This window comes from Daucus carota, chromosome 5 (genome assembly GCF_001625215.2).
Source record: "Daucus carota subsp. sativus chromosome 5, DH1 v3.0, whole genome shotgun sequence".
Classification (NCBI taxonomy): domain Eukaryota; kingdom Viridiplantae; phylum Streptophyta; class Magnoliopsida; order Apiales; family Apiaceae; genus Daucus; species Daucus carota.
Window position 1 is genome coordinate 41033181 of NC_030385.2, and position 58841 is coordinate 41092021.

General features: G+C 32.3%; 8 protein-coding genes across 11 annotated transcripts in view; 5 read left to right on the forward strand and 3 right to left on the reverse strand.

Moving 5' to 3' along the window:
• Positions 1 to 2295: 2295 nt before the first annotated feature.
• LOC108224053 (uncharacterized) lies at positions 2296 to 7538 on the forward strand. 2 transcript variants are annotated; one of them, XM_017398601.2, is made up of 8 exons: positions 2296 to 2393; positions 2588 to 2623; positions 2710 to 2735; positions 2841 to 3000; positions 5522 to 5550; positions 6715 to 6788; positions 7050 to 7135; positions 7247 to 7538. In XM_017398601.2, exons 2-8 carry the CDS (start codon positions 2593 to 2595, stop codon positions 7300 to 7302), a joined length of 462 nt encoding a protein of 153 aa, XP_017254090.1. In that variant the 5' UTR covers positions 2296 to 2393; positions 2588 to 2592; the 3' UTR covers positions 7303 to 7538. The 2 variants fall into 2 exon arrangements, with proteins under 2 accessions (XP_017254090.1, XP_017254089.1); XM_017398600.2 differs by lacking the exon at positions 2296 to 2393 and having other exon boundaries at positions 2463 to 2623.
• Positions 7539 to 10721: 3183 nt separating this feature from the next.
• On the forward strand, positions 10722 to 14881 carry LOC108224004 (uncharacterized). Of its 2 annotated transcripts, none has more exons than XM_017398518.2 (8): positions 10722 to 10865; positions 10995 to 11066; positions 11147 to 11163; positions 11266 to 11422; positions 12984 to 13012; positions 14121 to 14194; positions 14461 to 14546; positions 14655 to 14881. In XM_017398518.2, exons 2-8 carry the CDS (start codon positions 11033 to 11035, stop codon positions 14690 to 14692), a joined length of 435 nt encoding a protein of 144 aa, XP_017254007.1. In that variant the 5' UTR covers positions 10722 to 10865; positions 10995 to 11032; the 3' UTR covers positions 14693 to 14881. The 2 variants fall into 2 exon arrangements, with proteins under 2 accessions (XP_017254007.1, XP_017254008.1); XM_017398519.2 differs by lacking the exon at positions 14655 to 14881 and adding an exon at positions 13414 to 13496 and having other exon boundaries at positions 14461 to 14525.
• A 1492-nt stretch (positions 14882 to 16373) lies between these two features.
• Positions 16374 to 19272, forward strand: LOC135152889 (uncharacterized). The gene is made up of 5 exons (XM_064094049.1): positions 16374 to 16529; positions 16613 to 16963; positions 17285 to 17483; positions 18357 to 18486; positions 18671 to 19272. Exons 1-5 carry the CDS (start codon positions 16374 to 16376, stop codon positions 19269 to 19271), a joined length of 1437 nt encoding a protein of 478 aa, XP_063950119.1. The 3' UTR covers position 19272.
• Positions 19273 to 19432: 160 nt separating this feature from the next.
• LOC108222529 (cucumisin-like) lies at positions 19433 to 20903 on the forward strand. Its single transcript, XM_017396443.2, has 4 exons — positions 19433 to 19635; positions 19741 to 19855; positions 19927 to 20164; positions 20318 to 20903. The coding sequence occupies exons 1-4, from the start codon at positions 19433 to 19435 to the stop codon at positions 20824 to 20826; spliced, it is 1065 nt and encodes a 354-aa protein (XP_017251932.2). The 3' UTR covers positions 20827 to 20903.
• Positions 20904 to 28974: 8071 nt separating this feature from the next.
• On the reverse strand, positions 28975 to 36799 carry LOC108223340 (acetolactate synthase small subunit 1, chloroplastic). 2 transcript variants are annotated; one of them, XM_017397537.2, is made up of 12 exons: positions 36348 to 36799; positions 35655 to 35868; positions 35473 to 35556; positions 35265 to 35333; positions 34526 to 34609; positions 34259 to 34411; positions 33926 to 34012; positions 31902 to 32006; positions 31686 to 31808; positions 31169 to 31321; positions 29532 to 29597; positions 28975 to 29345 (listed from the first exon to the last, which is right to left on the reverse strand). In XM_017397537.2, exons 1-12 carry the CDS (start codon positions 36587 to 36589, stop codon positions 29262 to 29264), a joined length of 1464 nt encoding a protein of 487 aa, XP_017253026.1. In that variant the 5' UTR covers positions 36590 to 36799; the 3' UTR covers positions 28975 to 29261. The 2 variants fall into 2 exon arrangements, with proteins under 2 accessions (XP_017253026.1, XP_017253027.1); XM_017397538.2 differs by lacking the exons at positions 28975 to 29345; positions 29532 to 29597 and adding an exon at positions 29909 to 30032 and having other exon boundaries at positions 36348 to 36727.
• Positions 36800 to 41190: 4391 nt separating this feature from the next.
• On the forward strand, positions 41191 to 45878 carry LOC108220073 (uncharacterized). Its single transcript, XM_017393724.2, has 5 exons — positions 41191 to 41786; positions 42864 to 42985; positions 43092 to 43132; positions 43277 to 43375; positions 45426 to 45878. The coding sequence occupies exons 1-5, from the start codon at positions 41297 to 41299 to the stop codon at positions 45583 to 45585; spliced, it is 912 nt and encodes a 303-aa protein (XP_017249213.1). The 5' UTR covers positions 41191 to 41296; the 3' UTR covers positions 45586 to 45878.
• A 2195-nt stretch (positions 45879 to 48073) lies between these two features.
• On the reverse strand, positions 48074 to 51801 carry LOC108220454 (glucomannan 4-beta-mannosyltransferase 9). The gene is made up of 9 exons (XM_017394232.2): positions 51144 to 51801; positions 50918 to 51016; positions 50570 to 50822; positions 49641 to 49751; positions 49417 to 49553; positions 49188 to 49301; positions 48887 to 49086; positions 48601 to 48807; positions 48074 to 48504 (listed from the first exon to the last, which is right to left on the reverse strand). The coding sequence occupies exons 1-9, from the start codon at positions 51462 to 51464 to the stop codon at positions 48345 to 48347; spliced, it is 1602 nt and encodes a 533-aa protein (XP_017249721.1). The 5' UTR covers positions 51465 to 51801; the 3' UTR covers positions 48074 to 48344.
• Positions 51802 to 58778: 6977 nt separating this feature from the next.
• LOC108222254 (glucomannan 4-beta-mannosyltransferase 9) overlaps positions 58779 to 58841 on the reverse strand; it is a 3542-nt gene continuing 3479 nt past the window's right edge. The window contains exon 9 of the mRNA XM_017396181.2: positions 58779 to 58841. This exon is cut by the window's right edge and continues 290 nt beyond it. The gene's annotated coding sequence lies outside the window, so the exon portion shown is untranslated.

Consider the following 58841-nt stretch of genomic DNA (forward strand, 5'->3'; position numbering starts at 1 on the left):
GAGCAATGTAGCATATCATTTCAATTGTTAAAGATCAAATCAGGTATTCGATATTCTTGATTATAGAAAACTATTCTTGTTCTATTCCTGTTTAATCAGATATTAGTTTTCACCTTACCGCGTCGGATTATCCATTTCAGAATTAATTATATTTTATTAGTTTAATTTGTAAATGATTAATTTAATTTAATTATAGTTTGAATCATTTTATTTAACTCGTATGTTATACATTGATGGATGACATATTAAAATTATAGTTTTAAGACTTTAATATATATATATAACTTATTTCTCTGTGTTATATTATTTTAAGCAAGTAAAATTTATAACTCAATTCTTTTTAGTAGGTCTCGTAAACACGTTTTATAATTATTTGGTTGATTTTTGATTAACAACATAGAATTTCCCTAAATTCACCTTTGTATCACAAATTATAATATTTCAAATTCATATATCACCAAAATCACACCATTTAGACATATTCTCTAACACCAAATTTGATGTCGTCTTTGTCACTTTTCTTATATCTATAATTTTTCTTGGAAAAGATTTGGTTACATTTCATATTCCGAATTCATAAGTTTAAAATAAAAAGTAATCTAAATTAAAATATTCTTTCAGTTATCTAATTTCATGTTCTTCAAAATATTGTAAACTCTTTATAAGTCACCTTTATAATTAAAAAAGATAAATATGACATGGTCCATGTTAAAAGTCCATCAATTTTACCTTTCAAAGGTGCTCACTGAAATATTAGTTTTTGTGCTTATTTCTCACATTCATGACTTAAATTTCTCTAATATTGTATCGGTACTCGTTTAAAGTATTAAGTTAGATTTGAATTCGTCCAATTTTATTCAAATATGAATTATATCCATTTTTTGAAATGTGAAACATGGCTCGAGCCCAATTGTTCAAATTCTTTTTCAAATTTAAATCTATTACGTAAGTAATTAATTTATGAATATCAATCTATCATGTAAAAAACATATGAGACTTACCTGAAATAATAATTTATCTCAAATAAATAAGATATTCAAAAGAATATAAATACAACAGTTTTAATGTATGAGTTTAATGCTTTTGAATAAAAATGTTAATTGCTTGTGTAGCTCAGGTGGTTTGAGTGGTGTAATTGTGATGAAGAGGGCTTGGGTTCGGAATTAGGCTGGGGTTCGAAGCTATGAGGGGGGTATTGGATTGGGATTTTAAAGCATTTTTTTTGCATTCATCAAATCCGAGGGTATTCGATTGGGATTGTTTGAAATCCATTAAAATCTTGAGGTATTCAATTGGAATTTTAAATTATGCTACAAAATCCGGGGGTATTCAATTGGGATTTTAAATTATGCTTTAAAATCCGATGGTATTCAATTGGGATTCTTTAAAATCCATTAAAATCTGATGGTATTCAAATGCTGATGGATTTTTTTGCATTTCATAAAATGATGGATTTTGTGGCATTCTTCAGTGTATTTTAAGTTTCTTGAAATCCCACCAAAATCAATGGGATTTTGAAGCATTGTGCTTAACTTTTATAAACTCTGCGACATTTTATCAAGAATCCGCATAAAATCAAAATCACACACAATCCATTAAAATCCATATACTAAAAACAATCCATTAAAATCCCAATCGAATACCCTCCGTTAGGTAATTTATTTGCTCAGGAGGGAGGCTTGACACGAACGTGTTGGGCTATTATATATTATATATTATATATATAGGGGAGAGTTCTGGTACAAACTTACAAACTTACAAACTTTTTTTGTTCAACACATATATAACTTGAGTTCAACATTTTTTTAACATATTTTGTTGAACATCGATTAAAATAGTGGTGGAGAAGTACATAAACCAATTTTTAAATGTAAGAACTAAGGTAAACATGTTATATAACTAATATTTATGTTTCTAGACCCTACCCAAACCCCAGAGGTATAGTTTAAACATTTTTTTAGATATATTCAACACAATGATAATTAGTGTTCAACACCCGATGTTGAACCCCAGTTATAAATGTGTTGAAAACGCGATTTATTTATGCGTTATTCTAAAAAACTGTGATGTTTTTTGAAAAATTTTCAACATGGATACTTTATATAACTAAGGATTAACACAATGGGAGAATAAAAAAAAGTTTGTAAGTTTGTAACTTAAAAAAGTTTTTATTTGATCCTATTCCTATATATATATATAAGTAGAAGTAGAAGTAGATTATAGGAGTAGATTATTCTATCTATTCAAATTAGAACTTATAATATTCGATTCAAATTAGAATTATGATATATATATATATATATATATATATATTATTAAAATAAAAACCAAGTATATGAGGTCGTTGAAGACTTGAAGGGAAACAAAAGCGGCCTACAAATCGCCCTCACCAGGTAATTTTCGGTTACAATCAATTTTCGATGTATATTCTCTTGTTGTCTTGTCGTCTTTCTTCATGTATACCTTTGTAGATTGATAATTGATTTGTATTTGGATTTATAATCTAGGCCTAGGGTTCTCAATTCTAGGGTTTTGTTTTCATATTGTATCATTAATTGATGATTGGGTTTTAATTTTATTCATCCAGATAAGATGATTTATGTGCACGTGTCCGAAACCGATTGTAAGTATATATATTTTGTTTTTGATGATAATGATGATAAATATTTAGGTGGAACAATTATCACTTACTCTTATTTCGCTGTGCAGGCGGTTCTAACTCTCAGATCAACAAGGTATGTGCAATTTTCCCGAGTTTCGATTTTGTGAAATTACATGTAGTCTAGATTGATTGCTAGATTTGTTCTGCGTTTGCGTTTCTTATCCTGCTCTTGCTTCAGCTCATGGAACCACATATTATCTACAAAGCAAAGGTTGATATATCAGGAGTTCCTAGGATATTTTGTAGCTTAGATGGCGGGGGTGGTGTGTACAAGTATCCCGAAGATGATGATGAACTTCTAAGCTTGTGTTCGAACCGATCATCACCGAGAATGCGTTGTGAGTTTTCTATGTTTTATTCTTAATGTTACATAAAGCCTTTTTTTTTAAAAGTAATTATTTAAATGGTAAACTCCTTGTGTGTAAATTTGTCCAAAACTTGAAAACAATTTTAGCGGAAATATAAATCCTGAGTCATATATATAAAGCATATCTAAAGAGCCTAGAAACAACATTCTGCATCAGTATGCTTCTTAAGTTTTATCGGGAACTTTTGCTCACAGCTCAAGTGATACAGGGTGAAATTCAAAAAACTGTTAAGATACATTACCTCATTTACGGGAGAATTTAATTTTATATAGAAAAACTTGATTTACACATCAGGGATTCGCCAAAGAATCCCAAACTCCCAACCGAATTTGTCGCGAGAAATCCCTACAAAGATTGTTACGTTCATAATATATATACCACAGAAGTCAGGACTCAAAACATTCAGACGTTACGCAGTAAGATTCTTTGCAAATGATTGTTGAAGCAATTGAAGATGTGCTTATAACTCTTTGAATCCTAGGCTAGTTTTGTGAACAAAAAATTGTCTAACCAAAAGGATTACAAGCTATATTTGTCAAAGGAACTATGTGAAAAGAACAAGGAATCGGGGCTGGTAGAACAGAGGTTATGTAAAGAATAACTAAATCACTGTACATTTACATTAAGATCTATTCAAGTTTTCCTAGTAACACTTGGATCTCAAGAGATTTATACTGTATATCAGAAGCGAAACATTGAAATAGAAACATTTGATCACCATAAAGGTTTCAATTTCTAGAATTTAAGCAAATGTGTTTACATTGATCACAAAGATATATATATATATATATATATATATATATATATATATATATATATTTATAGGGTCCTACTCCAATAGAAACTACTAGAATAGAAACCAAATAGAAACCAATGCGATTAAGTAGAATGATGCGGGTTTTGGGACCGGGGATGGACCTCGAGATGGACCTAGACGGGGTCTAAGTGGGGCCTAATAAGCTGGGTCGGGGCCTAGCGGGACAATGGTGGGACCAAGGTTTGGCTCTTTAAGACTGTCTGGAGCCTGTCTAGGGCCTGTGAAGAGCCTTGGCGAGGCCCTAGCGGGCCCGGGGTGGATTGAGTGGGGTGAGGGTGGGCCCTAGGTGGGTAATGACATATAAAGAGTGGGTGAGGTCATTTAGGTATAGTTTCTTTGGGTTTCCATTTTAGTTTTTATTTTAGTGGTTTCTATTTGAGCAATTGCCTATATATATATATATATATATATATATATATATGTTTGTTTGTTTGTTTGAGGTGAACTCACTCCAGCCAAAGAAAAGTCACTATTAGGTTTGCTTATGTTACTTGTAAGATGTTATAGTTATTCAAGTTTATAATAATAAAGTATGTCATACAAAATTTTAGCATAAAAACATGGTTTTCCTATGTAATCTGTGTAACATAGTATCAGAGGATCGGATGTAATATGTAATCTATATACACTCTGAGTTATGTTCAAATTATCCAACTTCATTTTTATTTAATTAAAATGCTATCCAAGTTATTGTGAGATTTAATAAATTGCATTGAGGTGCTACGAGATTTTTATTGTCAAACACTGATTTGTTGTACACAATTAATCCAGAAAATAACATTTCACCCTTGCAATTTCTTGTGATTAACGTTACAAACATGACAAGCTATTGAAATATACCTTATCACAGTTTTAAACTTCTAACTCTTTATACAATCAAGTTTTAATTTCTTTCATATCCCTAATGAGTAATCCTCTTTCACATTTGCACACATATCATTTCAAACATTACATACAATTGCACTATATATTATTTTAAACATTACATTCATATCAACTTTACAATCATTCAGTAGATCTACCTTGCAATCTTCATTACATTTTAAAATTACAACCATTGTTGCATCATATTGACCTTACTGCATCCAATCTGCTTTACTGTTTTTGTACACAGTAGACTTACTGCATACCATTCAGTATTTTCTTATAGTGTACATTCTGCATTTTTTTATGCTCAGATTCGAATTTATTAGCTGCTACTAGTAATTTCAACTATGAAATTGATGTTTGTACCCTCTATTATATATTCTATATATATGTATATGCTCGACTTGTTTGTCGACGTTTTACGACTAGTCAGGAAACTTTGCACCATTCAATTCCAAGGTAATAACTATGCTACTACCTAAGACCTAGTTTCCTGCCAAGAGTGCAATGCCTTTGTTAAGCACCAGAGAAGCACGAGAGGTAAAGAGATAACGAACTCTCAAAAGGAGGTAGAAAGAAACCATGAACTTAAAAAAATCTCGTGAAGGGAGAGTGCATTGTCATCTTCTTTTCTGTAGTTTTATAATTTTATTAGTAGATGTTGTGTGGAAGATATGACTTCTTGGATAGTGTATGGCTGTATGCTAATAGTAATGTGATTCGACTGTTGTTTTCATTATCTCCAATCTGTTTTGTGCTATCATATGGAATTTTGTTTATTGATTCTTTAAATATTGTTTTGGACAGGGATTGGTGGCAAGTTCGATCAAACCGAGGTGATTGCTTGTTTGTTTATTTTCTTTAGTTTATATTCATATCGCTTCCTGCTGCTTTCTTTATTAGTTTGTGATAACTTTGTCCCTCTTGCAGAAAAAAAAAAGTTCTGTTGACTAATGTGAATATGTTAGAACATATTCGAAGGGGCAATGGAAACCATGTCACCCTTTGTTTTTGTTGGAATATAACTTAGGATTTTTTAAATTTTTTTCTGCCACAATATTATATTTTCTCAATTCTAATCAATTCACGTGTACGACTCTTAGACCCATTATTTTATATAGGTTCCCCCTATATAGGTTCTTTGTTATGGTTTTTTTTTTTGTGTGTCCATTGATTTGAAAACTATTTTCCAATTTGGACAGTAAATGTAGTTGGGAGATTCTACTATTATTGCAGTAGTAATTTTACTATTATTGCATTATCAATTCTACTATTAGCTGGATCAATAAGCTTGTGCTAGCTCCTTGGAGAAGCACACTTTAGTTAGGAACATCTAAATGTTAAATTATCAATTTGGGGATGTTCCTAAGGTATAGATTGCAGTGCGGTTCTTAATAATACTTCTTGTTTTGTTTATCACTTTGCTATTTATTGTGTTTAAGATCTGAAAGCTTCCTTGACTGTAGTCAGTTAAAAAGTAATGTTACCTCTTTTATCGCATAATATCATATCCCTCCTTTCAATCTGTATGCCATATTTAGGAACTAATCTCAAATTGAAACATCTACCATGTTTGCATGTCTTGTGTGTAGTAAATATGGAGTTGTGCTATGTTGTATTACCCATAGAAGGCATTGGAAGTTCATTTCATCTCATTATTTAAGCTGCATTCAACTAGAAAGGTGTATGGGGATGTTGATGTTTTCTGTGATAATCTTGGATGGAAAGAGAAATTGGTGTTTCTTTGACATGCTAGACATGTTGAAGCTATTTTTTACTTCTTATTCTTTTCCATCTCTACATTGCAAGTGAGTGGATATGCTCGTTTATATTTACATGCACTCATATATTTTCGTTCTCCATTTCACTTGCTTATGATTCGACAAGCATTGTTCATCCTCTGTTATTTGATATAATCTCTGGCTGCTTCCTCCATTTTCTCTATCTTGTGATGTACCATGTCTGTTTTGAACTAATGTTGCATATTATGTCTTTCTTAGATTTATCATGTGGTAGTGGAAGCTGAAAGTGGTAAAGTGGAGGACTTTCTTAAAGTGCTGAAAGGAATTGGGTGGTATGTTGTCTTGTTCTCTATAGGTTATCTTGTTTCAAGTAAATGTAGTAGCTATGCTCTCTTGGATTTTTGTTTTTGTATGTAGTCTAAAGTTATATTATAAAGTGAAAGAAATTGAACCACAAAACTAGCATAAGTGGGAAATTATGTGCCACATCATGCAGATCTCTTATATTTTCAAGTCATATTTGATATTTTGTATGTGACTACCAGATAGTATTACCTGATTTTGACTATTATTTATATGCAAAACATGTGCAGTGAAAGCATGTTCATCGCCTGTTCTGTGGAACGGGCCAATCGTTTCTTTGCTGAGTTGAACGAGGATAATGCTACAAGGCTCAGAGGTCAGTACCGTGTGTCTCCTTCACTCTTCTAGAGCAATTTGGTGAAGTTAGAAAATGTCAAATGATCGGAGATTTGTCTAATGCATCTCTTTCTTTATATTGGATTTACAGATTCTAGTGGAATTAGCGATGTATATTCGCGTGATGAACTTATTGAAGATGATTAAGAGGACTTCTGGTTTTTAATTTAAAGAAAGCATTTGTTCCTGAATGCAGCATTTTATGAGGGTAGAAGCCAAATTTCCTTTACTTTATATAAAAGAGTGTTTTGTTACCTAAATCAGCAATATGGTTGATGAACTAATATCTATGCCCGAGGTGCATTGATTTATCTGATAAATTGAGTATACGATCTTTAGCTAAATGAATGCAAGATAGTGGAAGCTGTCGTTTTATGTTAAAATTTTAGCGTGCATGATACAGCTTTTTTCCTTTCGAACAAAGCAAGTGCATTCTCAAAGTTCTTGTTCTCTTCTTGGCTGCATCTTGTGTCCTTGCTTTCCTCAGGGAACCACTTTGAGTTTTCAAGATATGAACTAATTGAAAATATTTTATGTGGTCCGGGTACAGTTGCGTTACATAGGTGGACATGGTTAGAACTTAGAAGGGCAGATAGCCAGATACTTAACAGGTAGTTCAGATTTTATGTTGATTGTCTACAGAATATCTGAAGACTAGAAGTAACTATATGAATAAAGAGGCATTAATTAAGGAGCACTGTCGAGGGAAACTGAATACTTTATTGACATAAGCATAAGATGTGAATATTTGAGCTTAATTAATTGCATAAGTTGATGAAACAAGTGAATATAGAACAAAGAACTCTGTGCAAGAAGCAGGAACTTTTTACTCCCTCCGTCCCACAATACATGTCTTTTTTGGAAAAATTACGCATATTAAGAAAGCATTGATTAGATAAAATTTTCTCACCTCTACCCCTAATAAATGCATGAATGTAGACTTTTATTCAACCTCCATTAATTGTTATACAACTTTCAAGAAGGGTAATTTTGGAATATTTGCAATATATTTGCATTGGAAACTAAAAGTAGACATGTATTGTGGGACAAAAATTTCTTCCAAAAGAGACATGTATTGTGGGACGGAGGGAGTATATTTTTTGTCGGAAGTGGAAGAGGCAGCTTTAAATGAAAAAGAAATCAGGATAAAGCGGACAACTACAAGGAAATGAGCTTATAGATGTGAATTCTAATTTTGAATATTTACTTGTGTTTGTAGGATTGGAGAGCAAGGAAATGAGCTTATAGATGTCATTTCTAACTTTAGGAATATGTATTGTGTTTGTACTTTGTAGGATCGGAGAGATTTGCTCAACACAAACATTACAGTAGTAGTATTTAGTAGGAGATATTTTGGAGATAAATGTGTTGTGTGATTGGCTTCTCGTAATTATAAGCAGGGGAGGAAGTAAGGAAAGTTTCATGATATTTATTAGTCTGTCAATGATTGATAGACTGAAGCTCGTAATACATTTCACATTTGCACCCTCCGTAGAGCTCCCCTCTTGCAATTGGGTCGCTACGATTACGGGTTGGATGTCTAATTGTCTAGAAAATGATGATATGCATAGGTGGTCGATAAATAAATTAGTAACTATTCAGATGGTAACACAAACATCTTTTTGTGTAGCTCTAAAAGACTCTTTGTAGTAGGCGTCGATAAATAAATTAGTAATCGCATACTTAACAAACTCCTTCATATATAGCTCTAAAAAGACTTTTTATTCTTTCAATGTGAAATTTAAGATTACATAATATATTTCTCACTTTTAGTGAATCAACTTTGGATAATTATATCTTTTCTGTCCCTTAATAATTTTGATTAATTAACCTGTTCGGACTCGGCACGTAATAATCACATAACCAAAATGTGACTCAAATGACTAATTAAATACAACTAAACCATTATTTTCTAAGTTTCAACATAATTTTCGTATAGAACATGTTTTCTTACTTAAAATAGTCAAATATTAGCTACATATGTTTGGGAATCAAATAAAATTGCTCATATAAGCTCAAATTCAACTCTTTTAATATACTATTATATAAATATACAGTTAGAAATTAAAATTAATGACATATATACACATATAATTAATTAAGAAAATTATAGCATATTATAGTTCTATCTTCTATGTATTAAATTCAGACCAAATAAATTAAAATTTAAAATATTAGGACATAATCCAATTTATTCGATTCCGTTAGTCGAGTTTAGAGCTCAGAGCTTGGTTAGTCGTGACAATGTCAATGATGTACGCGTACAAAAAGAGAAGATCTACTTCAAATTCTTTCAGAAGCCAATGCTTTGGAATATTCCATTCTTGTAGCAGCCACCGTTTCGGATCCTGCTCCTCTGCAATTTCTGGCCCCATATTCGGGGTGTGCCGGGGGTATTAGTTTGGTAATGGTTGGAGCAGCAAACTCGGATTCGGCAAAAATCTCAATTTTTTGATAGTACGAAGGGGGAATTGGCCCAAAAATTGGATAGGGGTCAAGACGCTGTCGGGCGCCGGCGGCTGACTCAAGTGCCCCCGAACCGCGCGAAATGGTCGCCTCATCAGTCCCCTCCAATTCTAATTCTCCGGAAAGGATCAACCGAGAGGAGAGTGATCGACACGTATTTTAAGACTCGCAAAAATATAATTTTATAACTTATTTTAATTTTTTTTAAGAATAACAAAAAAACCAAAAAAAAAATGTTATGAAACTATATTTTATATGTGTTTTAAAATACATATCAAACTCAACACTTCAAATGTAAAGAATTACATGGAACAAACAGAATATCTCATTTTATTCGTCATTAATTATATTAAATGTTGATAGTAATAGCCTCAAAGAAATAAATAATATTTATTAAATATTTTTATATCATATTTAGGGAATAAGGATTCTAAGAGCATATCTAATGTGATTGGTTATAATCGTTGACTAAATTAGACCTGTAAGACATTATGCAAAATTTGTTGAAATTATAAGACATTGTGATTTAATGATATTGAATATATTATTTGTCTATAATTTAAAAAATAGTATGTTGTTATTTTACTTGACAAACACATATCTAAAGATAATTATCTTATATTTAAAGATAATCATTTAATTTACTGAGGATTTTGTGATACAGGTAGGTCCTATGTAACAAAACTATAGGAGAACGTATATTTTCACACATGTCACACAATATTTTATCTTGTACTAAATCCGCATCTCACAGAAACAACTTCCGTACCTTTTCAGATTAGAGATATGATGAGTGTGCTCTAAGGGTTACAAGTGTATATTTGGTTTGATTTGTTTTATCTTATATTTATTATTACTTTGATTGCCAAAGTGATACTCTTTTGAACGTGCGAGGACCTCTTTCATATTTAATTTTAAATTATATCTCAATAATATTTATATATAAAATAAAAATTTATAAATTATCCTTTCAATGTTCAAAATGGAATAGAAGCGGGTTTTATAAATAGAATAGTTTTACTGTTCTTCTTGCAAAAATAAAATAAAAATGGGTTTTGTAATTAAATTACGTTTTTTTTTTGTTTTTTTATGTTCTAAACCAAATAAAAGGAGGAGGTTTTGTAACTATAGAAAAACTCAAAACTATCTTTTATGCGTATAAGATATTAATAAGATAAATCAGTAAACTACAATAAATAATTTCTTCGGCCGGCAGCCACAGCACGAAGAATCCCCTTGAACAGGTAAATTTTTTTTTTTTGATAATCTTGAACAGGTAATTTTCAGCCACACAATCAATTTTCAATTTATATTATCTCTTCGTCTATCTGTATGGATAGGTAGATTGATTTGTGTTTCGATTTATAATCTAGGGTTATAGGTGATTTTGTTCATCCAGATAAAAAACAAGATGATTTTTGTGCCCGTGTTTGATGATAGTGATGGTAAGTATATGTATACATTGAGTATATATTCTTGTTTGATCGTAATAACAATTATCACTTGCCCCTATTTTGCTGCGCAGGCGGTTCTGAATCTCAGGTACGTACAATTTTCCCAGAGTTTTAATTTTGTGAAATTACGTTTAGTCTAGATTTGATTTCTAGATCTGTTCTGGCGATCCTTACCCTGCTCTGGCTTCAGCCCATGGAACCACGAAATATCTATAAAGCAGAGGTTGACATGTCAGGAGTTCCTAAGATATTTGGTCGATTTGAAGGCGGCGGTAGTTTGTACCAGTATCCTGAAGATGATACTGAACTTTTAGGCTTGTGTTGGACGCCATCAGCGAAAATGCGTTGTAAGTTTTCCATGTTTTGTTTTTATTGTTACATAAAGCCTTTTGTTTTATAGAAGACATCACTAGTTTGCGGAGGTACTTGACAGAAATAAACCACTCTGTTTGTGCTTGGATCCATCGTAATCCTTTTGTTTGGAACTTTAAGAGCTTTACATTAAATTTCCTGGTTTTGAACTTAGTAGCCTGTTTAGTTGAGGTTTAAGACTTAGTTAGATCCTGCTTGTTTTTCTGCAACTTAATTAGAATCTCAATAATTTTTGCAACTTTTGCTCAGAATTTGAGTATAGCTCTCCTGCTCTATTTCCGGTTCTGGTGCTAATTTAATCGGGAATTTATGATTTTCACATATTTGCAAAGCCACTTCTCTTCTCATCCCCATACCCTTTGCTTAGCGACATTGTTGAAGCAATTGAAAATTTGCTCACAACTCTTCTAATTCTAGACTAGAACTATTTGTAAACAGAAATTATTGAACATAAAAGATTACAATGTAAAAGCTATATATGTCAAAAAGAACTATGCTACTGCTTTCGTTTTCCTAAAAAGAACTTGCAATGGTAAAAAAGAGGTAATGTAAAGAATAACTAAATCATTGTACATCTTCATTTAGTAACACTTGGATCTCAAGAGATTTATACTGTATATCAGAACTTAGAAGGGGAAACTTGAACTAGAAACATTTTATCACCATAACTGGCTTCCGTTTGTAGAATTTAAGCAAATGTGTTTACATTCATCGCACATGCTTTTGTTGATTATTGGAGAAGTACGGCAGATAAAGAGATAACGACCTCTCAAAAGGAGGTAGAATTATTTATCTGTCTTGTTTGATTTTTTGTAGTCAATTTGATCAAACTTTGACCGGTAATTAGTAATTATTCTTACATGATCTTGAAAATCGAAAAAATACATTTTAAAGTAGAATAGATTTAAATTCTAAATAATATATTTTTCATAATTATTTTATATATGTAAATTTCAGTTAAAATTTGGTCAATTTGACCACAGAGTCAAACAAGATAGATAAATTTGGACTGAAGAAGTATCACTAAATTTTTTTAATGTTGTATAATTATTTAATTGTATACTAAATAAGTACATATCATCTGGAACGCGAAAAATATAATTAGAAATTTAGAGGTTGAATAAAAAATTGTACTTGGAAAATTATTTATCTGTTTATGAAATTCAACTTATTGATGTTAAAATTTTAATATAATCTTTAGAACTTAGTTTACAGAACTGCTTACTCCACCAGATGCCCAAAATTTGTCCAGTCTCTCTAGCTCTCTCACTCGAGCGTATCAACTCATTTACAGTCCTAGGTAGAAAGACACCATGAAAGGACTTGAAACAGATCTAGTGAAGGGATAATGCCCTGATTGTAATTTTTTTGGTAGTTTTATACTTTTATAGTTGATGTTGTGTCGAAGCTATCACTTCCTGTATAGTAAATGCTAATAATAATGTGTCGAACTGATTTTTTCTTTATATCTCTCATCTGTTTTGTGCTATTGTATGGAATTTTGTTTTCTGATTCTTTAGATATTGTTTTGGACAGGGATTGGTGGCAAGTTTGATCGAACCAAGGTGATTGCATGTTTGTTTATATTCTTTAGTTTATATTCATGTCGCTTCCCTTATTAATTTGTGATAACTCTGTCCTTTTTCTGCTGACTAATGTGAATTTGTTCTAACATATTCTAAGGGACAAATGAAACAATGTCATATTTCGTTTCTGTTGGAATATAACCAAGAATTTCTTAATTGTTATCTTGCATAATTATATATTTTCTTAATTCTAATCAACTCACATGTACAACTCTTATCCCATAGGTTCTCCTAAAAGATTCGTTCTTATGGGTTTTTCTTAGTGTTCATTGATTTGAAAACTATTTTCCAATTTGACTGTTAATGTAGTTGGGAGATTATACTATTATTGCAGTAGTAATTTTGCCTAGCTGTTTGAGTTTGTGTTATCTTGATCAAAGGCTTGTGCTAGCTCCTTGGAGAAACACACTATAGTGATGAACATCCAGATGTTGATTTATATCCATTTGAGGATGTTCTTAAGGTATAGATTGCAGTGTGATTCATAATAATATTTCTTGTTTCTGTTTATCATTATGCTGTGCGTAGGATCTGAAAGCTTCCTTGACTTTAGTCAGTTCAAAAATAATGTTACCTTTTTCTAGCATAATATCATAACCCTCCTTTCAATCTCTATGCCATCTTTAGGCACTTTCAATCTCAAAGTGGACGTTCATTGTGTTTGCATTTCTTGTGCTTAGTAAATTTGGAGTTGTGCTACTGTTGTGTTGTATGACCCATAAAAGGCTTTTAAAGTTCGTTTAACCTCATTATTTAAGCTGGCTATAAACAGAAAAATGTATTTGGTGGGGGGATGCTGATGTTTTCTTAGATAACCTTGGATGCAAAGACAAATTGGGGTCTCTTAGACATGTTGAAGGTTTTTTTTTTGTACTTCTTATTCTTTTCCATCTCTACATTACAACTGAGTGGATATACTCATTTATATTTACATATGCTCGTTATTTTCATCCTCGATTTTGCTGTCGCTGATGAATCGGCAAGCATTATTCATTCTCTATGATATTTGACATAATTTTTGGCAGCTTTCTCTGTTTTCTCTATCTTGAGATGTACCATATCTGTATTGAACTAATGTCTCTCTTAGATTTATCATGTGGAAATGGAAGCTGAAAGTTGTACAGTGGAGGACTTTCTTAAAGTGCTGAAAGGAATTGGCTGGTATCTTACCTTGTTCTCTATAGTTTATTTGCTTTTAGTAAATGTAGCTGTGCTCTCTTGGATTTTTGTTTTTGTATGTATAAAATTATTATATTGTAGAGTGAAAGGAATCGAACCACCAAAATTAATATAAGTGGGAAATTATGTGCCACATCATGCAGATGTGGTAAAGCAATACCCTTCATTCATATTTGGTGCTTTGTACTGTGACTACTAAACAATATTACTTGATTTTGATTATTATTTTATATGCAAAACATGTACAGTGAAGACCTGTTCATTGCCTGTTCCGTGGAAAGGGCCAATCTTTTCTTTGTCGAGTTGAACGAGGATAGCGCTACGAGGCTTAGAGGTCAGTATTGTGCGTCTCCTTTGCTCTCTTGGAGCTAGATGGTGAAATTAGAAGATGTCAAAATGATCGGAGATTTGTCTAATGCATCTCTTTATAATCAATTTTCAGGTTCGAGTGGAATTTGTGATGTATATCCGCGTGGGTGATCTTCAATTCAAGATGATATTTAGGAGGACTTTTTGTTTTTAATCTACAGAAAGCTTTTGTTCCAAGCAAAATATGGTGTGTATATGGCTATATCTATGACTAATATCTATGACCTATGTTTATATAAATCGACTATTCGAACTTTAGCTAAAAGAATGCAATATACTGGAAGCTGTCCTTTTATGATAGACTTTTTACCATATAATCAAGAAACTCAGTAAAATTCATCGTAAAAGCAACCATATTTCAAATGTTCTTCAATTTTTTTTTAGTGGATGCTAGTGGACTGTAGCCTGTAGGTGTGTGCTGTACAACACTTTTTTTTAATAGTTGCCGCATGGCCTGAGTATTTTTTGGAGTACACAAATCGGCCCTCTTTAAGAGTTTAATTTTGAGGTTGTAATGCACCTCCAGAAAAATTTTTTAAGGCCATTTTAAAATATTTAAAGGATCACAATCAATATTTTTCCTTTAAAAAGGTACAAGATTATGCACCATTTCTTTAAGTAAATATATAAAATAATATTTATATAACAATTTCATGATATAATATTATAATAAACATATTTGATTAAACATTTTAGTGTTAATTTATTTGTGAAAATATGTGTAGGACATGTTAACATGTGAATATTGAATTTATAATATTCAAAATTCAAACTAAATTTTATCATAAACTTTATATTCTAATTGAATTTATAATAACCAAAAATCCAATTAAATTCTACCATAGACTTTATAATTCGATTTGAAAAAAATAATATGAAAAACTAAAGATCAGATTCCAGTCACATTCAAATCTGGATTACTGTTTCAAATTCTTTTCCATGTATAAATTAAAATTTAATCATCCTATATCCATATATTTTGATTCTAAATATTTTTTTAAAAAATTATTAAGAGATTAAGCGGCCGCCTAAGCGGAATCGGCCCTAAAGCGCTTCGATTTGTACAAAGCGGGGGTATTTTGTTTTCATTTTTCAAATGTTTATTTCATTTACTAGAATTCTTTCATTTATAATAAATTATAGAAATATAAATATATCACAAATTTCATAATTTTCAAATACAAAACATATATTAAACAATACAAATAATATAAAATAATACTACAACTAAAATTAAAAGACTTCATAATTAATAAAAGACAATTACACATGCATTTATGCGTTACTAATGCTTATTTTGAGGAGTGAGCTACGTCTAGTATGGCCTTCTTGTCCACATCTCCCACATCTTATAGCTTTTCTTGAATTGTTCATCTCTGTCCGAATACACTGACTTTGACCTCTCTGTCCTCGTTTATTTTTCTTCTTTTTCAAATTCTCATATAGAAAGAGCGTGCCAAACCTATTTTTATAAGTCAATAATTAATTATAATTTTTAATATAAATTTACTTAAATTAATATTTATTTATTAATCAATAATAATTATATACGTAATTAATGTGCAAGAGTAGATGGGTATCATGGTATTCATGGTGGGTGTGGTTATGGTGTTAGAAATGAAAATGGTTCGACACTTTTGGAAGTTTTTCTTCATGAAGCAGATATTACAGCGAGATGGGGTAGGTATTTTTCTGAGTTATTTAACGCAGCTCGAGGTAGGGAGATTATATATTTGAACAAGATAATGTCCATGTTTCACGCGATGAGGTTGGTATGAGTCAAGATATTACTATGGCAGAGGTACGAGCAGCTTTATGCATGATGGGTAAAGGTTGGACAGTTGGGCTCGATGAGATTCCGATTGAGGTGTGGCAGTGTTTGGCGGAACAGGGTGTAAGATGGTTGACCGCTCTTTTTAATGTTATATTTTGGAATCCAGGATGCCGAGTAAGTGGCGGTTAAGTGTTGTGGTGCCCATCTATAAAAATAAAAGTGATGCTCAAAGTTGTAGTAATTATCGTGGTATTAAGTTGCTTAGTCATACAATGAAACTCTGGGAACGAGTTATTGAGTGCAGGTTGCGAAAAATTGTTACCATTTCAGCGAATCAATTTGGTTTTATGCTTGAGAGGTCAACTATTGAGGCGATTTATCTCATTCGTTGTCTTATGGAGAAATATCGAGAACGTCGTAAGGATCTTCATATGGTGTTTATAGATCTTGAAAAGGCTTATGATAGTGTACCACAGGCAGTTATTTGGAGATGTTTAGCAGTGCGAGGGGTTTCGGCGAGGTATATTCGGACCATACAGGATATGTATTTCGCTGTGGGGACATGTGTTAGGACACCCGTTGGGGATACTCAGTATTTTCCAATTGAGGTAGGTCTTCATCAAGGTTCGGTATTAAACCCTTTGCTTTTTATATTGTTTTGGATGTGATTACACATGACATTCAAGCTCCAGTGCCATTTTGCTGATGATATTGTGTTAATCGCTGAGTCTCGGAGTGAGGTTAATGCGAAATTAGACCAATGACGTTCATCGCTGGAGGGTAATGGATTGCGTCTGAGCCGTTCTAAAACAGAGTGCATGTGGGCTAATTTTAGTAAGGAGATTCATGGGGAGGATGTCGACGTATGTATTGCGGAAGCTCGTGTACCACAAACTAATACCTTTAAATACTTGAGTTCTATCATTCAGAGTAATGATGTGACACATCGTATTTCGACAGGATGGCTTCGGTGGCGGGCGGCTACCGATGTGTTGTGTAATAAGAGTGTACTTTTGAAGTTGAAGGGTAAATTCTACCGTGTAGCAATCAGACCGTCATTATTATATGGTTCTGAGTGCTGGCCATTGAGAAAGGCTCAAGAGCGTATGTTAGAGACCGCGGAAATGCGTATGTTGCGTTGGATTTGTGGTAACACCATAACAGATCATATACAGAATGTTAATATGCGAATTTTGAATTTATAATATTTAAAAATCAAACTAAATTCTATCATAAACTTTAATTTCGGATTGAATTTATAATATTCAAAAATCAAACTAAATTCTACCACAAACTTTATAGTTCGATTTGAAATAATGATATGAAAAAATTGTAGATTATATTTGCTAAATAGTATATTATTGGATTCAAATTTGGTTCACGTTTTTTTTTTAAAATTTGGATTATAGTTTCAAATTAATGTTCCATATATAAATTAAAATTTAATCATCTTATATTCATATACTTAGATTATAATCTTTTTTTAAGAGAATTAATCAATTTTTAGGAATCATAATAACAACATAAATAATATTTTTCTTCTACAAACTCTCAAATACAAGAAAGCTATTTATTTGATAAAAATTGATTTGAAACAGATTTTGATGAAAGCTATCTGTTTGCTTCGAAAAATCAAAATATAATTTATTTGATAAAAATTGATTTGAAACAAATTTTTTTTTTTGATAATGATTTGAAACAGATTTTGATAAAAGCTATCTGTTTGATTTGAAGCAGATTTTGATTCGAAAAATTAAAATAAACTGAATATAAAGAGAAAGGAAACAACTCTTTCTTTTCTTGGAAACAACTCATGTGCTGTACCTTTTTTCTCCGCTTGCTCACAGTATAACTTGTTTATCTTTCTTTGTTCAACCCGGAAGATTTTTTGACATGGAAGAAGTAACTGCAGGTAAAATTTGTCAATTTGTTTTATATGATTATTATTACAGTGCTGACTGCTGTAGCGACTCACACGACTAACCTAATTTAATTTATTAGATTTTGGCGTAATTGAGCGAAGATGGAGGGAAGAGTTTAGTAGTGCTGATTTGAAATATGTTAAAATCGGCGTCATTGACGGAGGATGGAGTAAACAACTTACTTCAGATGATATTAATATTTTTGAAAGGTATTTAATTAATTCATGTAAAATATTTTCCTCTCATATATCTCATTACTCATGTTTTGATAAGTTTGTGTTATGTGTTGTCTTTTTACAGTTTAAATTAATTAATTCATGTAAAATATTTTCCTCTCATGTATCTCATTACTTATATTTTGATAAGTTTGTGTTATGTGTTGTCTTTTTACAGTTTAAAAATTGCTCCCGTCTCTCATCTAAAATCATGTACAATTGAAGGAGGATCATTATCGGCTAATGCGTTTATGTGTGTCTCAGCAATTGGTTGTATAAGAACACAACTCGACTTTTTTGGCATTCACCAAACCACATTTGAAGGTATTGTCCCAGGCGCCCGAATATATGCCTATCCAATTGGGTGCGAAAAATGTAGTCCAAAGCCAAGTGTATCTGAGTCAATTGAGGCAATTGGTAAAGCCATTCAAGATGGGGTGAAAGTTGTTTCCGTATCTATCGATTTTTCGGTGAAAAATCGTGAATATCAGTTGGAAGATCCCAAGGATGATGATTTTGGGTTGAAAATCTTAGATGCAATGAAGGAAGACATATTAACATGCCTTGCTGTAGGAGATGATGGTCCAATTGACGAATCAGCCATGAATGGTATGCCATGGGCTTTGACAGTTGGAGCTCATACCGGAAACATACTAGAAACTGATATTGAGATCGCTATAAGGAGGGATGTTCCTTCTATCAAGATATCCTATGATGAAAATGAAAAATGGAGGATCATTGGCAAGTTTAAGGTGACTCCCCAACAAATCAATACATAAAAAAAATGCATGTCATTTGCTAATGATTTTTTTTTTTTTTATGTCTTTGTTAGGGAAGTTCTCTTAATGTGCATGAAAGCCCATTCTTGAAGCTGCAGTAAGATTTGATAGTTGTTTATTATCATTGTCGGAAATTTCTTTATTTTTCACTAATATTGTATATGTGTTTTTGTAGTAAATTGGAAGATGTATACGATAAAGATTGTGTTCTGAAGGCTGATTCGTCACGTGAAAGATGTTATTTGACTCCTGCTAAGTCCCTTTGGCGGACACTTGTTGTGGGATCATCAGCTTCCAGTACGACAAAGGTTTCATTAAGTAAAGAGCATGTACATCAATTATCTAAGTGGCAGACTGAATATGGGTAAAAATATTTCTGTTGTCCTTGTTCATCTCTATTGAGCGTATACCTTGTAGTTTTTTTAACTAATTGCAATACTAATAATCTATACTACTATTGTATATACAGGAAAGAAATTTTTATAAGAATTCGAACAAGTAAAATTGAAAAAGATAGTAGAGGGGTTTTGATTCCCGAGTTTTCCTCCAGAGGTCCCTCAAGAATTTACAAGCAACACATAATTGTAAGTTTGTTTGTAGCATTGATTGTTTTTCATTTGTTCAAGATTAGTAATTTATCTAACTTGTATCACAGCCAGAATTGGTTGCACCAGGCTATGCTATCCTCATACCATATCCAAGTACCATAGAACTTAATCAGATACTTGCACAGACAAGTATTGATGAGAAAGAGACGCCGCTTTTAAGAGACTGCAACATAGTTTCAGGATCTTCAATTGCATGCTCACAAGTAGCAGGAGCTGCTCTTATATTACGTTCTTACCGTCCCCACTGGACTCCTTTGGAGGTGAAGTCTGCTATCATAACAACAGGTGATTAAAACAATTCTACTAATTTTTTCTTCTGCAAAAATGTAATATTATTTTTATGCCTCTTATTAAGATTAAACCTTTACAATAAGTTGTAGTGTGTGTCCTTGGTATGTTTATGTTTTGTTTTTAACCTATAACTGTGTTATGATGTAGCAAAAAGCTTTGCAGCAGGAAACATTCCTGGAAATGAACTTGTTTTTGGGGCCGGGTCAATAAACATTAAAGCTGCTTTATATCCTGGTCTCGTATATGATGAAAGCTGGACACATTTCAGGGAGTACGTTGATAAAAAACGTTCAATTTACGACCTCAATCTCCCTACTTTTGCGGCATCCTTCTCTTATTCTCCACAGAGTTGCAAACGAATATTCCGCCGTGAATTAAAAAACGTCGGTGACCACAAAATGGTTTACAAATGTGTTGTCAAGTATTTCAGCAAATTATGGGATCCCGATGTAGAAATCACGGCGGTACCTGATTGTCTAGAGTTTGAACGTGGTGAGAAGCAGAGATTTGAGTTGATTGTGAATATGGTTCCACGTCCATTCACCCATATATCTGCACTACTCATGTGGATTCCAAATGATGGAGGGCAATCAGTGTGCAGCCCAATTCACCTGTACCATCAAAGTGAGTTTGACAAATCAAGTTGGTACGAGTGAAGGCAATTTCCTTTTGTGGTTGTCAAAAAGTAAGAGTGACAAACCAAGCATACACATTAGCTGTATACAAATTAAGTTGTTGATGGTACACGTATTATCTGTGTGTTGGTTCATATGGTAGTTATTTTGATGCAACCCTTTAGAACTATTCTGTAACTTCCTTTTACTTTGAAGTCTCTTTTATGCTTAATTAATTAGTTGACTTTGACATCCTCTTGCGCAATTGAAATTCGTAGATATTGCAGTCATCAACGTTTGTATTTTGAAAGGCCGTGCTTATAGGTGATGTATTGATATACAGGTGATGTTCCAGAATTTAGAGAGTCTTTATAAAAAAATCGAGTCTTATCTCTGATTTTAGAATCCTTTGGAGTCATGGACCTCGATTTAAATCCGATAACAACCATAACTCTATGTAAATTGAAATATTGTTAGGATCTCAAGTCCGTGTATCTAAATGCTAAAGTAGTGAAAGGTTCCTTTGCTGATGGATCCTTCAGATAAGTTACATGAACAACCAATTTTCAGTTGAAAATTATATATTGTAAACAATGATCAGAGAAAATGAATTGCAACTTTACCATTGTATTGCATCAATGTTACAATACTATTTATAGTAAAAAAAAAGGAGTAGATCTTAATGTTATACCTACTCCTGAGTGAATAAAAGTCGAGGTCCCAAGTAATGGAGTTAGGGCTGGTATCATGACTTTTAATGACAAATTTTGAGAGGATGATTTTAATGGATTTTATAGACTTTTAATGAGACTTCTTAAGATTTAAAAAAAAAAAATCATGACTTCTAAGACAATGACTTTAAAAAACTTTAACAGACTTTTCTTTACAAATTCATGACTTTCAAATACTTTAATAGACTTTTATTAAAATTATCAATAATCTCTTGAAACCTTTTGGACCTTCTGCTATACCTTTTATTGGCTAATTTGTATTTCATGTACTCAATATTTTTTATATCTTTGTGACGGCTCGTGTTGTAATTTACAGAATTTTAATGTTGCATAACCTGAGATAATTATAAAGCTGGGTGTCCTTGTTTTACTAATAAATTTTTTTTGGTACTCCAATGATTATTTCAAGTGGATCAAGTTGCTGTGTTATTTAATTGTGGGAAAATAGATCATCCAATTTATTATTCATTTAGAAACCTACCACTGATCTATAATCTTTTTTTTTGTCATTAATGTTAGGTTTGAATTTTTTTTGCCACTAACATTAGGTTCAGATTTGATTATTAACACTATATTATTCATTTCAGCATTACTAAAATATAGTGATAGTCTACAATATAATGGTGATCTGACATGTGTCGATATTTTTATATGTAGTACTCCGTAATATTGCAGACTACCACTATATTGTTATAATGCTAAAAAAATAACATGTTGTTAATAATCAAATCAAAATCTAACGTTAGCGATCAAAAAAATCCAACGTTTTTTTTTAAGAAAAAAAACCAACTTTAAATTCAAATGTTAAATTTTATTCAGAAAAAATAAAATAAAATAATTTTTGAAACCAAATTTTTTAAGAGTCTCAAAATGTATGTCTAACTCTGGTCCTCCATAGTAAACTACCCAGGACACATATGTAGTAATACATACTCTCTCCGTCCCTCTCTATAGTTTACGTACACTGTTTGCTCGCATTTTGAGACTTTTATAAAGTATAGTATCATAACTTTTTTTTTTAAAAAAAATCTTTTTTTAATAAAAGTTTAAACATCAAACTTTTATTCAGAAAAAAAAATTAAAAAAATATATTATGGAACTATACTTAAATGAGCGTGGAAAAACGTGTCAAAAAGTAACGTAAAGAAATGAGGGGGACAGAGGAAGTATAAGGATATAGACACATATCGGATCACCATAATATTGTAGACTAACACTATATTTTAATTATGCTAAAAAAATAACATAGTGTTAATAATCAAATTCGAACCTAACGTTAGTGATAAAAAAAAAATTCTGAACCTAACATTAATGACAAAAAAAGAAAAAATTATAGTTCAGTGGTAAGTTTCTAAATAAATAAAAAGTTGGATGACAAAAAAATTTATTTTCCCATACTAATTTTGTAGAAAATGAATATATACTTCGCCTTCATAAGGGCAAACCCAGCAGTGATCCAAAGATCCAAATTTGGGGCAGATTACCTCAAATTCTCCTCCAGCAGTGATCCAAATTTGGATCAGTGAATAGTACTGATCCAAATTTGGATCACCACTGTTCACTGATCCAAATTTGGATCACCTACTTTATTATAAAATAATGATTTTGTTATTTTGTTTATCGGACTTAAAATTATTTTGTGATTATTAATATATAATTAATAATAGTTTATAATTAATAATTAATAAAATTAATGTTTTAGTAAAACTTGGAATAATAGGAAAGTAAATTTTTTTGAAATTAAAAAAAAAGTACATTACATGCATAAAATCAAAGGTACATAAAATGCATAAAATACAATTACAATACCGGGAAATGACTAGAAAACAGTACAATAAATATAAATTTTGATTTAGTCGAACAGATTATTTCCGTTTCCTCTGAAATAATCAAAACATTGTACGTAGCTATCATGTCATTTTGAGATCCTTGAGTTTCATCTTCATGTTCTTAATTTTGAGATGCTTTGATCGATGTTATAAAAATAATTATATTATTTAATTAAGTATAATATAAGTAGTTAATAATGATTAAAAATTAAATTTGAGATTATATAGTTTAGTTTTAATATAAAATTTATGTAATATAATATACAAAAAGTAATTTGGATCAGAATTTGGATCACGCTGCTGGAGTTGATCAGATATTTGGATCAGAATTTGGATCAGTTGATGATCCAAATTTGGATTTTTGGATCACAACTGCCGGAGATGGCCTAAGGAAAGCAATAATATAGAATATTATTATCTAAAATGAATAATATCAACACAAGTATAAGTATCGGTATTATATGATGCTGGGGCCCTCTTCTCTCTCTCTCAGTATCTTCTGTATAGATCTCATTGGCTCTCAGTGGTAGATTTAGTTTGTTTTTACTATATTTTATCTCCTCCTGTCTTAAGCATGGTTGGCATGGCTACTCTTCTCGCTAGCTACTGGTAATCCCGCCTCCTCTGCAGCTCTTTAGTGTACTGTTCTCCGAGTATTTTCTCTCGATGCTGCCTATTCGCATTGGGTATTATCTGCTCAGTTTTTGGTATCGGTCTTCAAGGAGCTTTTTTCTTCTATTCATTGGTCTCTGATGTTGCTCGTTGTGTTTAAGTTTCTAGGTTTAGATTAGGCTTCATGAGTCTGGGTGCTTCTCCCAAGTCTCTCAAAAGGAGTTCCAGTATATAAACATTGCTTTGCTGCGATGTTTAGTTTGCTTTCATATCTTCAGTTTCCAGTGCGTAGGTCTCGGGCCATCTTTCTCTTTTGCTATGTGGTGTTAGTAGTTATTTCCTAGTTGGCTTTTGTATTAGGGGTGGTTAGGTTGTCTGTTTCCAAGGCTGTATTTTTCAGACCTTGCTTTTGGTTGGTCCACTCTTTGTAAGATTCCCCGAGATTTATTTTTATTAAGCTTGCTTATATAAAAAAAAATTAATAAGTATTATTACATCCCATCTATCTCATTTTATGCATCCTCGTGACCTTCTCTTCCCAAATCAAAAAAGAGGCTACACATATCTCTCATCTCAGTTCTCAGATGGACCATGTTATTAAATATAGACTATATGTATGCTACTGCGGATAGCTTTTGAAACTGGAGAAAAGATAAAGAGTTAATGACACTTTGTAACCCCTAAGTTTGCTCCAAATCGCAGTTTAGTACCTAAACTTTAAAACGTGCCAATATGCACCCTAAACTTAACATTCTCGTGCAAGTTGTAACCCCTAGTCACTATTCCATTCAAATCTACCGTTAACTTTAACTGTTTGAGCGGTAACTGTGTGTATATCAATTAATAACAGCTACTTTACTCATTGTGACCCCTCAAAAATTATGTATTATATTTTGAAATTATTTCTGAACACACACAACGATGTAAAAAAAACTTAAAATAATTTTAAAAATATAAATTTTCAGATTCTAAATCTAGATACATATGTTTAAAATTTTTTTAAATTTTTTTTACATCGTTGTGTGTGTTCAGAAATAATTTTAAAATATAATACATAATTTTTGAGAGGTCACAGTGGGTAAAGTAGCTGTTAGAAACTGATATACACACAGTTACCGCTCAAACAGTTAAAGTTAACAGTAGATTTGAACGGAATAGTGACTAGGGGTTACAACTTGCACGGGAATGTTAAGTTTAGGGTGCATATTGCCACGTTTTAAAGTTTAGGTACTAAACTGCGATTTGGAGCAAACTTAGGGGTTACAAAGTGTCATTAATTCAAAGATAAATTGCATACTTTTAAGTTTTAACTTTTAACTACCCGTTACTCTCCTAAAAACACTCCTGCACTCCTGCATGAGCTTAGCAAGTCAGCTGCTAGCCTGCTACATATCAGACATAGCACGACTTATTGAGCAGACTAAAACTACAAACTAAGACTAAGTTTAGATTAAGATTAATGTGAATGGCACAGCTTCGGTGAATCCGCTCGAAAATGGTATAGGGTTGGTAGCTCGTGACTAGCTACGATATTGGAAGCTTGTTGTGGAGTCCATTCCCAAACTAACCTAGTTTGGAGTTGGTTTTCCCAAACTAACCTATTTTGTTCAATCATTCTCAGACTGACCTACTTTACTGTTCAAACTCAGTTTTTGTATTTTATTTCATTTTTCAAATGTTTATTTCATTTACTAGAATTCTTTCATTTATAATAAATTATAGAAATATAAATATATCACAAATTTCATAATTTTCAAATACAAAACATATATTAAACAATACAAATAATATAAAATAATACTACAACTAAAATTAAAAGACTTCATAATTAATAAAAGATAATTACACATGCATTTATGCGTTACTAATGCTTATTTTGAGGAGTGAGCTACGTCTTGTATGGCCTTCTTGTCCACATCTCCCACATCTTATAGCTTTTCTTGAATTGTTCATCTCTGTCCGAATACACTGACTTTGACCTCTCTGTCCTCGTTTATTTTTCTTCTTTTTCAAATTCTCATATAGAAAGAGCGTGCCAAACCTATTTTTATAAGTCAATAATTAATTACAATTTTTAATATAAATGTACTTAAATTAATATTTATTTATTAATCAATAATAATTATATACGTAAAATATAAATTTTAATATAATAATAATATAAATTATGAATTTTATATAACCCGTTTGGTATTACTATATATATATATATATATATATATATAATAAAAGGATTTTATAAATGAAATAAAATCTGAAAAATAAAAAAAAACTGAATTTCAACAGTAAAATAGGTTAGTTTGGGAAAGATCGAATAAAGTAGGTTAAATTGGAAAACCAACTTCAAACTAAGGAAATGGACTCCTTCTCGTGGGTTTGATGTGGGTCCTCTAAAAGGACAAAAGTGTATTGCAGTCACAGCTCTGGGCTATTCATATAGCCTTGAAGTGGGCCTTGAAGAAAGAAATTCACAAGGTTATCATACAATCAGACAACACAATCGCTCTTTGGTTAGTACTGCACCAAGAAGAAGAGGCCGGCGCTATAGAAGCAGAAGAAGTAAATTTGGTGATTCAGCAGATTAATATCTTGAGTAAGCGGGATATATAGTAAGAAGAAGGAGGATGGTTCTTTTAGGGGTGAGTGTGACATAGCATGGCTTTTGTCGAGTAGAAATTGAGCAGCCATTGTGTTGTCTCAACATGGAATGCGTAACCATATATATATATATATATATAAGCATGTTATATCTTTCTCGAATTAAAAACCTTAAACCTAAATATTCAATTTTTTTCATTCTAACTAATTAATGGCTGATCTCTTCAATTTTGGCAATTAGTGGTGAACTAGTCTGATATTAATGCCCGTACGTACCAGGTAGGTTGGTTAGGCTTAAGGTAGGTTAGGATATATAAACTACTGTATATTTATGGATCGACCATCCTATTGCCAACTATGGGGAGTATTACGTGATTTGTGGTTTGCTAACAAGAGTTCGAGCTCTTGAAGCTGAAATTGACAACTTTTTATAATCGGACTACGCAGAAACAATAGTAACGGGTTCAATTGTATGTTCTTGTAATCAGAGATGTTGGAGTGGAAATGTCATTAATGCCCACTAATTAATATATATGTTCAGCATAATTTGTTGCTGAGGCTCAGCGGCTCTTCTTCCCCCCTCCCCAGTAAGCTAGGTAGTGATCCGTCTGCTCCCTCCATTGGCATCTGGATCTCCTCATCATCTCAAGCCACGAGCATGGCTACGGAATGTGCCGAATAATTAGGGTTTTTGATAGCGTAAAGAAATTTCATAAAATTTGCCTCAGAAAATGATATTTATTTAAAATTTGAGAATAATATATATAATTATAAGATCAGATAAATTAGATGCACTTTTTGCTATTTTCTATTAAAAAAATATATGTGCTGTTAAAAAGAATTATTAAGATAATATAGTTATATAATGAATTTTTATAAAATACATAAATAACTTTTATAAAAAAAATAAGAAAGAATTTGAGTATCATTTATTTTACAATCTTGACTTAATTAAGAATTATTTTGATATTAATTTTATCATAAAATAGTAAAATTTATATTTTTATAAGTAAATATGAATCAAAACATCTTCTTATTGATTCATATTTTCTAAGTAGAAGTTTGCTTTAAGTTCTTAGAAACTTCTAATGTCTAATTGTACGCAATCTGGTTTCAAGTTAATTCTATACTATTCCGTTTCAGTTTCGGTTAATAATTTATTGTGATTTTTTTCATTTAAATTGACTTGATTTTAACTAGAATTTACTATATGATTAAAAGATATTGTAAAAATTCTATGCATATATAAAAAAATAAGTTGTAATTTTCAGTAAAAGTTGATCACATTTGATAATTAAAAAAAATGAACTATTAATAAAATAATATCAAATATAATACCAAACATACTTGTCAGGAAAATAGTTAGAGAGAGAACCCATAAAATTTCATTATGCAAAAAATGTCAATATCTATGTATTATGTTTTAGAATTATTTTTGAACAAACACAACGATGAAAAAACATGAAAATAAAAAAAACGCATTTAAATTTAGATCCTAAAAATCTATTTAAAAATTTAGGATTCTGCAACAAAACCCTAATGGTTTTATAATTCTATTTTAAGCACGGGAATTATATTTTAAGCACGGGTTCTCTCTTAGTGGTTTTATGATTCTATTTTAACCACAAAATCCTAGTGGTTTTATGATTCTATTTTAAGTACGGGTTCTCTCTTAGTGGTTTTATGATTCTATTTTAAGCACGGGTTCTCTCTTGAGCGCGATCCTCAAACATATTCGCACTGTCCCAGCCATTTATTTACCGTTTTTTTTAGATCCGTCAAATTCTTTAAATTTCAAAATTTATCAGTCTTACCACTTCCCACTTTTCCTCTCTTTTTACATTATTACTATCGACTCATGGACATGTTATTACTATCGAGCTGCAAGTCTCGATCTATACGAACGCACTTGTTTTTTTGATTTCAGTTTCATTGATAGCAGAATATTTATTGAATGTCGATTAATGTAAAAAACTGACGCTTATTAAAATATTTAGTGTCAGTTGTTTAAATGGCTATCGTGACGCTTGTTGATATTTCCAGCGTCCGGATCAATGCGTATTTATGTTATTTTGCCGACTCTTTTCAATCTACCGATACTTACGAGCTATTGGCGAATATTAGCGTAAATAGATACTACTCCCTCTGTTTTTTTTATATAACGCTTTGACTTTTGGCACACATTTTTAAGTGCTTTGATCGGGTAGTTAAAAATATTATTTTTTGAATTTTCTTTTTCTGAATAATAATATATAATCAAAATTTTTATTCAGAAAAAAATAATTTTAAAAATAATATTTTTAACTACCCGGTCAAAGCACACAAATGTGTGCCAAAAATCAAAACGTCATATAAAAAAAAACAGAGGGAGTACCATACAAGCTATATATAAACTTATTAATAATGATAACCCAAGGTACTTGCATTAATATAACTATATAAGCTTTAAAGCACATCAATTTTTAAATAGATTTCCTCTTTCCTGCATAATTTCCTTCAAAATTTGCAACTATTACTAAAATATAATCCCCGCATCATGCTGCAACCAGGACCAGGAGAACTCCTTTGAGAGAAGTCGTTTAAGATGTAAAACTCTTAGAACCTATTGAATTATATCTAAATTACACTTGCAGAGCTTAGACAACAAATGCCACAGCATGTACATAGTAAATGTAAATATTGTCGTATGTCTAACTAAACGTGGAAATTAATACGGATAAGAAAAGCCGCGAAGGTACTTGGAATCGACTCCTGATTCACGGATCAGTGCCACACGGCCAGTTCTGGCCACCTAAAAAAGGAAGATCATCGACACAATCAAAGCAATGCCATGCATGATTCCAAGTAAATCAAACACAACATATAACAAAATCTGTTCCAACCTAATCATCAATAATTGACAATTAAGATGCATCATATCAGGTAAACTTTTGTTTTCATTATCCAACTTCTGATTATAAAAAGAAATAAGACAAACCTCACAGATGCCATAAGGCTCCAACAATCTTTGGAGAGCAACCATCTTGTGTAAATCTCCTGTCAGCTAGAGAATGCCAAACAAGAAATATCAATCTAATAGTTTAAAAACAAATATTACCAGCAAGACTGAAGAATTAAATAGATCATGCAAAGTAAATAACTGAATAACTCAAGATAAGATCTTTTAAGCTGCAGAACACTTCTACTTGAACTGAATGTCTTTGTTGGAAACCATTTACCAGGCGTCCCATAACTGATTGCAGCACAGAGACTGAATTAGTATTATTGATTACAATTTCTCCATTGCTTGCAAGTCCGCGGCTCATAAAACATTAAATTCTAAAAAAATCAGCACAACATATAAGAAAAGGTTTTCAGTGAGCTACTGAGCTACAAAGCCTACCTCCTACTCGTTGACATTGTCCTTAATATTGACAAAGAATTAAGCATCTGGGTTAGAAGAAATCAGGGACCAGTTTGCTAGTGGTACCTCTCTTTACTGGTAGAAAGAATGGAGTGTTAAATAATTTAATAAACTCAAATATACAAGAATATGATATTTGAGAAATTTAAATCAACGATGCAAGAAATGTAAAATTCTGTAAATTTTGAGGGGGAATGATGAAACAGAAAGGAACTGCTGTTGGACAAATGAAATATTCTCACACTTTGGTACAGACGATATATTGCCTTTAATTTTGTCCTACCTTAATTGTACAAATGAAGTACTTGAAAGAAAACTAAAAAATCCCCCCTCCACCCACATAATTATGTTTCAATTAATTTTGCATACCTACTTTATGTGTTAAAAAGAAGTTAATATTAATAATCATATAAAGATAAAACAGAATAAGGATAATATCACAAAGCAGAGCCCTTATAGTTAAAGGTTTGCATGCAGGGGGTTTTGTTCATGTAGCCAGAAATGGCCTTCCTAAAAAAGATTTGTTATTATCCCTCTTCTAGTTCCACCAAAAAGAGGTGGTACTAATTTGTTCCTGAACCTTGGTTCCAGAAAAGGATTTGTTATTATCCCTCATCTAGTTTCACCAACAAGAATATACCCATCTTCCCCGACCAACTAAGGAGGTTGTGCGTTGTTCCTGAACCTTGGTACGTTAATATGCATCATTACAATTGTCTTACTCATGCGCATCAAAGAATTTGTGATGGCAATACGGGTCTTATATGAAGTCTTTGCAGACCAATGCAGAAACAAGGAAATGGGCTACTATCCGCATGCTCACTATAACAATATACACAAAAATAGTCAAATATAAGAATTTGTTATCTCAAACTCCGGTAGACAATATATTGTACCCCCACCTAGGGGTGTGCACGGGTCGGTTCGGCTCGGTTTCTACCTAAAACCGTTACCGAACCGTGTATTTCGGTTCGGTTCGGTTTTTAGGTAGAAACCGTTACCGAACCGTTTCGGACGGTTTTTTTCGGTTCGGTTAACCGTTGGTCGGTTTCGGTTTTTTCCGGTTTTTATATGATTAGAAACTAGTATACAAATTTAATATTATTACACCTGGTTGTATATAATTACTACTGGCAGCTCGACTTCTTTTTAAAATCATAATAATGTGGATGTAACATGAAGAGGTTGAAACAGAAAAGAAAACCAATCACCTCAAGAGTTATAGTATGATCAGACACATCCACAGCTTTGGCCCTGAAGATGCTAGCTATGTCGAGAACATTTCGTCTGGCGGTTGCGTTGACGGCAATTTTTATCAGCATTAGTTCCCTCTCAGCAAATGGCAAGTGGGTGATATCCCTAACCTGAGAGAGACAACGATCTCTTTAAGTCGATCAATAGTTACTAAAAGGCAATTATTTTACAGACTCATGCAATGATTCACCAGAAAAAAAAACCATGCATGTCAGAATTGTGGTATAGAGGATTTTATAGAACTCCCAAGCTGAAATAAAATCAGCGTTCCCCATTTTTAATATAGCTAAAACAATATATATTGCCGTCACTACAAATGGACATACAGCCTCAACACTGTAAGATTGTGATAGTCCTAGTTCACTAATTTATAGGATACAAATGGGTTAGTTTCAACTTCGTGCCTGATAGAGGATACTTAACTTTCAACTTGCTTTCTTACTAATCTTACTTGGACATAGCTAATACCCTCACCTCATGAAGATCTATCAACTTGTAAAGTTGTTGCACCAACTTGCTAATTGATTCATCCGTACCAGGAACAACAGTCGTAATGCGAGAAAGCCCCTCAACTTCTGCATGTCCAACAGCTAAACTCTGGACAACAAATACACGTGTACATAAGAAAACAAATATATCCTAAAAAGAAAAAACGGATGAAAATTAAAACATCACTTAAACCAATTAAACCTGAATGTTGTAGCCTCTTCGAGCAAAAACTCCTGTTACTATGTTCAAAACTCCAGGAACATCATTTACGAGCATTGATAAGGTGTGTGAACGAAGCCCGGTTGTCTAGAAACATTAAAAAGACATGGTTTATTTAGGGATTGCTGATTGCATTGAAAACACTTGCACAGTTTTGTGTTAACTACAAAGCATAAAGAGATTGGCCTAAGAATAATAGAAGGAAATGCCAATTCTGGCAATGTTAGGATGTATGATTCTTCTTTGGATGAGGTTTTTGGTACATCACAATGGAACTTAAATTTAATACGTATGCTGCAGTTGGGCAGTATGCATCTGCTCGAGTAAAGAATCTCAGAATTGAGATTTCCTACTCAGATCAAATCGAAGAATTTTAATTATCAACCTTTTTTGACATGATCCCAAAGGGTAGGTAGACAGCATGAGTTAGAGGAGCAATGTCCAATACCAGAAGTTGCTACTTCAATAAACCCATTTTATTTAACTTTAAAACTTTTGCAATTTGAACCCTTCATTATCAGCATAAGAGAATTTACACCTCAATTTTTATATTACTTTTTTATTACCATTAATATAATCAAAAGCGATAATTGAGCAAGAAAAATATCACGTGTGTGACTTGCGTAAGGCATTACTAAAGCAAAATAGTAGTTTTGTACGGTAATCACGTATACTACTCTTCTAAGTTCCATTTTGCACAACATTTTTCCTTTTCTACTTCTTTCTCTTCAACTACACCACACTTTGCACCCTTGTATCTCCAACAGAACAGAGCTGACATACAATAGCCTGCAGTTTTATAAAGAGGGGAAAACCTAGAAACAATTGAGTTCATGTTACCAACTCAACTAATTCATGTTACCAACTCCCCTAAAGCCTTACGGTGTGAGTAGTGGATAATACGTATATCATCCTTATGTGTTATTAAACTCCACAGATGGATACAAGCACAAAACTACAAAAGGTCCACACTGCACAAAAAGTGATCAATATAAGGAATTAAACATACACGAAATGGAAACATCAACTGCACCAACGAACCAACCTTTTTAGAATAGCAAAGCCAGATGACACTAAATACCATTCCCCATATATCAAAACAACATACACCAAATAAAATTAAAAAATCAGTGAGAATAATAGATAGAGAAATTGTTTGACCAGTGCCTTCTGAAATAAATGAAAAAGGAAGCCAAACTTAGATAGAGAGGTCAAGAAAAATCTCCAGTCTCTGTTTGGCGACTATGTAACTGATGGGAATCAAGCAAATATAAGACTTCCGAGATGAAATAGATGTATGTAAGAGAGGAATTATATTTAACAATGAAATGGGTTTTTTTAGTGGATGGACTTGGTCATTTCTATAATAAATCATAGCACAGGTACCTGATCAAGCAAAATTAGTTGAATCATCTTTTCCTCACTGTAAAACCAGATAAAGGGTTTCTGTGTTCTATGCTTAAGATGTGAAACACATAGAATGCAATTTACAGTGCATGTAGGAAACTAGGATTTAATAAAACATTGTTTTACTGTTAAAACGGTTTAGCTAAGCCTGCATTTTATACAAGGACCATGATGACATAAATCAGCAAAACATAACAACTTACTATAGAGAATCCTTTTACAGATTAAAAAAAAAAATCCCCTACAAACCAGTTATGTTCCACACGATCAACAAAAAGATTTTCCATAAAACTGAAAAATGAATTGCATAAACCACATGTGCATGTGTCATGTGGTAGAACATACCAAACACTAAATCATAGAGCAGTTTTTATGTAGAGTATTCATCAGTGCCCCCTAAGATATAGGGAAGGTGAAGTGCAATTCTAACTGTTGAATGTGGACTAAGATTATCAAGAGTCTTGATGCTGTTAATGTTGAGCTGATTATGCTTTCAACTGTTGATAAGAAATTCATATATGTACATCATACGTAACAAATAAGTTACCAAAGGCAAAAAACAATTAACAAAACACACTAGTAGTACACTAATTTCTTACGTCTTCGTCATTCAGAACACCCCAGTGAGCATCAAGAACTTGATTGACTGAAGCCTCAAAATTAGACTCCACTGGATATACATCTCCCTACAAACAAGATCACTTAATTCCATTAAACAGAGATAATTGAGGAGATAGAATCATGAAAAAAAAATCAGAACTTTTTTTCCTTGAAAACACTGGAAAATGTATAAAACAGAACCACTTTATTGCCATGCCAAACTTCAGGGTGTGGAAACACCGGGATCTTAAAATCCAAGAAATATATATATATAATTTAAACTAAAATTTTAAATTGAAAAAAAAAAACAGCGGTCAAATTTCAAGAATTACCCCGAGGAATGTATCAGAATCAACATAATGAGTTTCTTTTTTAGGCACTTTGCGAGTATCTATAGGCATGGTTTCTTCAAGATCAGGATATGAAGCTGCTGAAAATCTCCAAAAGGGAGCAGATTCACCCAGCTTTTCCCTTCTCAAGGCAATCTAAAATAACACCAAGATGGTTTAATTACAATTATCAGAAACTGAAACATTAAACACCAAGAAGCTGGAGAGAAGGCTGATATCATATTATTTTATAGTTTAAAAACAACCAACCTTTCCAGTTCTAGCGATTTCTCTGATTCCAAACTTGCTTAGATTTCTCTGCACTGCAACCATCTTTCCAGGATCACCAGTTACCTTGATCATTAAAAGAAAACTTTCAGGATTTAAGTACACAAAACCTTCTGTGCAATTTAGCAAAAAAAAAAAAAAAAACCTTCTGTGCATGAATATAATTAATTGATTGTTCTCACATGATTTTACAAAAATAAATATTGAGAAAAATAAGATGCCAAATTAAATCCTTAAATACATTCTAATAATGCATATTTGCCATTGTGATTTTAGAATCAAGCATAATGATATAACAGTCGAACATTTTGAATTCCTAATATGTAGCAACTTAAAAAGGGGAAAAGAGGAAGAAATAAAAAAGATGATTAGTTTTGAAACTTGAGGTTATAAAACGGCTAACTCCAGTGAGAGCATGGAATGAATTATTCATGTCCAACATTAGCAGCTTCTTCATCATATGCAGGTAACCAGATATACATTACCAGAAAAACATTGTATATGCCCATCTACTTGATGATGGTAGTCAGTAAAGTGGGTGGTAAGAACTCTAACAGGATATATAAAGTTTTAATTTGGGTAAGGACTATAGAAGCTGATCACTCAAATATACTGTTCAATGTGTAGACATGCATAAAAATTAATTTGAGTATATTTGATGTACCAAAAATCGTAGGCTCGCTGCACATATGCTATATAAATTATGTGCAACGGGAATCACCTCAATAGTTAACGAATGTTCTGAGATGTCCACAACTTTTGCTCTAAATATGTCCACCAACCATATGACCTAAAACATATCAAAAACAGCTCTTATCACACAGAGGGAAACGGAAAGATTGTGAAATGAAAGGGAACTGCATATAAAAATTGCTGTATCCTGTCGGTGGCAATAGTGTATATTGTTTAGCACATTGAGTGCAAATTACCTCTGCCCGATACTTGGGGTCTGCATTAATTTTTATGAGCATTAATTCACGCTCTACCTGTGGCTCTTGTGAAAGATCTTCAACCTGGTCAATGAATCGTAAAGGTTATCAATCGGCTAACACTGAAAGGATTTAACTATTAAGACACACTGCGTCTGAACATGAAAAATTAGCATAGCGACCTTCAAAACATTTACAAGCTTCTGTAGCTGTTCCATTACTTGCTGTAACACCTTTTCAGTCCCTGACACAACTATAGTAAAAAGAGCTTTGTCTTTATTCAAGCCAACAGCAAGAGACTCTATGTTATACCCTCTTCGTGCAAACACTCCTGCAATCCGATTTATCATTCCACTTTCATCACCAACAAAAACTGAAATCGAGTGCCGCCTCACCCTGAATTGATAATTGGTAATGTAAGGAAATAACAAAGAAAATAGTTGCATTCACACACGCATAGGGGATACAGAGAGTAATTTAAAAAGTTGCATGCACATCACACACACAGAGACTACATAAAATGTTGTTTCACAAACTACATGCAGTAGGAGATTCAAATTTTCATTTACAAGCTTCAAATATATTTAAAAAAATCTCTCTCCCTCTCCCTCCATCCCTCTTCCTCTCTCTTCATCTCCCTCACCCTCGCCCTCCCTCCCTCCCTCTGTCTCTCTCTCCCTCCTTCTCCCTCTCTCCCCCGACCTCTATTCTAATTCACTCCAACAAACATCACCTAAAACCCCTATTCTCAATCGAACCCCCAAACACCTCAATTGACCCAAAACCACTCAATCTCTTAAAACTTTCATTCCTTCAAACTTACCCAAACACAAAAAAACAAAAAAATCACAACAATCAAAACGAGAAATACATACTTGGATCTAGGTGAAGCAGGATCGATAGTCGTGAACGTCTTGTTACTGTTACTGCTATTGTTGTTGTCATTGACATGTTGCTTATCGAGATTGCTGCTAGCTGAACAGGCAACAACTAATTTCGTGTTACAAGCTTGTTTCGTAAAATTGAGGGTTTGAAAACATTGGGGAGAGTTGCTCTTAGAGAGAATTGAGGGTTTGAGAGAGTGAAATGATGGGGACTGTGTTGATACGGCCGCCATAGCAACAACTATAGATACAGTAGAGTGTATATTATATTGCAGAGTTAGCTTTATGGACCGCCGCTTTTAGACGCCCGTTATTTTAATCGACGAGTCAGAAATTGGACGTGCTGGATGGTAGATATGGCAAACCGGTCGGGTCCTTCGCCTGATTTTATTTAAGCGTTCGTCATCGTCCGTCATGTAAACTATTAAAAATCATGATTGCTTCTTTTCTTTTTTTGGCAAAAGTCGCTCTTTATTGTACATTTAAAAGCCTTTTTTCCGTAAAAAAAAAAAAAGCTTTTTTTTTTCCTGGGCAGCGGCAGGGGCTTCACCGGATCTCTACCGGTGGAAAGCAACAAATCTTTTATTTCCTTTCTTTTGCGTTTTCTTCTCTCTTTCAATAATATTTTTTCGACATTTGTTTGTTTTTTGAGATTTAAGAAATTCAAAACGTTTTCCGATTTAGCCTTCTTTTTCCCATATCCCAATTCCACAAGAGCTACGGATTTCTCGTTATTTCCGGTATTTTTATCTTCGAAAGTGGTCCGAGTTATATTGTTTTTGTGGGTTTGTTCCCCAGATCTAAAGATTGACTTGGTATAGCTAATTTTTCATTTACGCATTTGGTTGTTAGGTTGTCACGTTTGGTTTTGATTTTTTTGTTGTCTCACCATTTTGTGTGAGTTTTGTTATTTTCTCACCGCTTGTGTGAGTATGGAACTTGATTTAGTAATAGAAATTATCAGGAAATTGCATTCGGAGTCGACAGCGCAAAGTGTTTGTGGCGGAAGCGAAAGTGGCGAAGTATGTGTATATATCATCTTCAACAAATCACGTGATTTTATCTCCAAGAAGAATGAATTAATCATTGATTGTTTCTGTATTTTGTTTGTTTGACGTGACTGTTTATGTAGATGCCGTATGGATTTTTATTATTGAATTCACTCATTTATCCAAAAAAAGACTCGATCAAGGCGGCCGTGAATTTTGTTTCTCACCTCTTTATTTCCTTCCTTTCCACGAATTTTTATATTTCATCTAGATTTTCTTTCCAATCAATAAAATTTTATTGGCTAGATTTTCGAGATTATTTCTGCATGATTTTTGGTTAATCGATAGACTTTTTTAAATGAAATTTCTTCTTTCTTCTTAATTCGATGGATTTTACTTTTCTTTCGAGTTTTTTTCCGATATCAAAATTTTATCTAATTTCTTGTGAGACATTTCTACATTGCCCTCTAGTTAGATGAAAATTTTTCATGTATTAAAGAAGCTCTTCTGATTCTTACAGTATTGTACTTCGGTAAACGTGAAAGTCTTATAACAATAATAATTATCATATTAATAATTTATGGGTCTTTTTAGTGTGTGCCCAAGGGCACACATTAAGCACTAAATTTGATGAGTTTAGTGGATTTTAATTGGTGGAGTTGGTGTAAATGCAAAAGGGTCATCCATATTTATGATTACATGACCAATAAGAATGTACCAAACTCATAAAAATTAGTGCTTAGTGTGTGCCTTTGGGCACACCATAGAAAAACCGATAATTTATATATCTAATATATAACATTATATATTTTAAACTAGTCAAAGACCTCACAGATAATCAGTAAAGACTAAAGTTTCTTGAAAGTATTAGACCACCCTGGATTTGGGTGAAAATGAGGACTAAACAAACCTCTCATATGTGGCCCTTTGAAGTCGTCCAAAAAGCACTGATCTCGCAAATCTCGAAACTCCGGGAGAAATGCGAGGGGTATAAGGGCATTGCACGTGATTCCTACAAAAGACATGAAACAGCATGACAGTAAGGGCCAATAGTCATTAAAAAAAACCCACCAGTAGTCAGATAATATCATAATAGTATATGTGGATATATTTAGAGAATATTCCTTTTGACTCTACCATAAATATAATTTTATTTAAAAAATAATAGGTATTCTTATAGTTTTCCTTCAAATACAGGATGGTATTAGGCGGTTTGACGCAACTTAAAAAAATTGACTTATTGCTTAAAATAAGAAATAGATTATAAGTGATAAGTGAACTTGACTTATAAATTATTAAAAGTGTTTGTATAACTTTTATTTATAAGTCAATTGTGTGTTTGGTAATTTAAATTTATAAATTAAAAAAATTCAAATTATTAAAATAAAAGAAACTTCTATAATAAATAAAGTTTATTACATATTAAAATTTTAAAACTTTCATAAAAAAATGCAAATTACTAAAAAAAGTCCAAAAAAAAGCTAGCATTTCTAACTTCCAGCTTCTGGCTTAAAAAATCCAAAATAAACACTCCTGCTTTTTTTTGCCAAACACTACCTAAAAAGCAGAAACAGCTTAAAGTGCTAAAAAAAAGCCCGAAAACACTTATAATCAGTGTTGCCAAACACCCATTATATAAGTTGATTTTCAGAAATTTAAATTTTATTTTCTCTAAAAAGGTTTGCAACTTTTATAATTTAAATACAATTTCTTTTCATTTTCTCAAAAGTTGATTTTAAGATTAATTCATATTACAAACTAATCAACCTTAAATTTATTTTTTCATTATTAAAATAAAGTTGCATATTAAGATGCAGAGATTGTAAAGTATATTCAGAAGTAAAACTTAAACAAAAATAGTAATTTTGAAAATAGTTTTCAAAAATATGGTATGTTTAAGAATATGTTTTAAGATATAAGTTTTTGGGTTAAGTTCTCAAAAATATATATATTACTATAAAATATACATTTGTTAACAAATAATGTGTACATATAATTTAATATAAAATACATTAAATATTTTATATAAAAATGGTTAGAATTTAACGATTAGTGTTATTTGGTTTGTTTGAGAAAATAGAAATCATAGTAATAAAATGTACAACTACCGTTAAAATTAAATTATTTCAACAAATAGCATTGGAATAAATTATCTGAGTATGAAAAATTATTTTTTTGTAACATATCAACTAATATTAAGATATATATAAAAGTTAAGACATTGTCATTTAAACCGGTTTATGATATCTTTATTTAAAATTTAGTTTTAACAATTTATTATATTCAAACGAAAACGCAACTAAACGTATAAACATGTAGATGGAGGTTCTTGGTCTATTTTAATAAAACTAGTAATATATATAAGCTAATTATATAGATCTCCTATTAAAAAATTATTATATTAAAAAATTCATTTTCTAATATAACTACATGTGTTTAGAAAATAAATATAATAATAAAGTAAATATGGACTATAATGTGAGATAATTTCTAGTTGTTTGAATATAAGATCCGAAAGGGCCATTCTTTAACACTTTGAGATTTTAGAGTAACTGGTTCCTTGTCATGGTGCTGACAGAGGACTCAGGTTCGATCCCTGCCACCTCCAATTTTATCACAATTTATACTCAGGTTCGATCCCTGCCCGTCATCCACTCTTCGACCCATTAATGGGCTCTCGAGTGAGAGGGAATGTTTGAATATAAGATCCTGGAAAGGACCATTCTTTAACACCTTGAGGTTTTTGAATATAAAATTCTTAGCAATTCTTTACTCGACATCTGTCTAATTCTACCTGACTACCGGCCTCGACATCTGTCTAATTCTACCTGACTACCGGCCTCTTTCATGTGTCCATTCGGGGGCAACCTTCCTCCTTTTTCCAAGCATCTTCTAGTAAGATTGTCATAGTTATCGGATCTGATACCACTTGTTGCGCTTGTTAAACGAGACTAACTCCACAGAGTATGATACTGCCAGCTTTCGACTGAACTCGTACGGATTTCTTTTGATCACCTCCTAAAAGGGCTCGTTTTATTGGAGTTTTTCTAGTTACCTTATATTCTAGCTATTGTTCCCACCCACGACCAGTGACACAACTCCATCTTCCATTTACACATCAGACACAATACTTGTCGGATTCTACTTCGTGATGTGCGATCGAGCATCCATTTGACTATCTGATATGGGCGCTTGGCATCTCACGTCCATAAAGCGACCTTGTTGATGAATTTTATTATTTGATTATTATAAATAAATTAAGAAGACATAATGTTAAATATCAAAATTGAAAGTAGAAAGAAATTTTATAATTTATACCGAGACATGAAAAAAAACGAACAATAAAATCATTGTTTATATACACATATTCAAAATGTGTCAAGATTGAGAGAATATATATGTTGTCGGTGAGTGTCAATAATAACAATCATGTTTTGTTAATAATTGCTAATTATAATTGTCATCGGTGATTATAACGACATATCCATATTGTGATATATACTTGAACGAGAGTTTATCCTTGCCGATTATAATGACAAAGATGATAATGAACTAAAAATTTGATAAATAAATATTATTAATCACTACAAAACTAAAATAGTGAAAATAATGATATTTTCACCCAAAAAAAATAAAAACGATTGAAGTATATTATCAGTTTTTACCAATTATCGTAGCCAAACAGTCTCCTTTGCGGCTTGGGATTAAAAATTAATTAGGTTTAAAAATTAATTCAACCAAACAAAGTGCAAGAGACGGATGAAACAAGCCACACGGCTCATGACTTGTCCTGTGGAGCCCACGCAACCTCTCTAAAACGCTTCGCCGTCACCAACCTTTTCACCAAACATTTTCTATATCTACACACACAACATATATAACAACCCCTATGTAAAAACAATACATACAACCCATACATTCATTTCTACTCCCCAAAACTTTACGGCGGTGATGCTCGGAGCACTTTGTATTCGTCCCAAGCCGTGGCTCTTCTCCTTCTTATCTCTCACTTCATCTACACAACACCGCCTTATTCAAAGTCCACTCAAGCTATTCACTACCAATACCGAGAATTGTCGGCGCCACAATCACTCAACTGCTTGTCGAATCGGATGTTATCGCGGAGGCGGCGCTGCTTCGATATGGCACGCTATTCTCCCTGCGGGAGGGAATTATATTCGGCCGCCTGCTTTTCATGAACAGAAAGGCGAAGGATCGTGGAATGTTGCCTGGGATGATAGGCCTGCCCGGTGGCTCCACAGGCCTGATTCGGCTTGGTTGCTTTTCGGAGTTTGCGGTTGTATTGGTGGAGCTCGTGAGGCGGTTGATTCGACTAGTGATGCGAATAATTTGAGTTTATGTTTGAATTTGGATGCGGAGGAGGAGAAATCTGAGGATTCCGTTGTTTGTAGTGAGGAGAAGGTTAATTACAGAGTCACAGGTGTGTGATCATCGATCATTTTAATACATACCTATGTTTCGTAGTTGAAGTTGAACTCTATGTGTTTGATGTTATGATTAAGTTGTTTTAGCTGAACTGATATGCAATGTTGTAATGTATTTATGAGTATTTGTGGTAGAACTTTATGTGTTTGATGAAATGAATGATCTGTTTTGGGTTCTTTAGTTGTCAATTAATTCATTCTAATTCATGGTATATGATATTTTTAAGGTCAATGTCAATTCTATGGCTGTCTGCAATATTCAATTTAAGAGAATTACGGAACTTTTTATGTGTAGAAGGTTTTTTTCCTCCTTTTTGTTAGGTGTTTGTAGTTGAACTCTATATATAGTTTGTTGAAATGATTGACCAGTATGCATAGATGTGACTAATTTCTTGTTTGTTTAATTGGATGTATGATATTTGTGAGGTGAATTTATAGCATTTCTGTGTAAGTATACGATATACAATGCAGATAATAAAGGAAAGGCTGCATAATTTGTGCTGGTAGGTCAGGTTTGTACAGTAATATCAACATATGTGTGCTTTTGGGGTCTTTCATATGTAATGATTTTATTTTTTTCATGTGATTAAATTATGGTGTATTGTTTATTAGTTCATATTAGCAATCAGGAAGGCATGAAGTCTTACCTGTTTACCACTAGATATATGTTTGAAACTTGAATTTTATACAGCGATCAGTTTTGACTTTATTCTTGTTTATTTTTGAAGTTTTTTATATATGTTATTGTGTTCTTGTCTCATTAAAAGTACGAAGGGATTTTATTTTTGTTTGGATATGTATGATTGTCCTTACTTCTTTTTTCTAAGTTCTTATAAAAAGACATCGTTTGTGATGCCCTTTAACATATAAATAATGTATGTGTATCTTAGTGTCTAGTTCAGTCTGTACAGCTTTTTCAAATTCTACTTTGTCAAATTGTCTCTAAGTTTTTCTTCTTATATTGATACTTCAAAGTGATTGTTCACTGGGGAGTTGAAATAAATTATACATTTGATGGCAAATGCAAATTTTGCAAAAACCATTTATTTATAAAAAAAGCTTTTGACATACAGGGGTGCCAGCAGATGGGCGATGCCTGTTTAGAGCAATAGCTCATGTGACTTGCTTGAGAAATGGAGAGGAAGCTCCTGATGAGAATCGTCAGAGAGATCTTGCTGATGATTTACGAGCTGAAGTACTTGTTGTTTCTTTTTCAATACATGCAATTATACACACACTGCTAATTTACTGTAAGAAGCTATTGTACTTTTATATTTTCTATTGACCATTGGTTGTATTAGGTGGTTGCTGAGCTTTTAAGGAGGCGTAAAGAAACAGAGTGGTGAGCTTTTTTATGATTTGGAGAAATGCTATTGTCCTTTGTTGCTGTCTTTCCTAATGGCATTTACAGATTCCAGTTTTTCTTTTTCTCTTTTGTTATGCATTCTATGCTATTTTTAGTTAGCTTTCTTGATGCACTTCTTAGGTTCATTGAAGGGGATTTTGATACCTATGTGGAGAGGATTCAACGGCCCTATGTTTGGGGTGGAGAGCCAGAGCTTCTGATGGCCTCTCATGTACTCAAGTGAGTTATCTATATGATTTCTATATCATTTCTCACGTAACTATATGCATATGATTTATATATGATATTGTGAGGCATCATCTTCAGAATTTTAATCTTTGTGTATAATATATATTCACTATATTTGACCAAGCAAGAAGGTGTTTTTGTATCGTTGTTCTCTTCTGGTGCGTAACATATTCATATCTTTTAAAGTTATAGTCATCAAAGTGGTCTGGGCTCTAGAATTTCAAGTAGGTTACAAAAGTCAACCTGTTCTCACTCGACTCAAATTAAGAAGAACAACATTCTGTTAATTTCCTGTTAAATTGAATGATTTTTTATTTGAAAGATAGTAACCTTTTTGATATGGCAGTTACGTAAAATATGAATGTAACACCCTGTCATTTTTTAAAGCAATTTGCAGACTATCTTCCTGAACCACTCAAATGAGCTTAATCTCTCGGCATAATTACTGTCTGCATAATTTTCTTTTTACTAACATGCATATGTATAAATTACCTTCATCTCTTCTTATTTAGTTAATGATTCTTCCCAGATTCTTTGAAGAGTTTTCGTCTCCACCTTTGCGCTCAAAACATTCCCAACCTTGTTATTCCCAAATTTAAAACCTTAATATTTAGCCATTTCAGAAAAATATAAATGTTGATTACTATATACACTGACCTTTTTTTTTTTTTGGGGGGGGGGGGGGGGGGGTGGATTTGAGTTTGGTGGTACAGAAATGATGTCTTTGTATTGTTTTCACATAATACTTTTCACAGAAGTCAACGCATAAGTGGTGTTTGACTTGTAAGTTGATTTTGACTTGTATATGTTGCTGGAAGAAGAGGCCTTAAGGGACAAAACAACAAACCTTTAGTTTGAAAAAGGGCATTGCGTAAATATAGACCATTAGGTAGTAAGAAAATGATATGCAGAGATACTATCTGTTCCTCAGTAATAGCTTTACTTGAGATTTTTACTATGTAAAAATCAACAAGTGATATTAAGATCAGTGTAGCGAAGCGCGAGGGTCTCCTGTAGCTTAAGCGCAAAGCGCAGGCTTTTGTAAACGAAGCGCACTACATAAGATAATATGTGTGTGTGTGTGTGTGTGTGTGTAAACACTAGACATACTATTTAATAATAATAGCCCTATAATATTAAACTAGACCAATGTTTCATGCTACTAAAAGATATCAAGCAGGGGATAAAATTTAAATTTGTCTATCAACGTCTTCTTCCTCGCCCATATACTCCCACTCCTCATCAGAACTAAGATTGAGGCGGCTAGGTTGAAGATTTGGCGAGGCTGCTGGGTTTTTATATAATATCTTGTGTTATAACGGGCTTTAAAAAAGGCCCAGTAGGTTAAATACCAGACCAGCTGTCTAAATCATATAAGATCTAATAAAAAATCCATATCTAAACAAAAACCCGCTTTTTCACAGCTTTTATAAGCTTCTCGCTTCAGCAAATAGCGCGCTCAAGCAGGGCTTTTGAATTTGCTCTGGGCTTTTTATAAGCGAAGCCCAATGTTCTATAGACTTTCTGTAAAATAAAATAGTATTAGTTTCTGTCGGAACAGTTATTCAGGGATGTAAGGGATAACTGGGATTTGCATTTAAATCCTCATATTCTCAAATAGAGGAAGTTTAGCATATATGAGTGAAGTGAAGTTAGTATATAGTAAGTAGCTATTGCCATTATATTATTTTACACAGATATATTCTACTAAGACGACTAAAGTACAAACTAAGATGTAGCATAAAAAGGAACTAAACTATTCCCTGGCAAATCTTTGTCAGACTGGTCAAATTTTTAGCTCACTGAAACAATAATTTGGCTTCAGAATTATGCTTTATTCACACACTTTAAACTAGTTTCCTTCAAATTTTATTGGTGAAATCATGTAGTTTTACTTTCTTGCAATGTCCAATCAGTTACAAGGATCATCAAAACTAAAATCCTCCATATGTATGTGCATGTAATTGCTTTTGTTATATGAGTTACTTTTGGAATGTCAGTCTTACATGTTTTTTTATTTAACTTTGTTTTTATGTGACAGGACAAAAATTTCTGTTTTCATGTTAGATAGGAGTTCAGACAGTTTGATCAATATAGCAAACTATGGAGAGGAGTATCAGAAGTCCGATGAGATTCCTATCAAATTGCTATTCCATGGTTACGGTCACTATGATATAGTGGAGGTTCCAAATAACAACTAGAAGAACCAGGAGCTTAGCAGTGAAGTGTGCCATATAAACCCTGGGATCAAAATCACACCTGGGGATTTTTTTGTTTTTTGGTTCATGTGATATTTACAGCCAGCTATTTGCTGAGATTACACAAGCTTTACATACCGGTGCCATTTTTGTAGATTCCGTTGTTGATGTTCTGTCCTCATTATTTGGCAGAGTTCGAGTTATAAATCAGCTAATAAATTGCTTGTAGTGGTTTTTGGATTTGAATCTACACACAATGAACCATCCAGTAATTTATCACAACATTTCAAATTGTACATTGGCTCTTTGTTTCTGTTTGATGTTCAAATATGTCTGATAGTCTTTCGAGCTCCTGCTAATTGCCTCTGACTTCCAAGTATGTACCCTTTTACTTTTGAGTTCTGCTGTTTCCTTGGGGCGGTTAATGGGCAAGTTACTTTGTGTTTTTTTTGATAGGAACTCTTGAAGTCGTCAAGTTACTTTGTTTTTCTGGATAGGAACTCTTGATGTCATTAAAATCCACCATGCTTCACTGAATTCCAAAGAAGCCGCTCTTTACGAATTTGCTGCTTTACTTTCTGCTTCTATGCTGTGATTTAATACCAATGTTTTTCTTTGTAAGAGGAAGACAAAGTGAAAGGGAATGATGACCTATAGAAAGATCGAATTCGACTAGACGGAGTATCCAAGGACACCCCCTATGAATCTGAAATGGAACGAGCAACCTCATGCCACAAATTGATTGGAACATACAAATGTTGCAGCATGGAACATGTAGAAAAAACATGTGGTCCGGGGTTCAATCAATTAGAAGCAGTGCATTCTGGTTCATGGTATATGCTAGTCCACCTGAACGAATAAGCAAACAAAAATCTGAAAAAGCGAGTTCCACTCCAATTTGTGAAACGAGACTGGACTTGTACATCGTAAAAGCATCTCCTATGACAAATCCTGTTATGGCTTTTTGAAAGATAATAAATCAATGATTATCTAAGATATTGGTAAACAAAAGGTCGTTTTACTCCAATAATATTCTTCCTAATCATTGCTTATATTTCAAAAATAATATTTTTTGGTATTTTTTTGGGTGAGAGAAAAAAGGGAAAGAGATGAAAAGAGAAGGAAAATGAGATAAAAAGACGAGGTGTCAAATACGATTTTCAGAATAAATTTTCAAAAGCTTGATTCAAAGTTATGACACGAATGTTTGATGATATTAGTCGGAGGTGAACAAGAAAACTGGTGGTATTATCCCAAATTAGCGGAGTCCGAAAGTGATGATATGAAACGAGTTTATTATCTTATATTGTAGCCAATATTATCCCACAATGACTAGAAAAATATGATATGAATTTAAAGCTATTTATTTGATGAATCGAGGAATTCTGGGAAGAAAATTTTAACACCCCATATCACAACGAGATGTTATATCACACGAGCCGGTAGACATCGACATTTTCGGATTTAGAAATCGAGACTTGACCCGATTTCCGAAACATAATTTCAATTTTGACACAGATTAGCGCATATGTTTTCTACTGCCGGATATATCGGTAATTTTCTAATGCGGCCGTTCTTCAAATTCACAGGTTTGAGATTCAATGGGGACTAGTCAAGTATTGTGTTTTTTATGATTTTCCTGTAAGATGTATGTGCTTCTCTAATATTGAAAAACCCTTGGGATGCAATGCACTTTTACAACTAGAAAATTCTTTTGGAAGCTGTCTTTAGCTTCTTGGTTCCGCTAGGGTAATAGATTGATCGCTGCGATTGGACAAGAAAATCTACTATCATCCATGGAAAAATCTAATCGTGTTGAAGATTGAACTCAGTTCAGTCCGGTCCTGTAATGATTCTTCTGGTCTGCAATGAAATTTTAGCATATCAGATATCAAGAATCCGGATATGGCAATCCCGGATATTTGATTTCGTTTTGAGGAATATGTTTTACTAGAGGTGTGGGTCAATGAATTTGGACTTGAATGGATTTACTGAGACATGAGGTGCAGGACCAATCTCAACCATGAGCATGAACATCGGAAAATATATTATTATGCACGTAAAATATATATGATCTCCAGCATTGCTGAAGTGGAGATGCATTTTTATTACGATATAATATGATCCTGGTAAACTCTCCTCCCAACACCTCGATTTTTTGGGAGAATTGCTCATTTAACATGGTATTAGAGTTTGCAGTAGGCCCTCTTCACAACATCTTGAGGTTTGGAACAGAATGATAAGTATGACGTAGATATAGCAAAGACGATTATCAAAATTTGAAGATCAGGTACACACATGACGACGGAATGGCTTGCAGAGGTCAGAATCTTGCAAAGGCCAAGACAGAACTTCAGGGACATAAGTTAACATATCAACATGGCAAATGCAAGTCCAGATATTTCTCGCTTTCAGATTCAAAATTGCAGACATGTAAACCAGAAAACCAAGATTCAATATTGTAGACATGTAAACCAGAAAACCAAGAAGCTAAAATTCAAAAAACCTTTCATAACTGCTTTTTTCTTTTCGATCCATACATGTTTCTGTAAAGAACAGATTACTATCTAAAACTTTAGTACCAGTACTTAGACAGGCTTCTTGACTGCTAGTGCACAAAACAAGAATGACAAGCCATTCTTATACATTGCAATAACAGAAAAGAATCAAACTACGATACTCAAACTAATGTCCTCAACAATTCCTTAGTTTCTCTAGATATATTGGTCCCAACATAACAGATGTGCTCTGTGAGAGATGTGCTAGTTGGGGACAAATGTGCCAACATATCCCAACCCGACAACAAAGAACGCCATTGATTGAACGAAGAGGTAGATGAAGTAATTGTTCTTCCCATAGTAATAATCATACCATCCACAAGAGAACAGAAACATCCCAGTAATAATCTCTAGCCTGTTAAACCTGTCAATGCCATTAAACAAAATTGTCATAATTTGTTTGTTCGAGCTAATGAACATACATTTATTTGCTCAGAAAATGACTGGAGAAAGATTATACCTTCCCCAAAATTTTGGGTTGAATTGGAAGAATTTCTTTAAATGTTTAACACCAGAAGTCTTCATTTTGAAAGAATCTCCTAGTTTTTCAGTGACAACCCACTCATTGACTCTCCCGATCTCCAACAAGCCGATGATAGTAGCTTTTGTCCGGTGCAAAGACATAACATTTTCAAAAAGTATCCAGATAATCACCAGATGCAGTGACCTGCAACAGAATTGCAGTTACTTCAGTACATTGTATAGACTTATTTAACTGATTAGTTTTGTAGGAAGTGGAAGCAGACCTTGGAGTACCAACAGAATTGAGAATGGTAATAACTGAAGGAATATAAATAGCTCCCCATATAGGAACTTCAACTTCAGGAACCAAAACAGTCATTGGCAAGACGACACAGTAGAAGCTGAATGTGACGATGTGGCCCACGATCTTCCTTACAAAGAAGAAACTATAAAGCACATATAATTTCTTCCACAAGGTCACTTTCTGTAACAAACCAGAAAGATTAAAATTAGCAAGTACCACTAACAATATTAACTCATATATTAAAAAAGAAGACAAAACTTAAACATAAAATGGTAATTTACCTTGTTTGTTAAGATTTCAACAGCCATTTTCCTGAAGAGATTAGCAGGACCGCAAGACCATCTATGTTGTTGATAGCGGAATGCCTTGAAAGTACTCGGAAGTTCACTTTTAACCTGAATAAGTTAAACACAATTACAGGTTCCGCATATTTATACAATAATATCCCTGCATTCGGGACCTCTCTAGTAATGTTATTGCCATTAATACATGTAATGTTATATATTGTACCTGAACATCTCCGGCATAAACAAATTTCCATCCTTTGAGTGTAGCGCGGACAGCTAAATCCATGTCCTCAACAGTTGTTCTGTCCTTCCAACCTCCTGCTTCATTAAGTGCTGCAATTCTCCACACACCAGCAGTTCCTGCATTACCATTTACACTATCAATTTATCTATTGATCAAGATTGTCACGAACATATTATCATTGATTTCAATTTATTTTTGATTACCATTGAAGCCAAAAAATGCATATGTGTGGGAACCGACTTCTTGCTCAACAATGAAGTGATAATCCAGAGACATCTCCTGCATTCTTGTCATCAAGCACTCATCTGCATTGACTGCATCACAATCATGGAAGTAAATCCCTTTCAGTTCACTTGTTCTCGTAATTAATTTTTATTAAAGCATCTGAATCTGCAGTATGATTTTGCAGGATATGGCAAGCATTTTAATATAAATAAAATCACATATTCACAAATCACAGAGCCTTAAAGTCCATTAAAAATGCCGATCATTTCAAGTAACAATGATCAGCAAGTTTCCGCAGACTAACACCAAAAAATGCAGTATCTGCAGAACTAATGGTATCAAAATTCCAATCAAACATGACACTACTAGAACAATAACAAAAAGTGCAAAAAAGTGATTGTAGAAATCACAAGCTTGTTACACCTGCAGAAAGAAGGTCACTGCAACCAACATTATTGTTGCAACCATCATAATAAGTAGTCATAAATATGAAGTGGTCCTAGGGGCTCTTTTATTTATGAGATCATATCTATCGAAGACATGTGTATAGGCTGAAATTTTGTAATGAGTAAAAGCGAAAAATCAATACACCTACTCAACCACAATAAGGAAACAAGTAGAGGCCCGCAGTTTTAGTGGCCTCAGAGTTGTAGGACTGTCCACAATTCCTTTAGAGTTGGGACTGTAGACCAGTCCCCCAACCGACAGTGTATACCAGAGGAGAATACACATGCCTGCATTTGAGCACGAGAAATGACCCGTGGAACTGATATGTAAGTCCGCAAAAATTATTTGCAAAAATCATAGTATTTATTTTACTTGTAAGGTAAGTGCTAGACAATCCAAATGGTGCCAAACAGCAATTAATGAGTCCTTTTTAATAAAAGAAATAGATGTGTTTTTTTACCGAATATCCAACGAGCTTGAACAAGGGCGATATCGGGGTTGTGGACAAAGAAAGGAATGGTGCGCCACAAGAAATCAGGCTCAGGCTGGAAATCAGCATCAAAGATGGCAACAAAGTCACATTGGTTCACATAGCCATGCTTCAATCCTTCTCTGAGGGCCCCTGCTTTGTAGCCAGTTCTGTTTTCTCTGATCTCATATTTTATGTTGATTCCTTTGTTTGCCCATCTCTTGCATTCTAGCTCCACCATCTCCTGTTATTTTTTTTCAGATTCATTTCAACAACATAAATCAAAACAACTTTTTTATACAAAAAGAACATTTTTAAATTGGTAAATGTATTAATTACCTTAATAGCTGGATCAGTTGAATCATCAAGAACCTGAATTATAATTCTATCAGATGGCCAAGAAAGTCCACATGCTGCACCAATTGACAGCTGATACACCTACTCAAATCAACAAAAAATCATAAGATCATCAACAAAAAGATTTAATAATCTGATAATAATAACAAAAAAAATGTAAAAAAGATAAAAATTCAAATTCGATATGCAAAAGAATCAAAGACACTACCTCTTTTTCATTATACATGGGTATCTGCACTAACACCATAGGATAAGCCAAACTCCCCAACTCAAGATCCTCCTTCATGGCCTCCCACTTGAACTTCTTTTTGGGTGTTCGACGCAGCACCTGAATAAACAGCTTCACAATTCCCATATAAACCCTCTCCACAAACAACATCACAGACATTGCCAGACACACATTCACCATCAGTCTCAGCACAGGCACGATCAGCGGCGCCTTTGCCAGGTCCCAAAGCATCCCAACCTGGCCTAAAACGCCAGCCCGGGTGCTGCTTTGAAGAACAAAAGTCTCAGAATTGATCTCCATTTCTTGGTCTACACTAATAAACTGACTCTGCACACTCAATTTATAAAAAGGCCTAAGGGTTGCGAAAAGAACACGAGTGTATGATATGGGAAATGGGAGCTTGCTTTTGATGCAAAATGTGCTTGAGTTTTGCTTATAAGTCACACTTGAGAAAATGCAAGCTGCAGCTTATGTTCTTCTGCTCCACAGCTGGATTTATACAGATTTTAAGATGCTTGATCGTAAGCCTTTGACAATGATGAAAAAATCCAAGAGATTATGTAATAAATGAGGAGGGAGTAAAAAGGTGGTGAGATTTAAAACTAAACCAACTCGATCTTTAGGTTCACATATTGTTGGAGAAACAAATGATGAAGCATTTATAGAGATAATCAAATTTACATATCTAAAATCTAAATTTGTATTTACATTATAGTGACATTTAATTCGAGGGACAAACAGTCTAATGTGAAAAAGATTGGGGACCTTAGAAATAGTAGTAGTACTAGTACTGTACTACTCACATACATCATCTATCATTTAATTAGTTTTCAAGTTATGTTCTAAATTCAATGACACTGCCTTTCTAGGCAGTGATTATTTGAAATCTCGAAGAAATCCACGTCGAATCTTTGGATATTAGTTAAAAAATAATAAATTATCAGGGGCGTAAATAGTTTGTATTAATTATAGGTTGTTAGTAGATATGGAGATTCATAAATTGATATGTTTTGGAGTTTTTTGCACAATTAATAAACTTCATTTTATGTGGGAGATATGATCGATGATATGAATCTGATTTTCTCAATCAGAAATAATAAAGTTAAATATTTAAATTTTGATTTGATAAATTTTTTTGCATCATAAGAATCTAACAGTTGTTGATATACTTGTGGATGTAATATAAATTATTTACGTTTAAACATTTTTCATGTTATAAAGATATAATACAAAAAATCTTAAAACTATTTACAAGTATAATAATAAAAATCACCGACAAACATATTAATACAATTATTGTTATTTTAAATATTGTTTGTATTATAAAAATATAATACGACAAATTTTAAGAATATTTACGAGTCAAAGATATGAATACCCGACAAACATATTTTAGTCAAAGATATGGATTTCCGACAAACATATTCTTACGTGTGATACAAAATTGTCTAACGGTAATTTGAAACTTTGTCTGTACGTCAACGATATAACGATCAAATCCTGACAATATAGACAAGTGAATGATAAAGATTCACGACAAACACATTAATATATGTGATACAAAATTCTTTATGATAAGTTCTGACAACCTTTGTATTATGAGATTAGGTATAAGTATTTGATCACGATTCCCGACAAACATATTAACATTTGTGATATAAAATACTGTATCGATATTTCAAACATTCTTCGTAATGAAAAGATATAACATGAACAAATCTTAAAAATACTTACGAGTAATTGATAACCGCCAAATATATTAATATTTGAAAACCAAATTTTTAAGAAAAAACGGTTTTCATGCTGTACGGACAAGATTACTGTACGGACAGAAGATCATTATCTTAAAATTACTTATGTGCAAAAGAAAAAATTCGTTAAAATCACATTTACGCGTATAATACAAAATTATTATCAGTTGACGACTTAGTTGAAGCAGTTATATTGGTATTTCGTTCCTATTTATATTTTATACAGTTTCCATTTTGGATGTCCTATCATTTTTACACATTTAAAAAATAATAATTTTTAGGGGTCGTTTAATTCATGGGTTTTTGGAATTATATATGAGATTTGTCCATTCCAAACCCATATCTTTGGTTGGGAAAAACAAAATCTCAAACCCATACCTTAAACCCCAAGGTATGAGTTTTTGATAGCCAAGTGGAGAGGTAGGTATGAGATAGAGTTATGAGATGCATTTATTTTTTATTTATTTTTTTTATTTAAGTGATGAAATATTAATATTTGATACAAAATTAAATCAATGATGCAAAAATATATGACAATAATAATTTATTAATATTTTTGATTAATAAATTAATAACTTATTTTTTTTACAAAAATTGTATATATTGAATCCAGCACTCAAACAAACACATGATATCAGATATGATACCTCAAACTATGTCAGCTTAACCTAATTACTCGTTCCAACCCGATACCACTCCTCGAACCAAACGACCCCTTTAATAATATAAAACACCACTACATACATTCTTCGACTATCTCTATTCAATAATAATATAAATCACTATTACATTAACTACTTTTTTCCACTGTGTTAAATCTTTTATTAAATATAAATTGATCCCGCCACTTTACCTCCTTTTCATTTAACTTTACTCATTTTTTATATATTTTCTTGGTCTCCGTATCTCAATCCAATATCCTTCGATTGAGAAATGTTTAAAATATAATCTATTTCCAATTATAATATATTTTGGCATAATAGAGTTAGGCATAATTCTAGTTTGATTTTGCATAATTTAAATTTTTTCTTTTGAATTGGATCTATTTTTTACTTTTCAAGTTAAGATGTAATTATATTTTAGATAAGATCGGGCTAAATCCGGTTAATATCTTTTTTATTTCTGATCAAATCTTATTTGGATAAAAAGAATTTGGTTCTAGTTAATTTTGAATTAATCCTAACTTACAACAAAAATTAAGAATTAATGTAATTGAGTAAATTAAGTAAAATAATATTGAATAAAATAATAATCTAACTAACTAACATAATTTTAAATCTCAACTTAGATATATAAGATAAGGTTTTTGATAAAAATATAAGCTAATTTTGTAAATATCTTTATTATCAATATATATTATAAGATATATATATATATATATATATGTAGATATAATTATAATTATAATGTAGATATAATTATAATTATATATTTAATTATAATTATAATTATATTATAAATCGGGAATATAAACTGAAACATTTTTATGGATATAAACACATATTGTCAAAACAAGATTTCTAAGAGAAAATTTAGTCAGTTATTATAATTTAATCAAATTTCAATTTATTATCATAAAACTTCTCATGGAAAAAAATATAGATACCCAACAATATTGAATCACTAATAAAATGATTATTAAAAATTAAATTTTAAATTTTAAATTATATACAAAATAACAAAAAGTTTATTTATAAATAAAAAGAGGAGAAGAGTGGGGGTTTGGCCTCAGCATTTTAATGAAATTGAAAGGTTGTTGGTTGGCAAACGTTAAACATAAGGATTAATAATCAAGTGAGTCACCAAAGTGGACTCGATATATCAAGTTGGTCACTGAACTCAAAATCGTCTCAAATTGGTCCCTTAAGTCAGTTACATGTATCTTTAAATATGACTTGAAGGAGTAAAAATATTATTTACATAAATTTACACATTATTTTTGAATGTTACTACAACTAAGGACAATGTTATGACTTCTAGTATTTATGATAATATATTTAGATTTTATCAAGTTTATTTGTTATTTTTTTTATTATATAGTTAATTCCTTTGTTTCAATAAATAAACTTTATAAAATCAAAATATATTATCATAAATACTAGAAATCATAACATTGTATTTGGTTATGATAACATTCAAGAATAATGCGTTAATCTTTGTAAATAATATTTTTACTCCTTCAACTCATATTTAAAGATACATGTAACCGATTTAAGTGACCAATATGAGACGGTTTTGAGTTCAGTGACCAACTTGATATATCGAGCCCACTCTGGTGACTCACTTGATTATTAACCCTTAAACATAATGATGTATCAAAAGAGAATAAAACCATGAAGGCATGACATAACACTGGTTTAGATAGTGTGATGTTGATTTAGGGACTATATTCTGCGTGATTAGACGAATAAATGCTCTACTTTTGTTGAAGTCAAATGTTAATTACATAACAATCATCGCCTGACCAGAAGTCCGGTCATAATTCACTAAACACTGTCGCAAACAAACTCCTACATATGATGGCTTAAGGCAAAAGACAAAGATCTCTCAACCATATAACCTTATTAATTAATAATTATGCTCCAGCAACTGATTACAGGACTGCGTTGCTTTATAGGATAAATTAGTTATATAATATTTTAAAATATTATAAATTTTAAAAATATGTTTACACATTCATTATTTTTAAAAATTTGTTTAAAATGATAATAGATTAAAAAAGATAAAGTTTTTGTGAGTGAAATTATAAATGAAAATTTGTGTATTTTATTGTAAAAAAGGTGTTGCAGGAGAGCACTTGATGTTGTAGGAAAGCTCTTCATCCGATTTTTTTCCTGTTTCCAACGGATGTAATGGACAGTGACCTGAATGAAAGTTTCATCAGTTTGATAATGAGATTGTAAGTTTTGACCCAACTGAGTGATTAAAACGTCATTTCAAGTGATTATACATGTCATAATAGATTTATTTAAGGCTTAATGATCTTTTAGCCCTCGAAGTATGGATGGAATTTCCGATGTGGCCTCGAAATTTAAAGTTGTTCGATTCGATCCTTCAAGTTTTTCTCGGATATACCTTTTAGTCATTATGGCGTATACTGGTATATAGCGGGATGGACAAAATTGACATTTCACACGTGAGGTTTAAAAAAGACATTAAACATTGAGGATTAAAAGAAACATCTAATGTATTTTAATGTATTCTTTAGGGGTTAAAAGGAACGAGATGTATACTTTAGGAGTTAAAAGGTACGCCCAAACTTTACCCTGAATATGAATTGTCAAGTTTACTCCCCGTTATATACCGTTATTTGAAAAAAAGGCTAAAAGGCATAATAGTGAAACTTTAAGGGTTGAATCGAACGACTTAAAACATCGAGGCCGCATCGGAACATTCATCCAAACTTCGAGGGCTAAAAGATCATTAAGCCTTTATTTAAACCAAATAATTAAGTTTAATCAGTTTTTCGTCAAATTTTTATCGTAGTATAATAATTAGTGATCTGAATGAATTCTTTTAAGAATATAACGATTTGATTAAAAGATTTTGAGTGAGATATCTCAATTATAAATTCTCCGTCAGTTGAGTGAACAAAACGACATTTAACACAAGGGATCTTCGGCGGTCCATGTACCATGCAGGTATATAATAAACTCGAAGCGGGGGCAAGAAGAGGTGTTGTGTCTAGCTCAAAGGCATGGAGAGGATGAATGGAGAAAGAAGTAATGTAAGCATCATATTGTCTCTCCACCTCTCGTTCTTCTGTCCCTTAATTAGTTTAGGTGGCACTGCAAATTGGGTTAGTCAAGTTAGATGGGACATCATTTCTTTTTCCGTCTTCACCACTCTTTCTTCTACCTACCAGACTCTTTGTTTTGCCCTGCAAACATCTTGTTTAACTTACCACTAATGTTTATGTTTTGCCCTCGAAACTTACCACAAGTAGGATTAACATCTTCGAGTGAAACATGCAAATTATTCCTTGCACGCACTAATTATGATGCAACATGCTCATTCTTTGAAATTAAATTTCTTTCAACTGTTGCCGGCAGGTTTTGAAAATCGGATAATCCTAACCCGGTCCTTGTTTGGGTTGAATAATCCGAACTAATCAAATTCGAACAATCAAATTCAAAAATGAAGCAATATTTATTATTATTAATTTTAATTATTTTATTATTATTATTGTTTATATTTAGATATAGTCATTTAGTTTTTATATTTATTATACATTTTAATGTTGTATAACATGAACATATAAATTTATACATTTAATTTTTTTATATATCACTATTTGAAGTATTATAATAATTTTATTTAGGAATTTTAGTGTTTTCACCTGCGTATAAATGGCTGCAGATTTAGCAGATCCGCTGACCGTATGTTATTTTGGGCCTTCAACGGTTCATCAAATTGAAAGGTTGGGCCTTTTGGAATAGGACCAGTACGTCTTTAGTCTACTGGCCATAGCTCGTTAGAATAGTGCCACTTTTAATATAGATTAATCTGTTTTTTTAAACTAAGAACATCTCCAATAGTCTCTTAAATAGGCTCTTAAGACTAAAAAAAAGGAGCATGAGAAAATATAGAGCTCCAATAGACTCTTAGTGGCTCTTAAAAACACTAAGAGTCTATTCTCTCTCCTCTCTTTTAAGAGCCCCTACATAGCTCTTAAGTTGTATTTTATAATACAAAATTCTCTCTCACCCATTGGAATTTGAACTTTTGTCATAATGGGGTTCAAATAAGAATAAAATATAATGTTAGGAGTTGGTATAAAGAGCATTGTTGGAACTCACACTCTTAATAATTTACTAACTTGCTAGGAGCTCAATATTTTATATTATATTTAAGAGCAAACTAGGAGACTATTGGAGATGCTCTAAGAGCTCAGGGGGTGTCGAGGTTCCTTAAATATATAATAAATAATTCAAATTCTGAATAATAGAGATTTTATATTGATTGACAAATCCAACAATGATCTTTATTTGTCTTTCCTATTATTATTATAATATTAAATTCAAATTTTTTAACAAAAAGATAACAAAAAATATGTGGGAAAGAGTGTGGAGAGTTGAATATTCAATCATTAAAAATGAAATGAGGAATGGGTTAGGGATTCCCTACTTATGAGGAATAAAAATTGGATCCTGATATTTAGGGAATAAGTAGGGACTCTGCTGGAGTGGGTTTTTGTGCATATTCCTTAAAATAATAGCTTAGGATCTCATATAGCTAATCTGTTAATCTATACAGTATTAGAGCATCTCCAACCATCTAAAGCCCTTGGCTAAAAAGTGAGTTGGCTTACTTAAAATAAAAAAATTTAGCCAACAGCTCTAAAAACTCAACTCCAACCATACTCACCTGTTTTCTATAAATTTAGCCAACCTCCTATGGATGGCTAAATTTGTCGAACCTCTATAGGTTGTAAGAAAATCTGTAGGAAGATTGTACATCATTTATTACCATATTGAACTGATATATTCTATTTTAACAATTTAAAATATTAATAACATACTATTTTTAAATTATAGCCAACCAATATAGCCAGTACCATTGAAGCAAAATATCTTACAGGTTCAGCAAATTTTACATAATGTCTTACAGGTCCAATTTAGCCAACGATTATAGCCAACGCCGTTGGAGATGCTCTTACCCAGGTCACTTTTATCATTTGAGATTAAAAGTTTAATTATTTGAATCATTATTATATTTGTTTCTTTTTTTTGAAAGGAATTATTATATTTGTTATGTGACAAATAGTAATGTCATCATTTATTTTATTTAAATCTATTAAATTAATCATTTATTTCACACTAAACTCTATATAATCACTGAATTACTATAATTTTGTATTATCAAATAAATCATCAATCAAATTTGGCCATTAAACTAACTATACACAAAGAAATGTGGCTGGAGT

Coding starts and splice junctions, on each gene's coding strand:
- LOC108220454 (XM_017394232.2), bottom strand. CDS start 51,464: ATGGAGATCAATTCTGAGACTTTTGTTCTTCAAAGCAGCACCCGGGCT. Junction 51,017..51,143: donor CCATGTATAATGAAAAAGAG/GTAGTGTCTTTG, acceptor TGATTTGAGTAG/GTGTATCAGCTGTCAATTGG. Junction 49,752..50,569: donor TCAAGCTCGTTGGATATTCG/GTAAAAAAACAC, acceptor ATTGTGATGCAG/TCAATGCAGATGAGTGCTTG.
- LOC108223340 (XM_017397537.2), bottom strand. CDS start 36,589: ATGGCGGCCGTATCAACACAGTCCCCATCATTTCACTCTCTCAAACCC. Junction 34,412..34,525: donor AAATCGCTAGAACTGGAAAG/GTTGGTTGTTTT, acceptor GTGTTATTTTAG/ATTGCCTTGAGAAGGGAAAA. Junction 29,598..31,168: donor ATCATACTATAACTCTTGAG/GTGATTGGTTTT, acceptor GGCATTCTCTAG/CTGACAGGAGATTTACACAA.
- LOC108222529 (XM_017396443.2), top strand. CDS start 19,433: ATGTGTTTTTGTAGTAAATTGGAAGATGTATACGATAAAGATTGTGTT. Junction 19,636..19,740: donor AAGTGGCAGACTGAATATGG/GTAAAAATATTT, acceptor TTGTATATACAG/GAAAGAAATTTTTATAAGAA. Junction 19,856..19,926: donor TTTACAAGCAACACATAATT/GTAAGTTTGTTT, acceptor CTTGTATCACAG/CCAGAATTGGTTGCACCAGG.
- LOC108224004 (XM_017398518.2), top strand. CDS start 11,033: ATGATTTTTGTGCCCGTGTTTGATGATAGTGATG. Junction 11,423..12,983: donor GCCATCAGCGAAAATGCGTT/GTAAGTTTTCCA, acceptor TGTTTTGGACAG/GGATTGGTGGCAAGTTTGAT. Junction 14,547..14,654: donor TAGCGCTACGAGGCTTAGAG/GTCAGTATTGTG, acceptor ATCAATTTTCAG/GTTCGAGTGGAATTTGTGAT.
- LOC108220073 (XM_017393724.2), top strand. CDS start 41,297: ATGCTCGGAGCACTTTGTATTCGTCCCAAGCCGTGGCTCTTCTCCTTC. Junction 41,787..42,863: donor GGTTAATTACAGAGTCACAG/GTGTGTGATCAT, acceptor TTTGACATACAG/GGGTGCCAGCAGATGGGCGA. Junction 43,376..45,425: donor ATGGCCTCTCATGTACTCAA/GTGAGTTATCTA, acceptor TTTATGTGACAG/GACAAAAATTTCTGTTTTCA.
- LOC108224053 (XM_017398601.2), top strand. CDS start 2,593: ATGATTTATGTGCACGTGTCCGAAACCGATT. Junction 3,001..5,521: donor ATCATCACCGAGAATGCGTT/GTGAGTTTTCTA, acceptor TGTTTTGGACAG/GGATTGGTGGCAAGTTCGAT. Junction 7,136..7,246: donor TAATGCTACAAGGCTCAGAG/GTCAGTACCGTG, acceptor TTGGATTTACAG/ATTCTAGTGGAATTAGCGAT.
- LOC135152889 (XM_064094049.1), top strand. CDS start 16,374: ATGGCAGAGGTACGAGCAGCTTTATGCATGATGGGTAAAGGTTGGACA. Junction 16,964..17,284: donor CTCAGTATTTTCCAATTGAG/GTAGGTCTTCAT, acceptor TCTATCATTCAG/AGTAATGATGTGACACATCG. Junction 18,487..18,670: donor GATATTAATATTTTTGAAAG/GTATTTAATTAA, acceptor GTCTTTTTACAG/TTTAAAAATTGCTCCCGTCT.